At 40.2% G+C, this 70,507-nt stretch overlaps 5 protein-coding genes across 11 annotated transcripts; 3 read left to right on the top strand and 2 right to left on the bottom strand.

The window, feature by feature from the left end:
- The first annotated feature begins 7,269 nt into the window (after positions 1-7,269).
- LOC108428609 (antimicrobial peptide NK-lysin-like) lies at positions 7,270-9,405 on the top strand. The gene is made up of 5 exons (XM_017699712.1): positions 7,270-7,371; positions 8,044-8,108; positions 8,703-8,819; positions 8,908-9,065; positions 9,229-9,405. Exons 1-5 carry the CDS (start codon positions 7,329-7,331, stop codon positions 9,284-9,286), a joined length of 441 nt encoding a protein of 146 aa, XP_017555201.1. The 5' UTR covers positions 7,270-7,328; the 3' UTR covers positions 9,287-9,405.
- Positions 9,406-14,743: 5,338 nt separating this feature from the next.
- tonsl (tonsoku-like, DNA repair protein) lies at positions 14,744-40,663 on the bottom strand. 2 transcript variants are annotated; one of them, XM_017699792.1, is made up of 28 exons: positions 40,409-40,663; positions 40,013-40,108; positions 39,785-39,927; positions 35,815-35,998; positions 35,256-35,385; positions 34,972-35,143; positions 34,735-34,849; positions 34,012-34,157; positions 33,679-33,831; positions 33,394-33,519; positions 32,437-32,626; positions 32,258-32,313; positions 31,762-31,851; positions 31,600-31,672; positions 31,258-31,421; positions 30,899-31,022; positions 28,154-28,374; positions 27,532-28,003; positions 26,491-26,681; positions 26,264-26,364; positions 25,610-25,766; positions 25,376-25,454; positions 24,883-25,190; positions 22,374-22,545; positions 21,569-21,744; positions 19,036-19,109; positions 18,588-18,721; positions 14,744-15,256 (listed from the first exon to the last, which is right to left on the bottom strand). In XM_017699792.1, exons 1-28 carry the CDS (start codon positions 40,431-40,433, stop codon positions 15,069-15,071), a joined length of 4,260 nt encoding a protein of 1,419 aa, XP_017555281.1. In that variant the 5' UTR covers positions 40,434-40,663; the 3' UTR covers positions 14,744-15,068. The 2 variants fall into 2 exon arrangements, with proteins under 2 accessions (XP_017555281.1, XP_037397638.1); XM_037541741.1 differs by lacking the exon at positions 40,013-40,108.
- A 670-nt stretch (positions 40,664-41,333) lies between these two features.
- Positions 41,334-53,075, bottom strand: edrf1 (erythroid differentiation regulatory factor 1). 4 transcript variants are annotated; one of them, XM_017699784.2, is made up of 25 exons: positions 52,945-53,075; positions 52,041-52,249; positions 51,666-51,732; positions 51,444-51,569; positions 51,146-51,270; positions 50,876-51,029; positions 50,663-50,758; positions 50,374-50,495; positions 49,812-49,923; positions 49,558-49,705; positions 49,281-49,392; positions 49,069-49,174; positions 48,716-48,976; positions 47,872-47,943; positions 47,618-47,756; positions 47,120-47,311; positions 46,776-46,976; positions 45,890-46,111; positions 45,533-45,759; positions 44,294-44,452; positions 44,046-44,195; positions 43,790-43,943; positions 43,440-43,558; positions 43,137-43,315; positions 41,334-42,047 (listed from the first exon to the last, which is right to left on the bottom strand). In XM_017699784.2, exons 1-25 carry the CDS (start codon positions 53,038-53,040, stop codon positions 41,882-41,884), a joined length of 3,714 nt encoding a protein of 1,237 aa, XP_017555273.1. In that variant the 5' UTR covers positions 53,041-53,075; the 3' UTR covers positions 41,334-41,881. The 4 variants fall into 4 exon arrangements, with proteins under 4 accessions (XP_017555273.1, XP_017555274.1, XP_017555275.1 ...); XM_017699785.2 differs by having other exon boundaries at positions 41,334-42,044; XM_017699786.2 differs by having other exon boundaries at positions 51,185-51,270.
- tex36 (testis expressed 36) lies at positions 53,014-58,459 on the top strand. Of its 3 annotated transcripts, none has more exons than XM_017699789.2 (5): positions 53,014-53,145; positions 53,939-53,998; positions 54,167-54,298; positions 57,844-57,924; positions 58,088-58,459. In XM_017699789.2, the coding sequence occupies exons 2-5, from the start codon at positions 53,948-53,950 to the stop codon at positions 58,406-58,408; spliced, it is 585 nt and encodes a 194-aa protein (XP_017555278.1). In that variant the 5' UTR covers positions 53,014-53,145; positions 53,939-53,947; the 3' UTR covers positions 58,409-58,459. The 3 variants fall into 3 exon arrangements, with proteins under 3 accessions (XP_017555278.1, XP_017555279.1, XP_017555280.1); XM_017699790.2 differs by having other exon boundaries at positions 53,054-53,189; XM_017699791.2 differs by lacking the exon at positions 53,014-53,145 and adding an exon at positions 53,619-53,686.
- Positions 58,460-59,165: 706 nt separating this feature from the next.
- Positions 59,166-65,498, top strand: vcpkmt (valosin containing protein lysine (K) methyltransferase). The gene is made up of 5 exons (XM_017699711.2): positions 59,166-60,036; positions 60,977-61,090; positions 61,397-61,469; positions 64,548-64,667; positions 65,206-65,498. The coding sequence occupies exons 1-5, from the start codon at positions 59,783-59,785 to the stop codon at positions 65,311-65,313; spliced, it is 669 nt and encodes a 222-aa protein (XP_017555200.1). The 5' UTR covers positions 59,166-59,782; the 3' UTR covers positions 65,314-65,498.
- The last annotated feature ends 5,009 nt before the right edge of the window (positions 65,499-70,507 follow it).

Here is a 70,507-nt window from a genome sequence, read left to right as displayed (position 1 = left end):
AGAGCTTGGTACGCTCTTTTACTATTTTTGCAGCCACTAAGACGGACAGTAAAGCATTATAACTAGTAAAGTGTTGCTTATTTGAGCTGATTTATACTTAAGTACATTGTATGCCATGTCTAATCAAACTGTACTCTAGAGTGTCAGATAAAAAGCTACTGCACAGGTACATTTTTCTTTCGTCAAGGTACAAACAATGTAAATGTAATCTCAAAGGCACAACAATGATTTTAAGGCCCAACTGTGTCATTTTCCATAGTTTATCCCAAAGAAAGGTAGATATTTGTTTTAAAGCAGAACAGGGAAATAAAAAGATTGGGTATGTTGAGTCAATACATTTTAAAATATGATTTTAATAGATAATAGTACAGTTATGTTTCTCTAACTGAAGGTACTGAAGACGTACCCTTGAAGGAGCACCCCGTGACAATGGGGAACTACTGATAGTTTTGTACCTTTTCAGAGTGTAGGAACCAATACTGAATTCAAATCCACCAGTTCTGGTCACCTTATCCAAACAGAGGAGTTATTTAGGCCCTTTTTTTGTTATATCCTTGTTATATCTGCTCTTTTATTACACAGGCTGCTGATCAGGCTGAGGACATGCCTATGCCTGGAGCAGTATTCCCAGGTAAATGCTGGGCATGCAAGTGGGCCATGGGGAAGCTGAAACAAAGCCTTAGCAGTGATGCAAGTGTGGTGAGTGTTAAGTATCAGACCCCATAGCTAAAATCACAAAGTACGTATACTTACTATATGTTGAAAAATTCTTATACAGTTTAAACTTTATTGCAGGGAATGATTAAGGAGAAACTGAGAGGTGTCTGTAATAGTATTGGCTTCCTGAAGTCTATATGTAGGGGCATCGTTAACAGATACCTGGATGTATTGACTGAGGAGCTTTCAACTACAGATGATCCAGCAACCATCTGCGCTAATATTGGCATTTGCAGGCGAGTGACAAAAAAACCTCTGACAAAAGTACATTACACATCAAATTACTCACTGTTTGTAAGTTTTACAAGAGATTGAGTGACTGTCTATTAAGTATTTACTGAGTAACTGTCCAAGTAAAAATACAACTCCCTTTGTACTTTTCCCCTCATATTATTACAGCTCCAAAACACTGTTGGAATTCATCCAGGATTTTCCAGAAGTCCAGCAGAAGTTCTGAAAGAACAGATAACTCCGCTTTGATGCCTGCATGAAAATACATTAGTGAAATAAATAAAATAATAATGCATAATGCTTATCATTATGTAAAGCTTAAGCTGGCAGGTTTACTCTAATAAATCACTGGAATATTCTCAGTAAAATTTTGTGGTCTTCATTTTTTACCACACAAAGTATTTGATGTGGCTCAAGTGAGCATCAAAGACACAGGTCTGTTTGGTCACAACGTCAAAAAAATGCACGTTTAACTGTCAAGGAAGACTGAACACCAGTTACACAGCGATTTTATCTAATACTCAAAAATGGTATTTTAAGAATTCAGAAAAAAGTTATTTGGGCCAAAACTCTTATTGTACTACGATGATTGTAGTGTGTGCTGAAGAGGCACGTAGCACATTTAATGAGCACATCTACAGACGATACCAATGAAACCACAACCAACAGAGACAGATGACTGTCATCTTTACAACACAACATAAATGTATATCTATGTCTCATCATGATATATTTGTCAAAGACACTAGTACTGTAAAAAATGTTCTAATTAAAAATTTAACAGCAACAACTCTAAATGACTTTGTTTACATCTCAAAGATTACATTATGCAGAAATTTAGAAAGATTGATTCATTTTTGTATAACTACGATTTAGTATCTCATAATTACGCATTACTTCATTGTAATTACGACTATCTTACAATAATGAGATTTAATCTCATTATGATGTAATAACTCATAATTATGTCTTCGTATGTCGTAATGACTGTCATAATTATGACTTAGCATCTCATGATTATGACTTATTGTCTTATAATTATGACTTAGTACCTCATAATTGTGACTTACTTTCTCATAGTTATGAGAAAACGTTCTAACTTACTAAATGGCTAAACCTTTTTTTTCTAGTGGTGGAAACAGTAATGAATAGGTCTGTTAGATAGACCCTAACTTTGCTGCACAGCAAATCTAAATGATCCTCGAATCAGAATCAGAGAAGCAGAGGTCATGGGGCCAGTAATTCAGAAAAGAATACATGTGAAATTTCATATGAAGACTAATGGTCTGAGAAAGACAAATGCTCAAACAGCCAGTGACTGAGAAAATGAACACATTTGCAGACAAAACAAAACCATAGCCTAAAGATGAACGATTATCTAATCTATATAACACACCACAAGACACTTGTGTGCAAAGGGTGAGACCGCCCTCCAGTCAAAACAGCTGTCAAGTAGGTATGTGTATTTTTCAGGACAAATGTCTGAGATGATTAGATGCCATTTGTATCATGAAAAAGAAAGTAAACAGGCAAAGAAAAAACATAAAAAGTAGAGTTCAATAAATGATTAAATAGATACAGAGAAAGAGCCCAACAACTGTGCATAATGATATTTAGTTTTGAGGCTTCTGTATAACATTCTCTTAAATGTTTTCTTTCCTGTTGTTGAAAATGAACAGGCTCAACACCTAAAACAGACCAGTTTTAACTCCCAATTTCTTTTAGCAGCCTGAAATATGACACTTGGGCCATTTGGTCGAGAAACAGGAGGCACATTTTTTGACACGTGATACTATCTAAAAATACATCTTTCTTAAGATGGGTTAGACCACATGTGTGAACTGTTTCTATATCTTTGTGATCTGGTTTTGTGCTTAATCTTCTCAAATTGAAGAATCCATTTTATTTGTCTAGGTGATTTCTATCCACTGTTTCAACAGTGATGAGGGAATGACTTATAGGCAGATTAGTTTTTGGAGTATACCAGAACCATCATGATAAAACTACAAACAGCTTAAACAAACATAATTAGATTCAGTGCAATCTCCATAGACAGGCTCAGACAGGCCATCTAAACAGTCAACATCCCACGGTCCACACATCTGGCAACCTGAGCAACCACAAGACATGTAATATTTATTCATGTACCAATTTTATTTTAGTAAGAAACCCGTGAAGTGCTTTGCACAGGAATATAAGTAAAACACTGGAAAGATAAAAAAACTTTACACTCAGAACAGTTTCAACAATTTCAGTCAGGAGCCGCAATACTTCTAGGCATATGCTAGACTGAACAAATTTCTTGAATGTGGAAAACACATCTATGAAGTTTGCATTCCTATTATTCTCTGTCATTACAGGAACCTAAATGCAGTGTCAGTCTTGGCAATAGAGAATATCAATTTCATTAAGCAATTTCTGATGTACATGTGCACCAGTAGATAGAACTTAATTAAAGTGAGTAACACAACAGGTATGTGGATTGACCTGCAGTGGTAAAAATGCTCTTGCCAATCTTTGTAATGAAGTATTTTGTGGGGAAGCAATAGTAGTGAGTGATATACTAGTTGGAATTCTTCATAAGGCATTAATTTCACTGATACACCACTCTGTTAGAAATAAATGTAGTATGCAGGTACATGATTCAGTCATCAATGTACAAACAATGTAAGTGTACCCTCAAAGGTACAACCGTGGTTTTAAGGTCCAATGGTGTACCTTACATGAGTTTTTCCTAGTGGAAAAGTAGATATTTGTACCTTTTCATAACCAAAAGTCAAAACAATAAAATAAAAAGCCTGGAGGTCAGACAGGGTGTGTGGAGTAAGTACTGTTTAGAAAATATTTCAATGGATTCTGGTACAGTTATGTTCCCTGACTAAAGGTACTGGGGTGTACCCCTGAGGGTACCGCCACAGTGACAGTGTCATGCTTTTTTTTTGAGAGTGCATATACAAATTAGATAATGCAACATATACACAGTGCAAAACATGATACACTGATGCTTGTAGATGTGAGCTTGAGTGTGTGATGCATGTATGTGTAATGCCGGGGAGCGAGGAAGCGGATGCATACACTGAGATAAGCAACTTTTATCGAAGGCAACACGGAGAGATCGAAAGTCAGACATGACAAATAGAAATACAGAATCCAAACAATGCCAAAACGTAAAACCTCAAACAGTACATACAAACATCCCAAACAGTCATACATCAAACAATACATACATCAACATACATATCAAACAAACAAACATCAAACAAAGACTAACACAGACCAGGGGAAACACGGGGCTTATATACACAAGGGCTAACAAGGGATAACAGGACACAGGTTGAAACACAGGTGGCAACAATCAGGGGTGGAGTCAGAAAACAAGGGGGCAGGACTTGGACAGGAAAACACAAATGCACCTGGAAGCTCAAAACACAAAGCACATTGACAGGACTGGGAGGGGCCAATTGTGACAGTATGTGACAAATGACTTGATAAATTTAGCCTGGCATGTGAAACAACATTTAACATCTTTTTTTTTTTTTTTTTTTTTTTTGAGAGGCCACTGCACACCATATTTATCTATATATTGTTCAGTTCTATTTTTCACTTATTACAAATTACACACACACACACACACACACACACACACACACACAAAATCTAACAAGACAGAGAAACACAGGAACACACACAAATCAACTTCCAAAACAACCTGAAAACCCCCTTAACTGGCTGCTGGCTGTTACCTTGAAGGTTAAGATGAGTCAAAGGTCGCTGGGCCTCTCTAAGAGCACCGAGGAGGGTGTGAAGTTCCTCTGAAGTCACAGGAGAATTGGCTGACAGATCCAAAGACACCAGGGAGGGACAGAGAGGTATACACCTAAAAAAAAAACACAGACCATTGGTTGATCACTGTCATACAATGTTGTTTCTATACACAAACATAAATAAATAAATGAATTAATTAATTATTCAGCTTCACTGAACTGTACCCAACAACTGTTGTGCCTGATTTTATATAATGACATAAAACACAATAATATTATTAAAATAACATTAATAAAGTCTCTCTTTCTCCTTCTTTAATTTGTGATGTAATCTGTAATACTGATGGCTATAAAGTCAAAAATAATGCACCATATCTAAACATGCATGAAGGAAGCCTGAGCGTAACAGACCAAGCCTACAACTTCACCTGGCGAGTGAGCGGATGTTCTGATCGGTCAGTCCATTTGCAGCCAGGCTCAAATGTGTGAGTGAGCAGTCAGCCTGGAACACAGAGCATGTATACACATTACTAACCACACGTACTTTCAGTGAGGTGCCTATTTATTAGCTAAAACTTCCTTGTATCTGCCCTCCTTGGCTATTTTATCACATCGATGCACTACATTCTCTGAAGGTACATCTATATATACAGTAGCCAGTAAGTGTACTCAGTGCTAAAAACCCAGCATCCTTGCTGTGCCTGATACATGCATACTAACATGACAGGCACTTACACACCACTACTGTGTCAATTACTGCTGTGCTGAGAATGTTGCACCAGTCAAATAGTGTCTGATCAGTAGTGAGCAGATGAGCTGCAGTCAGTAAATGGAAACATACAAAGAAACCTACAAGGTAGCTGCAACTGATGAAATGGCTCATGAGTGTAGAAACAAGACACAGTACTGCGCAATCATCAGAGACCACCTTTTCGTTTATTCAAGTACTTCAGAAACATAAGCTCTTCAGACAAAAATTAGTCACAAGTATTTCTTTCCTAAAACTTTATTTATGTCCCCTTACCTTAACAGTAGCATCATTCCTGCCTGGTAAGACGTATACCAATTTCTTTCACAATCTGGGTGCCCATTTCAGCCTGAGTTTCTGTGTGTCTATGTACACATTTCTCCTGCTGTTTCAGACTGAGAACTGTGACTGAGGCCTGGTGTTTTTGCTCGTCAGTCAAACGTGCCAGTGTTCTGTCAAGTCTGTTGCATCAAAGTCACAAACAGACATCCTGGAATGAGGGAGTATCAATGCTGTGTTCTGCTTGGACAGGCACAATGTTAGTGGAGGAGTGGGCTAAAATGTTTTCTCCTGGGAGTTTATATTTTACCCAAAATTACACGAAACCCTCCAACACTAAATATAATATCAAATCTATTGCCATTTCATTCATCTATTGCCACCACTACTTAACTATCTCAACATACCATTTCGCCATTCTAAATAGATTAAGGTGATATTTCAGAGGAAAACAGTCACCATCAGATAAGCAATACTTTAATATTTCTAAGATTCAAGAAACTCAAGTTCTTGTTTTAGATCTGAAATCTGCGTACCATCTGAGATCTGAGTCTGCGATGGTATTGGCTTCCTGAAGGATTTGTATAAGAAAATGATTAATAAACCCCTCGACGTTTTAATTGAGGAGCTCTCTACTTCTGATGATCCAGCAACCGTCTATAACAATGAAAACAGAAAAACCCGTTTTGGTCCTACATAGGACCATCTACAGCACATTGTCCATCAATCTGAAGAACGCTTTTATGACGCAAAGAAACCTTTAATCATGCAGATCATGGTCATTGTTCTATATAAAACCATTTTCTTTACTGAAGAACTCTTGAAGAACCATCATTTTAAAGTGTGTACAAAAAGAAAAGGAGGAGGGGAGTCATGTGGCATGTGGGGGTCATGTCTGCCACTCAATAGTGAAATTTCTGGCTTTGTTTAATCCAGCAGTGGTTTCTTCAAGTAGTACAGCATTCAGTAATGATGCGGCCTGTTTAGTCAGCACTTTGGCAGACAAATCCAAATGGCCATAGTCTACAAGCGCTGACAGAACTAAAGGGGTTTTATTCACATTGTATGTTTTCTGGATCCAGTTTAAACTTAATCCTTGACTGAAAATGCATCTCAGTGTAAATCATTATTGCTGTTACAGTTTAGTCCTAGACTATGTTTAATCCATGTCACCAAAACCAGGCCATAGGTTGTATGTAGCCTACATTCTGTGCCATTTTTTAATATAGTCATGCAGCAAACATATTCACTTCCAAATAATGCAACAACAGGTAAATAACTGGGTGATGCTTACAGTTGGACAAAATAATCTAAAAATCTCAAACTGTGTATACATTAGATATTTAACTCTAAATGTTAATGGTTGGTAATGTGACAAGTTGAATTGTGGGTGTGTTGAAAAAATACTGACCACTGTTCTCGCAAGTTCTATGATCTATGATTGTTAACATGTAAATTTCTCACTATGTGTGGTTTGTGAAATAAAAAAGTGTGATGTTAAGACAGAACTATAAAAGACCCTCAGTCAACCTTGAAGGAACAGTGAGATTTTGAGAATTCATACAGTTTTTCCATTTCTGAGGACCACCATGCTTCGAAACATCCTCATCGCCTTTTTACTCATAGACTCGGGTAAGATCAACAATTATGACCTTATACCTACACACTTAAAAGGAGGTTCCTCAAGCGTTCTTTAGTAAAGAAAATGATTCTATGTAGAACCATGAACACTCAAAGGACCCTTTGCGTGATTAAAGGGTTCTTTGCAGCATTCTTCAGATTGATGGAGAATGTGCTGTAGATGGTTCAATATTTAACAGGTTCTGTGTGACACTAAAAAGGGTCCTTCTACTGTTGCAACCTTGATATCATAACAACCCTTTGTAAAAAGGTTCAATATGGAGCTAAATGCAACACATTCTCCAAAAGTCTGAAGAATATTGAGTGTTTATGATTCTACACAGAGCCATTTTCTTTATTAAAGAAAACCCTTGAAGAGCCATCTTTAACCCAAGGATATCCAGTCGCAATGGATCAGTGTGGCTGCAGATTTTTCATTCCAACAAAGGAGGAGCAATTGTTTGCAGATTTAAAGTACTTAATTAACTAAGTGGCATTAAGTGTGCACCTGCTGGTGAAAGAATGAGTATCTGCAACCACACTGGCCCTCTGCAGGTGACTGGACACCACTATACTAACCTTTTTAAGTTACTTTACAAAATAGTCGAAGTGTGCCACTCAAATGACTACACTCACTGTAAAATAATAAGGAGGACATGTAGCCTGTTTGTGTTGCTTTTCCAGGCTGTGCGATGCACCTGGAATACCTGAAAGTGGAATCTGATGAGGAGCCTCTCCATGAGAGCTTGGTACGCTCTTTTACTATTTTTGCAGCCACTAAGACGGACAGTAAAGGATTATAACTAGTGAAGTGTTGCTTATTTGAGCTGATTTATACTTAAGTACATTGTATGCCATGTCTAATCAAACTGTACTCTAGAGTGTCAGATAAAAAGCTACTGCACAGGTACATTTTTCTTTCATCAAGGTACAAACAATGTAAATGTAATCTCAAAGGTACAGCTGTGGTTTTAAGGTCCAACTGTGTCTTTATCCCATAGAAAGGTATATATTTGTACCTTTTCATAACCTAGTGCTTTAAAACAGAACAGTAAATCAAAAAGATTGGAGAGAAGACAGGGTGTGTGGAGTCAATGCATCTTAAAAATATATAATTTAAGTAGAATATGGTACACTTAATGTTCCCTAACTGAAGGTACTGAAGACGTACCCTTGAGTGTACCACCCCAGTGACAACGGGGTACTACTGACAGTTTCGTACCTTTTCTTCTCAAAGTGTGGGAACCAATACTGAATTCAAATCCACCAGTTCTGGTCACCTTAGAGTTATTTAGGCCCTTTTCTTGGTATATCCTTGTTATATTTGCTCTTTTATTACACAGGCTGCTGATCAGGCTGAGGACTTGCCTATGCCTGGAGCAGCATTCCCAGGTGTATGCTGGGCATGCAAGTGGGCCATGGGGAAGCTGAAACAAAGCCTTAGAAGTGATGCAACTGTGGTGAGTGTTAAGTATCAGACCCCATAGCTAAAATCACAAAGTACTTCATATGTTGAAAAATTCTTATACAGTTTAAACTTTATTGCAGGGAATGATTAAGGAGAAACTGAGAGACGTCTGTAATGGTATTGGCTTCCTGAAGTATATATGTAAGGGCATCGTTAACAGATACCTGGATGTATTGACTGAGGAGCTTTCAACTACAGATAGTCCAAGAACCATCTGCGCTAATATTGGCGTTTGCAGGCAAGTGACAAAAAAACTTCTGACAAAAGTACATTACATATCAAATTACTCACTGTTTGTAAGTTTTACAAGAGATTGAGTGACTGTCTATTAAGTATTTACTGAGTAACTGTCCAAGTAAAAATACAACACCCTTTGTACTTTTCCCCTCATATTATTACAGCTCCAAAACCCTGTTGGAATTCATCCAGGATTTTCCAGAAGTCCAGCAGAAGTTCTGAAAGAACAGATAACTCCGCTTTGATGCCTGCATGAAAATACATTAGTGAAATAAATAAAATAATAATGCATAATGCTTACTGCGATGGACTGGCGACCTGTCCAGGGTGTATCCTGCCTTCCGCCCGAAGACTGCTGGGATAGGCTCCAGCATCCCCCCGCGACCCTGACGGAGAAGCGGCTTACAAAATGGATGGATGGATGGATAATGCTTATGATTATGTAAAGCTTAAGCTGGCAGTTTTGCTCTAATAAATCACTGGAATATTCTCAGGAAAATTTTGTGGTCTTCATTTTTTACCACACAAAGTATTTGATGTGGCTCAAGTGAGCATCAAAGACACAGGTCTGTTTGGTCACAACGTCAAAAAAACTGACGTCAAGGAAGACTGAACACCAGTTACACAGCGATTTTATCTAATATTCAAAAATGGTATTTTAAGAATTCAGAAAAAAGTTATTTGGGCCAAAACTCTTATTGTACTACGATGATTGTAGTGTGTGCTGAAGAGGCACGTAGCACATTTAATGAGCACATCTACAGATGATACCAATAAAACCACAACCAACAGAGACAGATGACTGTCATCTTTACAACACGTATATATCTCATCATGTACTTCATTATTCTTAATGGGAAATTCCACCAGTTTTTCAAAATGTTTCCCTGACTTGATCACTAAGATCTACAAAAAAGTAATTCATAGTGATTTGATTTGAAATGCTCCCTTCTAAAGAAACTTACTATCTCAGAATTGTCTGCGGTGATGGTGATAGGAACCAAATGTTGGAAGAGGTAATTGTTCATATAATAAATTATATTTATTTATTTATACATATAATAAATATAATTACATGATTTAGTTACATTATCTGAGGCCTAAAACATTTTTTTCATAATAAGAGTTTGGCTTAAAACAATTTTAAAAGGCATTTATGGTGACGACGTACATGCAGGGTGGAGTAAGTGATAACAGACCCCAAAGAAGGTGTATATATACACTAATCAGGCATAACATTATGACCACCTCATTGTTTCTAGTCTCATTGTCCATTTTATCAGCTCTAATTACTATATAGGCCCACTTTGTAGATCTACAACTACAGACTGTAGTCCATCTGTTTCTCTGCATACTTTGTTAGCCCCCTTTTACCCTGTTGTTCAGTGATCAGTACCCTCATAGACCCTCACAGAGCAGGTATTATGTGGGTGGTGGATCATTTTCAGCTCTGCAGTAACACTGATGTGGTGGTGGTGTGTTAGGTTGTGTTGCACTGGTCTAAGTGGACCAGACACAGCAGTGCTGCTGGAGTTTTTGAACACCTCAGTGTCACTGCTGGACTGAGAATAGTCCACCAAGCAAAAACATCCAGCCAACAGCATCCTGTGGGCAGCATCCTGGGACCACTGATGAAGGACTCGAGGGTGATCAACTGTTACAATGGACTGACAATTTAGGAGTGTCTAATAGAGTGGACAGTGAGTGGACACAGTGGTTAAAAACTCCAGCAGAACTTCTGTGTCTGATCCACTCAGACCAGCGCAACACACACTAACACACCACCGCATCAGTGTTACTGCAATGCTGAGAATTTTCAAGTGCTTTATAGATTATTTTGAGAGTACATGAGTTATCGTGGGTTTTAATGAGCATAACAGATACAGCTCATGCAGCTAATGTAAGTTAAACAGCTACTAGTGATGAGGAAAGCAATCAGATAAGCTTTCTTGTGGATGACATGTAATGCATAGGTCTGTTAGGTAGACCCTAACCTATTGGCATGGGGTCATCACAAGACAGGGGTAGTGCTAAGCAAGTATTTGGAGGTCAGGGTGATCCTCGAACCAGAATCAGAGAAGCAGAGGTCATGGGGCTAGTAATTCAGAAATGAATACATGTGAAATTAGATATGAAGACTCCGTGCCTGCTACAGAGGTATTATATTGAACACTAAAAAGGGTCCATTGGGAAGTCTGAAATATGGCACTTGGGCCACAACTGTCATTGTATAATGGTCTGAGAAAGACAACTGCTCAAACAGCTAGTGACTTGGAAAATAAACACATTTGCAGACAGAACAAAACCGTAGCCTAAAAATGGATGATTATCTAATCTATATGACACATCACAAGACAGTTGTGTGCAGTACTGCGAGACCACCTGTTAACAGCTGTTAAGTAGAAGTTTATTTCTCAGGAAAAATTTTGCAATTATTAGATATAATTTGCATAATGAAAAAGAAAGCAAATAAGCAAAAGAAAATACATGGAAAAAACTGAAGTTCAATAAATCATTAAATAGATACAGGGAAAGAGCCCAACAACTGTGCAAGATCTGGTAGCCCACCAAAACACCATCAGATAAACGGTACTTACAGCTTTCATCTTTGAGAGATCTGAGAAAACCAAGCTCCACTCTTGCATCAGTCTTGAAACATTCAAAGAATCAAAGAAGAAAATTTGCAGATCAAATGAAGCTGCTGGTGTTCTAAGAACAATGGACTGACCTCCCCAGAGTCCAGGGCTCAACATCACTGAATTTGTTTGGGCTTACTTGGATTGTGAGAAGCAGAAAATGCAACTAACTTCTAAACAATCCCTGCATATAGGTTTGCAGATACAATTACTTTGGAATGTACATACTCATACTTAACAGTGGGCATGATAAAGTAAGGAAGGGAGGGGAAAATACTTTAATTAGTTTAAGAAAAAAAAAGGGGGGGGGGGGGGGGGTAGGGGTTGTATAATTAATTCCGTGCCTCAAGATAAGACATTAGCAATTGCCAAATTTGCCAGAACTTATACATTTTCTGATTTGAGTTGTAGGTCAGTTGCTCTAATGGAAGAACTGTTGTAACTTGGGAAAGCCATAGATCAACAGATGGAACATGAGGAGTTAACCACAAAAGTAAAATACATTTCTTGGCCAAAGATACTAATATAAAAAACAGATGCTTTGTTTTATAATCAAGTACAGATTCCATATTGAGGTTTAAAAGAAACATAGCAGGAGAGAAGACCAACCGATACTTCAGTATTTTTTCCAGTTCACGGTGAATCCCCTTCCAATAAAATTGTATCTTATCACATGACCAAAAACAGTGCATATATGTACCTCTTTCCTGTTTACATTTGAAGCAAAGATTTGAGCAATCTGAGGAAATCTTATGGAGGCGAACTGGTGTAAAATAAGTCTTACTGATAAATTCTTTTCTTGAAGGGATGTTGAGCATACTCTAGGTTGTAAGCCTTCCCAAACAAATTTCCAATCATCGTCACTTATGTTCATGTCCAGATGCCCCCACATCCCCGTCAGACAGGGTAGAAGGCATGTACATACACCAGACAATAAGTTTTATATTTTTGAGATGAGTCCTTTCAGGTCATAGTGCCTATTCAGAAGCTCCTCTATCTCAGTCAGCTCTATTCTCAGTTTGCCTGCATCTTGCAGGGATTTAAGAAAATGTCGAATTTGTAGGTATTTAAAAAATTCAGATTTAGAAATACCAAACTGCTCCGGGATCTTGTAAGAAACGTTTCAGAATGCTGCCTGAAAATAAATTCAATATTTGGATGATTTCGGAGCGACTCCATCTAGAGAATCCTACATTCAAGAGCTGATGAGGAAGGTCAGGATTATAGGCAATTGGCGATAACAATGAAAGATGCGGGGGGATTTTAAGATTTTTTGCGGAGACCGCAAAACTCTCTGAGAGGCACCGTAGCCTATGGAAATCATGTATAAATGGCAGGAATTTAATTGGTAAAGGCAAACAAAGAGCAGATTCAACAATTAGCCATAAAGATTCCCTCCTTTCATTACACCAAGTGAACATATTCTTTACCTGAGCAGCCCAATAATATATCTGAAAGTTAGGTATACCAGCTCCACCTCTGTCTCTTGGTTTCATTAAATTTGCAAATTTGACTCTGGGTTTCTTATGGTTCCAGATAAACCTGGAGAATAATTTATTGAGATCTGCAAAAAAGGAAGCGTCTAGATAGCTTGGTTTGGATTGGAACAGGTAGAGAAATCGTGCTAGAATATTCATCTTCAAGACATTTATCCTGCCAAAAAATGAAATGGGAAGACAGCACCAGTTGTTCTGTCATAACTGAGGTCTTTGTTCATCCTAATCCACTGAGCTAGGGGTCCTATGACGAAAGTGAAAAGCTGAGGTGAGAGAGGACATCCTTGTCTCGTTCCCCTTTCAATTTTAAAAGATTCAGATAAAATACTGTTGGTGGTTACAGCTACTCTTGGGTCTGCTTGCTAACAAACTTAATAAAGTTATCCCCTAAATTAAATTTTTTGAGGACAGCGAATAAAAAGGCCAATTCCACTTGGTCAAATGCCTTTTTCGGCATCTAGTGAAACTAAGTGAAGGGTTTTTGTGTCTTTGTACCAAATCGATTACATTTAGCAATCTGTGAATATTGTCGGACCCGTATCTCTTTCTGATAAACCCACATTGGTCAGCATGAATAATTTGAGGTAAAATATTTTCAAGTCTTCTTGCTAAAATTTCAGCAAATATCTTGCAGTCCATATTGGGAAGACGTATGTTTGTAGGATGAGCAGACTTGGGGATCTTTATCTTTTTTTAAGATTAAACAGATTGAAGCTGCTTGAGAATGAATAACTAGAAATGCTGAGACTAAACAGGCTCAACACCTACAACAGACCAGTTTTAACTTCTACTTTCTTTAAAAACACTGAAATACAATACTTTGGTCATACAGCCAACTACTGACTATAATGATGCTACAATCAGTAGCTGGAGTGACTGTGTAGCACACATGTGCAGACTATACTAGTGAAAACCACAGCCAACCAGAAAAGGATGACTGATTTTTGACACTATCTAAAACCTCATCTTTCTTAAGAAGGGTTCGACCACAGACATGAACTGTTTATCTTTGAGATTTGGTTTTGTGCTTCTTCTCAAACTGAAGAACCCCTTTTACTATTCAAGGTGATTTCTCTCCACTGATTCAACAGTGATGAAGGACTGATAGATGATTTTTGGGTATACCAGAGCCATCATGATGAAACTACAAACAGCTTAAACAAACATAATTAGATTCAGTGGACGAGCATCTACAGTGGAACCTCCGTGGTCCTATTGGGGAAAAAAGTGCGATAAACTAAAAATGGACGCCTTTACCTAAACATGATATACAAATCAATGAAACGTTCTTATGAGTAATGCTTTGGTATGTTATGTAGACCGACTGTACAATGGATGCTTTCAATCCAGTGGCACTGCAGCTGTTCACTTCTCATTCTCAAACATTTACAATGTTTAGGACAGTATTAGTTAAGATTTTATTAGATCTATCTGGGCTCATCACTAGATGAACCAGAAAAAAGAGAAAGATCCTTTCTCATCACTTCAGTTTCACAGGACAGAGGAGACATATATTTTCAGGAATTCAATATACCAAAAAAAGCCACTCAAATCTTTCACTCTGTTTAATGCAGAAATATGACAAAACTGTGATGAATCAGGAAGACGGGCCAAGGCAGGATCTATGAAAACTTTACTGGTTTCATAGATTAGCATGTATTCAGACACACATTTTTAAATATTTGTTACAAATATATATTTGTATACTAAAGCTGTACAATTCCAAGCAAATTCACAATTGAGGCACCATTTACAAACTCGAAAAGTGTCTAAAAGTAGAAAATCAAACAATGGCACCCATGCATGATGGCCTTGATATCTGCACAGTTCAGTTTTCCAGCCACTGCACAGACACCAGAGGACAGTATGGGGTCACTGCATCGCAGGGGCAGTGCTGAGCAGGCATTTGGAGTTTCGGGTCATGAAGTGTCCTGGCCAGTTTTTCTGCAGGATCTCCTGGTCCAGCTTGTTCAGTCGCTGAGAACACAGCTGCAGATTCTGGACTCCCTCAGACAGGCCATCCAAACAACCAATATCCCATGGCCCACACACCTGGCAACCTGAGTGACCACAAGACAGTTTCATGTAATAATAATCTTTATGTACTTTATTTACTTTTTTTTATTACTTTTTATTTATTAAAATAATAGCATAATTTCAAACAGTGAGGCACAATACCTCTGGGCATATGCTAGACTAAACAAATATTCTGAGTCTGGATTTAAACACGTATTAAGTTTGCATTCCTATTTTTCTCGGGTACTACTGGCACTTAAATGCAGTATCAGTCTTGGCAATAAAGAGTATCGACTCCATTAAGCAATTTCTGACATACATGCAGGGATGGGGGAGTAGCTAAGTAGCATACTACTTTTTTTTAAGTTAGCTACAAATTTTAGTAGCTAATGGCTGTAGCCGCTACAGTTTTATGAAATGTAGCTAATAGCTGTAGCGCCTACAAATTTTTGTGTGGTGTCGTGACTCAGAACGCTTCGCCCTCCTACCCAGAGAATGGGGATGAAGTGTGTGTTGTTACCCATCATTTAATTCTACAACCCCAATTCTAATGAAGTTGGGACGCTGCATAACACATAAATAAAAACAGAATACGATGATTTGCAAATCCTTTTTAACCTATATTCAATTGAATACACTACAAAGACAAGATAATTAATGTTCAAACGGATAAACTTTATTGGTTTTTGCAAATATTCACTCATTTTGAATTTGATGCCTGCAACACGTTCCAAAGAAGTTGGGACAGGGGCATGTTTACCACTGTGTTACATCACCTTTCCTTTTAACACTCAATAAAATTCAAAATGAGTGAATATTTGCAAAAAACAATAAAGTTTATCCGTTTGAATGTTAAATATCTTGTCTTTGTAGTGTATTCAATTGAATACAGGTTGAAAGGATTTGCAAATCATCAGATTCTGTTTTTATTTATGTTTTACACAACGTCCCAACTTCATTGGAATTGGGGTTGTAAGTTAAGATTTAGTGCTAATTTATTCTGCTCTCTAATGCAAAAAGGGTAATTAAAATCAAAGGATTCTTGCAAAATGCAAAAAAAGATAATACAGTCAAAAAGATCGAAAAGCATTCTTGAAGAAGGTTAAAGAAAATGAAAAATCAAACTTCAGCAGATGGTTCTGCCCTCTTCATTTTGAGGTTCCCAGATAACCAAAAATCCAAATATTCGACACATTACATCAGTTTTTATAATGTTTTTCAAATATGGTTAGTGCTCCTCCCCAGGGCACTCTCTTCACTCCTCCTCTCCAACCACCCTAAGGTTTCCATTGGCTATCATTATATTCACCATGTTAAATTTACTTTTTGACACCTCTATGCTTTGTCTGACAAGGACCATTTTTACGACTCTCCATACTGGGCCTTTTTAATTATTTAAGAGATACAACCCGCTCCTGCTCACTGCTTATCTATCTCCTCACTAAAAGCTAGCTTGCTTTTAGTGAACAGGCAGTATTTCTTTACTTGGAGATGTTCGCTTATCTCTCAAGACTTTCTAGCGCTGCAAGAATGCCTGGTACAGACACCTCTCGCCTAGAAGCATTAGGCCTAACTTTCCTAACTAAGGCTGCCTGGGCCCCATCTGGCTCAGTTAAAGTGACTATTCTCTACTTTAATAATTTCTAATTTAATAATTGCTGCAAACCTTTTATTAATGATAACTCAGGGATATATTTTATCAATAAATCCCTTCAGTAGCTATAGCAAAAACAGTCATTTTGTCCTTTCAACAAAAATTAAACCACTTTGAGAGCCACAACATTTTATGTCCATTTTACCATCTTGGCTGTATGTCTCAGTATGTTCTGATGTACTAGTATAGGCTAAAATATAATATAAATGAAAACACAAATTTACTTTGCTCTGCTTTAACCTTTAGCTCAGCTGTAGCCACTTTTGTTGCATCTCAGGAAACTTCTCCTCGAGTTTCTTGTAAAATGTCTCTCAATGTTTGACTTTTTACGAGGCTGAATCTCTTCTCATTCTCCAGTTTCTTGTTTGAACTTTTCCATTCCACCTTAAATAGCTCTACCCGAGTCGCCAGATTGTACAGCTGTGCCATTTAAGGTGGAACGGAAAAATACCAACAAGAAGGAGGTGAATGAGAAGCTGACATCAGCTTGGTGAGTTGCTGCAGATTAAATGTATGGAGAAACCAACTGAATGATTATAAATGCAAATAAGTCTGTTCGTCTCCAAATTATCGATCTTCGTCTTAAATCTTTCTCTTTGCCTTTTCTTTATCTGTATTACTGTGTGAATAGCAGTCGGCGCATCAGTCTTCACCATTAAAGGGTGAATTAGCAGTTCTGCGTTAACTCCAGCGTTTAACAGCATTTGTTGTGAAAACTGTGTTGGAACTGTGTGTTATAATGATTTTACAGCAGAGGAGGATTGTTATTTTACCTAGAAACCTAGAGAGATTATTCAGGCCTGATTCTCACCTGAAACAGAGCCTTTTTTGAGAATTTTGAGGCTGAAGTGTTACTGAAGTTGTTTGGTTGTATATTTATTTTTGTTGATTTTTTTTTACAAAAAAACTGGAATGACTGACTTTGCCTTCAGTCCAAATTCTGTTAGATATCACATCTTTGTTGTGCAAGTATGATTGTTGGTTACACTAATTTATTTGATCCTTTTGTATATTTGCAGCTTTTCAATTTTATGTTTCTTTCTGGTGCGTGATTAAACGCAGCCTTGTTCACACTATCGGGCTTGTTTGGTGTGCCAAGTGGAGATTCATAAACATTGACAATCGTACTTTGAAAGTAGCTAGATGTAGTGCATTACTTTTCAAAAAGTAGGTAAAATAGCCACTACTTTTTCTGGAAAAGTAGCTAAATTGTAGCTAGCTACAAATTGTGGGAAAGTAGCTACACAGTCGCTACCTCCTAATTTTTTAATAGCTATTCCAACCCTGCATACGTGTGTGCCATTAGATGGAACTAGTTAAAGCAAGCAACATGACAAACGTGTGGATTGACCTTTACAAAACCTGTAATGCAAGTATTTTGTGGGAAAGCAATAGCAGTGAGTGATATAGTTGGAATCCTTCCTAAGGCATTAGCTTCACCGATACACTGGGTCAGATAATGCAACATATACACAGTGCAAAACATGCTACACTGATGCTTGCAGATGTGAGCTGGAGTGTGTGATGCATGTACGTGTCAAATGACTTGATAAATTTTGGCTGGGGTGTAAAAACATTTAACATAGCCACTGCACACCATTTTTTACTTATTAAAAATGACACTTACACACACATGCACGCACGCACGCACACACGCAATTTAACAAGACAGAGAGACACAAGAACTTAGCAACCTGAAAACCCCCTTAACTGGCTGTTACCTTGAAGGTTAAGATGAGTCAAAGGTCGCTGGGCCTCTCTAAGAGCACCGAGGAGACTGTGAAGTCCCTCTGAAGTCACAGCAGGATTGGCTGACAGATCCAAAGACACCAGGGAGGGACAGAGAGGTATACACCTAAAAAAAACCCAAAAAAACCCAACAACACAGACTATTGTTTGATAACTGTCATACAAATCTTGTTTCCATACACAGACAAATTAATTATTCAACTTCACTGAACTGTACCCAACAGTTGCTGTGCCTGATTTTATATAATGACATAAAACACAATAATATTATTAAAATAACATTAATAAAGTCTCTCTTTCTCCTTCTTTAATTTGTGATGTAATCTGTAATACTGATGGCTATAAAGTCAAAAATAATGCACCATATCTAAACATGCATGAAGGAAGCCTGAGCGTAACAGACCAAGCCTACAACTTCACCTGGCGAGTGAGCGGATGTTCTGATCGGTCAGTCCATTTGCAGCAAGGCTCAAATGTGTGAGTGAGCAGTCAGCCTGGAACACAGAGCATGTATACACATTACTAACCACACGTACTTTCAGTGAGGTGCCTATTTATTAGCTAAAACTTCCTTGTATCTGCCCTCCTTGGCTATTTTATCACATCGATGCACTACATTCTCTGAAGGTACATCTATATATACAGTAGCCAGTAAGTGTACTCAGTGCTAAAAACCCAGCATCCTTGCTGTGCCTGATACATGCATACTAACATGACAGGCACTTACACACCACTACTGTGTCAATTACTGCTGTGCTGAGAATGTTGCACCAGTCAAATAGTGTCTGATCAGTAGTGAGCAGATGAGCTGCAGTCAGTAAATGGAAACATACAAAGAAACCTACAAGGTAGCTGCAACTGATGAAATGGCTCATGAGTGTAGAAACAAGACACAGTACTGCGCAATCATCAGAGACCACCTTTTCGTTTATTCAAGTACTTCAGAAACATAAGCTCTTCAGACAAAAATTAGTCACAAGTATTTCTTTCCTAAAACTTTATTTCCCCTTGCCTTAACAGTAGCATCATTCTTGCCTGGTAAGAGGTATAACAATTTCTTTCACAATCTGGGTGCCCATTTCAGCCTGAGTTTCTGTGTATGCAGTTCTCCTATGGTTTCAAACAGAGAACTCTGACTGAGGTCTGGTCACACACAGACACTAAAAAGCTGACATCCTGGAATGTGGGAGTATCAATGCTGGACATTAGAGACAGAGGTAGTTCAGGAGTGGGCTAAAATGAATGGAGACTGGTGTCAAAACTAAACAAGTGTGTCCGACACCAAGAACAATATCAAATCTTACTACCACTGAATTTTTCCACTGCTACTCTAACTATTCTTACACACCCTATTGCCATGCAAATGCACTATTATGTGCTTCTGAAACAGATAAAGGAGATACTTCTGAGGAGAACAGACAAAAGATGGCTCATCTGAAGAAGGGGAACGTCAAAGGAAATTTCTTTTCTTTTCTTTTTTTATGTGGCGATAATGGAGTCGTGACAAGCGCACAAGACCAAGCAGACCACCAAAACTGTCAGCATCAGATAAACAGTACTTTAGGCTTTAATATCTGAAAGACACAAACTCAAGCACTTACTTTAGAGCTGAGAAAAATAAAATGTCAGGTGTTTGTCCACTGTGAGAAGGCCCCCTGTAATGCTATGGGCCTGAATGTGTAGCTGTAAAGTTAGACTAAGAAGTAGTCAACCAAGGACAAAATTTGCACTAAAACTGGCTTTTGAGAAGCAAGGTTTAATTAGCTGATTAGTCTAAACTTGTAATTGGGATAATTTGTAATTCAAGAACCAAAACAACAAAAACATCACACAACACCAACTTCTAAGACTTTTAGGATTTCCATTAAAAACGATTACAAGTCTCCTGAAAATACGCTGTAATAAAGGCTGTAATTTAGTGTGGACACACTAAATACTGAAAAAAAACAAACAGCTTTTATATTAAATTATGGTAATGTGCAATGGTAAAAATACATGTCCTGAAGAAAAAAAAAAAACAAAAAAAAAAAAATTTATTGGCTGTCGTGAAATAATGAAGCATGGTCTGGTCTGACTTTTCCACATTCCACACTATTTAGTTGCCTTTTGTGAACCTGCCACAACATCTTCAGCATAACCAGAGTTCTCAGTAAAGAGCACATGACAGAATGTGGGAAGGATCAAATTCACACAATATAACCACAACCTAACACTTACGTACAACTGGCAAGACGCACTGCAGCTCGTGCAAGTTCTGTTTCACACATCGCCTGAAGTTCTTTCCTCTGATGCATTCCAACCTGCAGTCAATTTCTGTTTCCTACCCACTGGTGCAACTGTCTCTTTCCAGAAAATAGCCCCTGAATACCTCATGGTCTGCATGGATCATTAAAAGGGCTAGGGAATAATACAACACCAGTACAAATATTGCCTACTTAAAACTCTAATCATTTCATTTGCCTCCTTTAATGCTGTTATGCTGTATAGGCCAACATTCTATAACTGCATATGCCAGTTCTCACTCTCAGTCACAAGCATTTTAAAGTGAAATATGTGAACGGTCAACGCTTTAGGCCTTCAGATGTTACAATGTCCAGGTACAGCGCTAAAATACAAATATTACTTGGACAAATACAGGGTTCTCATTCAACACCAACAAAACATTGTCATTAATATACGATCTTGGTAAACTGTATTCAAATAGGCTGCAGATTTTTCATTTCTAAAGCATATTCTTCTTTTGCACATTATGATCAAAAACCTGAAGATATACAGCTAAGTGTAGCTGTATACAACCCCCCATCCACCCAAATGTGAAATCTGAACCAGACCAGAGCCAAACAAGTTTGTGAAATTATGTCTGACCCATATGCCTGGATCCCATCAGGTTTGGACAAACATTTCAAGCTCTAGTAAGACTGAGATATTTTGGCTTTGGAGTAGGATTATGCACCTGTGTTAGGAGTTTGGCAAGGAGATCCAGCGCAGGCTGCTCTGTGGGCCCTTTACACACTGCTTTAAGCTCCAGGTGTGTGAGACACTGTAATGGCAATGTCTTCAACACCAACTCAAACCCTGTGGAGCCCAGAGTGTTGTAGGAGAGGCACACTGACCTCAGGTGTCCTGTATCTGCATTAGGAATACAATGGTTAAAATGATAAAATGAGAATGAACAGCTGCATGGGAAAGGCTTGAGGGCCTTTGATCTAGATCACAAATACAGAAATAGAAATTTTGGCCCATCTTGGTCAGGTGGGAAGCTAGAATAGAACAAAAAAAAAAAAATGGTACTAGCTGGATATCCTGAAGACCAACTTCCCCTTTTTAATACCGGTTATAACAAGCCTTCGTCCACTTGGACAGCTTAAATCTCCTAAAGCTGCTGAGGGCTTCACATACACTTCACAGTTGTGAAATATGGTTCTTAGAGGACAGTGTTAATCTACAAGAGGTTTACTTAAACATCCAAATTGGTTTTATTTGAGGAAAAAAAAAAGCATACACATAAATACACTATACCATGATTTCCTGATGACCATACTGACCAATACTAATGACTGCTGATACACCATCACTTTGCTTTGCAACCTGGCTTGTTAGCATGCTAAAGGCTACATGACTAAAACAGGACAACAAAAAAGGTGGTTACACTATAACCTTATAGCCATACAAAGCACTCACTCACACGTTTGCTACCTAATGCTTCAACTTCTTAAAAATGTTTTGCACTGCAAACTTTGCATGGCTAAAATATTTACCTGTGAGAGCACTGGCTAACAGGATGCGGTGTTGCTGCAGGAAGCGGGCTGTGAGGCCACAGGCCTGGAGAGATATAGTGGTCAATAGGGGACAGCCTGACAGCAGACAGGCCAGAGCTTGAGACCAGCCATCTCCAAGAGGATTCATACTTAAATTTAACTCCTCCAGGCACTGAGAAAGAGACAGACAGAAAGAGAGAAAGAGGGATCAGAATTAGACAGTACTTCTTAGCCGCCAGTTACATGATAAATTGTGTGAGCACTCAAGCTTAAGAGAACCCCACCTTTCACACTTCTGTTATGTAATGCAAAACAGATGCAAGTACTCAGCCAGGGAACAGATAATTCTTGGTTCGGTAATTGTACTGTCCGGTGGAAAACGCATGACCACAGTGTGTTGTACCAACATGCCTCAATTTGAGGGCAATATTGCTGCTCGTCATCTCTCTGAATAACTACCAGTCTGCCTACCGATCTACCTTTAAAATTGCACCTGAGCTAAGTAAACATTTTGTAATTGCCAAAATCCTTCGGAACTCATAATTAACTACATCATCCTCACACGGTCACCTTGAAGACACAATTCTGTGTCTATTACTATATCATTTCTGTCCATGTCTCATGTAACACTAACATGAGGAAACAGGGTTATTATATGCCTGACATTCACACTTGTGCAATGAATGACAATAAGGATGACTATGACTTGATTCAAACTGGCTGATGTGATGCATATCATAATGGGAGAAGACAGGCTCCTCCATAAGCCCTTACCCTCAATAAATTCACCCGTTTCTATAGCTACAGTACTTGGTCCTGTCTGGTAGTGCTTTTAGCAGGTGCGCACTACAGAGTAACAAAAAGTCATATTAAGCTCAAAAATCCTCAAAATGTTCATTTCAAAACAGTGGTGTCCTGCAAGATACCGGGAGGATACTATTAAACACTGCACTGAGCCACTGCATGCACCACACATCTAATAGAACCATACAAACATGAAAGTTAATGCTACAAGATAAAATTAAATGCTAAAATTAAACCTGCAGTCAGACATGCATAAACACAACCACGACCACAACAGAGAGCAGTCATGGAAGCCAAGCTTACTAAAATGGCTTTCCTCAATAAACATTTACTGATAAGTAGGTTTGACTGCCAGACTGTCATGGTCACTGTCATCAAATCCTGGTATTTTGTTGTCTTTATAAATACTAAATCTGCGTTTAGATAGAATGAGTTCTGTTTGATGGCTAATGCTGGCATAAGCGAACAGCGTAGGGGAACTAACACACTGCAAAAGTCTCTCTCTCTCTCTCTCTCTCTCTCTCTCTCACACTCTCTCACCTCTCACACACACATACAATCTCAAAGTCACACATCTACTGAGCCACACACAATTTCCTTTACATCAAATTCTTTCACACAATGTGGTATACAGACCACTAACACACACAGACCATTTCTGAGCATATGAACAGTCCTAACCGTCATGAATACAGCTTTACCGTACATAATGCTTTGAGTAGTACCGGAGCTCAATTCCTATCCTCTAGAACGTTTTCTAAGTAAAAAAATATAAAACAATGTATGATGCACTGTAAAACAGTCAGTATCCCAGAGCTGGGATGTGAATGCTTGCTGGCGGGAGTAAGCTTCTGATCAGATCAGGCCTACAAACTTCGCTTGTTCTGACTAAGGCTATTCTTTCAACACTGATAACTGGTTCTTGTACTCAAAAGGGAATCTATGACCTTGAATTTAGAGTGAAGCAAGGGGCTGGGCGCATGCAAAGCAGTCTTGAGATTTTCAATATGGGAATTGTGAGCTGATATACATTTTTCATGTACATACCTGCAAATGCAGATACACAATTAAAAAATGTAGAAATTGTAACTAAATTTAAAGAGCATTAAAAGGGAAACAATATTTCTTTCTTTAAGGGTGGGCTTATGCCAAAAACATCAAAATACTTTAGGGCATTTTCACGTTACACAATATGTAACAACATGTTTAAAATTTCTGCAGTTTGATTACTTTCAGTTAGAAGTGGACAATATGATAAAGATAATATCATGACGCTTTTCATAAAACATGTTATGTTTACTTTTTCAAACATCTGATCAGTTGGATCTGGAATACAATTATTGTTATTCAATATTTGGCATACTGTCTTTCACTAAAAGTTGAGTGAGATACAACTAAGACAACTAAGACTAAGTCAGCTTGTATTTCTTCATTATGTATTATCTGCTATGTCTGCCTATTAATAAACAATTGATTAATATTACTAAACAAATATTTGAGCATGGTCAATTGTGACTGCATCACCTTTTCTCTGATGTAGCCCCTTACCCATAATCTGTAAGTTCTCTAAAGATTCACTTTGCCAAATTAGAGCCACCTCCAGCCAGAACTTCTAGTGTTTAAATATTTCTAAGCTCATTTTACTTTCTTGATAACAATGGGAAAGTTATTGTCAGTGTGGTAATAAAAGGGGTACTTCAAATACCGGAAATGCAGGTTCGCTTCTTCCCTCCAAAGTATTAACTGTCTTCTTAATGCCCTCTCCTGTAATCTGATTGGCTGAGATGTCAAGAAGTCGTAGGCGGGGCATGGTGGTGGCTGCAGAGACCAGCTCAGGCAGGAGGTCATCACAAAGACGGTTGGCAGAGAGACGAAGCTCAGTCAGGCTGTCTTGTAGTTTGAGAGCACGCAGTAGAGGCAGCAGACATGCAGGAGCCAGACTAAGACCACACACAGTCACACAAGGAGAGCCATCCTGAACCTCACACAGCCGCAACACACGCTTGTTCTCCTCTGCAACATACACACAAGTACAGTCTCATAAATTATTATATTCAGAGACATGTGAACAAAGGGTAAATGCCAAGCAGACATTTGCATAAGCTTCCACCATGTCAGTGCAAACACAAAAACAGAAGTCAATTGTATGTGTATTTCTGATATTCTGTATGTGAAAAGACAGAGCTGAAAACACTCACCCACAGCTAGACTTGTACAGGCTTTCTTATAGCGCTCAGCAAGGGGAGGGAGGTCCCATGAGCAGACCTCTGCTAGAACCTACAGGCAGACCGTTCACACACACACACACACACACACACACACACACACACACACACACAACTGGCTGCCATCAAACCATATTTTCACATACAACTTTTCTTCATGCATTTACCCATCAAAATGGCAAAAAAAAAAAAAATCTGTATTATAACCTCTTCATTCGTGTGCAACACAGCCAGCAGCAGGTCTGTAGGTGAGAGAAGAGCACCCTCTTTCTGCAGGGAGAGATGTGGCAGCAGCCCACAGGTTTGATAATAACGCTGAGCGGCCTGCTCACACAGCCAGGACACGGTGCAAGAGTCTGCCTCACTGGAAATTTTACATCTTTAATAAATTATACATCTTTATATGCAGCAATGCAAAAGTCAGACCACCCATTTTCAGTCAAAACTGACATTAAGTGCAGGTTATTAATTTTCAAGGAGAAGAAAGGTGTTCAACTTAAAAAGAAGTCTGAAATATGGCACTTGAGCCACAATTCTTATTGTACCAAGCTGTAGGAAAGAGAAATAGACAGCATGTAGCTAAAAAGAGAACGAAAGTGCATCTGAAGCAAAGCCAGTTAAACCACAGCTGACTAGAAACTGATGACTGTCTAATCTTAATGAGGCATCACAAGATACACGGCACTATATAGTACTGCAAAAGTCAGAGACCATCCCTCAGTTAATTACTTTCCAGTTAAAACAGCCACTAAGCACAAGATATTCATTTTCAGAAGATATTTTTAAACCTTCCTAGAAAACACACACACACACACACACACACACACACACACACACACACACACACACACACACACACACCTGTGTGGGACAGGAATCAGGAAGACATTGTTTTGAACTCTGACCCTCATCCTGATTGGTGCAGGCATGATATGTGCTGTGATCTGAGGAGCAGCTTGTGTCTGTAACACAAACCAAAACCAAACTCAGCCAGCCACACATTACTGAATAAGTACAGATTATACAAGACAAGAGTGGCATCACTGCTCAACTTCTCAACATCATGCCACTGTGAGTAAATATCTTACCACTGTCTGTGAGCTGTAAGTTTGCAGACGTACAGGCTGTGGAGGATCATCGTCAGGGGTGATGCTGGGACTCGGTGATCTACTAATTTCTCTCCTGCCCAGCATCACCATGCCAGGCAGCTGATTCATCTTCACCTGCCGTGTCTTCTTGCTCTTCTTCAGAGAGAGACTCCTGTTGGAAGTGGACTGAACTGCAGGGAGAGGTAAGACTGGAAAAATTACTGCCTAGAAAAAAAATTATTCTGTTACAGTAAAATCTCCATTCAAAGTTGCAATGCATAGAAATTCAGCTAATTTTTCACTTCAGCTACAACCAAAAGAAAACACAGGGCCTCCATGACCAGCCACACACACACACACACACACACACACTGAACAATCTGTTTCTACTATGATGATGACGACGATGACGACGACAACAACAACAAACAACACTGTAATCTGCCTAACTAAAATCATTTTACAACAAACCAGGGCTACAACCAATTATTTCTAAGATCGATTAGTCTACCGACAAGAATTCAATTAATCGATTGATCTAACCATCTTTCTTTTGCCCAGTAACAACTGTGATATCATTCAAAGATTTACCAAATATTTTTTTCCTTTCATGATGCACATATAATTACAATGAGAATAGAATGTCATGTTTAACTGTATTTAGTGCAGTGAATAAAACAATCATTGTACTAAGAGTTTTGATGCCAGTTTTAAAATGTTACACTAGTGTATTTTGTATGCATTAAAATATTGATGCATATCATATCTCATATAATAATTTTGTCATATTGGCCACCCCGACCTAAATTAGCATAATTATACTTATTATCAACACACGGCCCTTCTCTACATTAACATATTGTTAAATATGTTGTAATTGTAAAATATAAAACAGAGAAAAAAATAAAGAATAAATAATCAATCTCAACAACAACTCATTGATTATGCTGACTAATCATTGCAACCCTAAAATAAACAGAATGAATTTGACCTCTAATAGATTTAAATACTTTCTTTTACTGATATCTTTATGTAACATACCTCTAGCTGAAGGCTCTGACGATCCAGACACATAATTCTGGCTTCTAGAATGCATCATGCTGTCCCGCCTGTTGTCCTGTTCTGAGGTTATTTTCCTTTTCTTTTTGGGTTGAGCGCTCCCCAAATCATCTTCGAGCCAATCGTCTGCTATGTATTCATCCTCTGGGACCAGAGCAGAAACGTGACTGGCCGATACTGCCGGTGTACTGCTGAAAGCTGGTTCTGACAGGCTTTGGGAGAGAAGGCGAAACTTGGCACTGCCTAGGTTGTGCATTGCCCTCTGGTACTCCTCTCTGCCACAGACAGGCTTAGGAGGCAACACTGGATCTCTATCCCCATGTAGATAAGAAGAGACATCCTGACTAGGAGAAATTTCATGTGGGGACAGAGGGTCTTCTGGGAAGCGGAGTCTAGGCCGCACAGGTCGCAGTGGGCTGATGGAGCAGTCAGAATAGTCTGAATCTTTGCTCTCCTGGTAAAAAAATAAAAAAAAAAAGGGGGGGGGGGGGGGGTGAAAGCTTTAGTCATATCATCATGGCCTACAAACAAACCTGCAAGACAAACACACCGGGGGCAAAGCTTATATAAATTACAGTATTAGTGAGTGACTGCGCGGTCCCACCCCAAAGAGAACATCCTGCTCAGTCCCTCTGGGTTGGTAACAGGGCCCAATTGATCGTCTGGCTCTGGGGGGTGTAACAGCTTCTGGTGGGGTTCGTCTACGAGGCAAGGCATGCTGGGAAGTGGGGTGGAGCTCATCCTGCTGCGACAGTGGTTCTGAGCACTCAGCATCGAAAAGCTGACTGTCTTGCAGGACAGGCCTCGGAGACACAGGAGCTGCAACTGAGAGAGCGAGAGCGAGAGCGAGAGCGAGAGCGAGCGCGCGAGAGAGAGAGAGAGAGAGCGCGAGAGAGCGCGAGAGCGCGAGAGAGAGAGAGAGAGAGAGAGAGAGAGAGAGAGAGAGAGAGAGAGAGAGAGAGAGAGAGAGAGAGAGAGAGAGAGAGAGAGAGAGAGAGAGAGAGAGAGAGAGAGAGAGAGAGAGAGAGAGAGAGAGAGAGAGAGAGAGAGAGAGAGCGCGCGCGCGAGAGAGAGAGAGAGAGAGAGAGAGAGCGCGAGTTCCTACTAGTTCCTCACTAGTAAATATTCCACAGTCAACTGTCAGTGGTATTACAGCAAAGTGGAAGCGACTGGGAATGGCAGCAACTCGGCCACGAAGTGGTAGGCCACGTAAAATGACTGAGGCGCATAGCGCCTGGGTTTTGGCAGTTGCCAGGAGAACGGTAATTGTCTGAATGCATTGCGTACACCAAGCGTAAAGTTTGGTGGAGGGGTGTGATGTTTTTAAAGAGTTGGGCTTAGCCCCTTGAAAGGAAGTCAATGCTTCAGTAGACCAAAAGATTTTGGACAATTTCACGCTTCCAACAGGGTGGGAACAATTCAGGGATGGCCCCTTCTTGTTCCAACATGAATGTGCACAAGTGCACAAAGTAAGGTCCATAAAGACATGGATGAGTGAGTTTGGTGTGGAAGAACTTGACTGGCCTGCACAGAGTTTCATATGCATTTGAAGGCAGAAGAGCGAATACTTTTGGCAATATAGTGTGTCTGTGTACACACACACACACGCACTGTATCTCACAAAAGTGAGTACATCCCACACATTTCTGCAAATTCATGGAACAACACAATAGAAATGAAACTTCTATATAACAAAGTAGTCTGTGTACAGCTTCTATAGCAGTACAGATTTACTGTTATCTGAAAATAACTCAACACACAGCCATTAATGTCTAATTAGCTGGCAACACAAGTGAGTACACCTCACAGTCAACTTGTCCAAATTGTACTCAAAGTGTCAATATTTTGTGTGACCACCATTATTATCTAGCGCTGCCTTATCCCTCTTGGGCATGGAATTCACCAGAGCTGCACAGGTTGCTAATGGAATCCTCTTCCACTCCTCCTTGATAACACCACGGAGCTGGTGGATGTTAGACACCTTGCGCTCCTCCTCCTTCCGCTTGAGGATGCCCCACAGGTGCTCAATTGGGCTTAGGTCTAGAGACATACTTGGTCAGTCCATCATCTTTATCTTCAGCAAGGCAGTTGTCATCTTGGGGGTGTGTTTGGGGTCATTGTCATGTTGTAAAACTGCTATGCGGCGCAGTTTCCGAAGGGAGGGGATCATGCTCTGCTTCAGAATGTCACAGTACACGTTGGAATTCATGTTTGCCTCAATGAACTGCAGCTCCCCAGTGCCAGGAGCACTCATGCAGCTCCAGACCATGATGCCACCACCACCACCATGCTTGACTGTAGGAAAGAGACAGCTGTCTTGGTACTCCTCACCAGGGCAGCTCCACACATGCTGGACACCATCTGAGCCAAAAAAAAGTTTATCTTGGTCTCATCAGACCACAGGACATGGTTCCAGTAATCCATGTTCTTGGACAGCTTGTCTTCAGCAAACTGTTTGCGGGCTTTTTTGTGCGTCAGCTTCAGAAGAAGCTTCCTTCTCGGATGACGGCCATGCAGACCGAGCTGATGCATTGTGTGGCGTATGGTCTAAGCACTGACAGGCTGACCTCCCACTTCTTCAATCTCTGCAGTAATGCGGGCAGCACTCACGAGTCTATTTTTTGAAGCCAACCTCTGGATATGACGCTGAACACTTGGACTGAACTTCTTTGATCGACCCTGGCGAGCCCTGTTTGGAGTGGAACCTGTTTTGGAAAACCGCTCTATGACCCAGGGAGGGACAACGACACTATTGGGCACAATTTGGACATGTTCACTGTGTGGTGTACTCACTTGTGTAGCCAGCTATTTAGACCTTAATGCTGCTATACAAGCTGCAGAGTGACTAAGTTATTTACAAGTTTAATTTCTATAGTGCTGACCCCTGAAAGATAGAATAAAATATTTCCAGAAATGTGATGGGTGTACTCACCTCGTGAGGTCCAGCAGCTCTGCAGTGGAGTTCTCTGTTATCGCTTTTACGAAAAACAAATTGTGTAGCATGAACTAACTGTATCTGTAACTGTGACTGTATCGTTTGCATCCCCCCATCAAAACATTTGCTGGCAAAAGTTCTGCAACACTAAGGGCCTTGTTTAACCCCTTTCTAATCCACAGGGTCACAACCCTAGTGCTGAGGGCCCAATACTCTGCTCATTTTTATGCTTTTCTTACTCTCACACCTCTGACTGAGCACACAAAGAGCTTGTTGATCAGTTAAGGAGTTAATGTGCTAGACAAGGGGAAAAGCAAATGTGCATAGTGTAGGATTCCCAGGACTGGGATTGGTAGCCACTTCTCTAATCACTAAACAAGCCACTCTTTTGTCCACATTCTCGTTCATCCTCACCTCCTCCAATCTGTGCCCGCTTCAAGAATTTCTCTGTTTCTATACACTCCCGCACCGTCTCCTGATCCAGCTCTCTACCATATGTCTTCCGCCACTGACGCAAGCTGTCCAACGGTGTCTCCCCCTGGGGAAAGACACACCATAAGCACATTCAATGATCCTGAGTAAACCCAAAGGGTCTCTGTTTGATAAGAAAATCAATGCATTATAACACTGAATAACACTATATTATTCATACCACTGTACCTCATGTATAAGCATTCAGATAGAAAAGCAAAAACAAAGAGACACAAAATTATTGTTTTTTTTGTAGGGTAACAGCAAAGTGACAGTGTTATAGGTGCATATCTGTATCAAACCTTGTTGTTGCGAGTCTTGACTAAAGCACCCCTCTGGACCAGCAGTCGTGCCACCTTGAAGTTCCCACAGATGAGGGCATCATGCAGGGGTGTGACCCCATCACACTGTGCACCCCCAGGGTCATTAATGTTAGCTCCTCTGTCCAGCAGCAATGCAACAATCTCTAACAGACACAGGGACAAGCAGATCAACTATGCAGATCCAAGAGAGAAGCTCAGCAATGTTCTGTTTTTAAGTCTTTTTTAAAAAAAAAAAAAATACTGCATTGCACTGTTAACGCTTGGTGCAGCTGAGCTAACGAAACAGCAAACTAAGCAGTGTTCATCAGGTTCACTTGGTACCTAAATGGCCATGATTGGAGGCCTCATGGAGTGGAGTCCAGCCGCAGTTATCTCTGGGGTTTAGGGGATGACCCTGTGGCAGAAACAGTAAGAGAAAGTGAATAGCCGTTTCAGCTATGATCACTCAGAGGCTGTTTTGATTGACTCCTATGATCAGCTCACCTGCTCTACCAGGTACTGGACCTGCTTCAGGTTACCTTCAATACAGGCTCGATGAAGCACAGTCTCACCCTTTTCATTCCGCCTGTTCCACTAAGAAAGAAGAAGAGAGGGAATGAGAGGGAAAGAAAAGAAGTGAAATAGTTGAGAAAGAGAGACAGAAAATCCAAGGAGTATGAAAAATAATTAATAGATAAAGAGTTTGAAGCATTGATACATATTGACAGCCAGCAAACACTAACATATTTAGAGTGAAACACAATTAGGAGGGTGTCTAAGCCTTAGTGTCTATTATTTGTTCTTGTCTGTTGGTGCAGGGTAACAATCAAAAATCAGAAGACATTTTAGAGCCAAGCAAAAGTAATTACACTGTGATGCAAGATAACAGGAAGACAATAATTATATGCTTTTAAAAGATATGAAGAATTGTGCCTAAAACAACCAGTGATTTTGAATGCAAGTTTACTTTAATTTACTATAGAAGAGGGTTCTCTCTTACCCTTCCAGTTTTCCTTCGGCCAGTCACAAGCTTATCGTAGCCCTCCACGTCATCATCTGCCAAGAGGAAAAAACAAAACAAACAAAAAAAAACATTAGTCCTCCTACCCATGTTTCCATGGATAACATTACATTTAAGACCAAGTTCCTAAACACAGACTTCCCGTTTTGTTTACTTACCAGAGTCTGAGAGCTGGATGTCACTGTCCAGAGGTTCACTGTTCTGCAACACCTCTTCCTCTTCATCATCGCTCTCCTCCAGCCCGTGACCCTCTGCTTCACACAACTTCTGGAGACGAGCCTCCGTGGTGTCAGTATCTGCCGAGTTGACCCGCTTCTGCACCTGTAGCCACGCTCTTAGAACCCGCCTCTGCAACCATGGACACACAGCACAAAACCAAGAGAAAAGGAATTACTCCTGCAGTTAGATATATGGTAAAAATAACAAAACAACCAGTCTGGATAGTGGCTTTCTGTTTTTTTTGTTAATATACATTACACCTCATTCTCAGATTCACATGGTTCTAAAGGTTAGAATCGCTACTGGTCAAACTTGCAGCTTATAAGTAAATAAAAACTGGTCAGTGTAAGACAGAGCAAGATTAGAGTAAGAGATTAAAAGTAGGATCACTGCAAGCCAGTGAATTCGTTTGGGTTTTTTTTTTTTGGTCTAGACTGGTCAGCAAATCGACTTAGCAATAAAATCATTCTGAAGAAACAAAAAAGAAGACTGGGAGGCCACACAGTTCTTGACTGCTTTGACTGGGGTGCTATGAAAAGTAATAGGTGGGCAAGTTTGTCAGAATATGAAAGACCAGAGCTTGGTGATTCACCATTTTAGCAATTCCTGTGTGGACATTTCAGACCTTTAAATCAACAGAATATATGGAATTACGGTAGTACAGTCTGGAGCTGTACATTTCTGTCAAAGAGCCAATAGGAAAATTAGGATAAATGTCTTTTTGTAATTGATTAAGAGAAATATTGCAAGAAACGTGATCTCCTGACATTGCTTGCACTTAGTGGGAAGGGCACAGCAAAAATGTGAGGTGAAAATGCACTCAATATCCCCCCAACTCCTAGCCCTGCTGGGAAGTGTGGGTTCTAAGCTACCTAGAACATGGAAGAGTGACTCACTTGTAGTTTGTTGTGAGCTGCTCTTTCAGCACAGCTCAAAGCAGCAGTGTAACTACTGTCCAGTTCCTCCATGCTTTTGCCCCAGTCCTCCTGACAGCTTGCAATGTTCAGCCATGTCTCACACTCCTGATACACAAACACAGATATGCAAAAGTTTGCAAAAAAAAAAAAAACCAAACAAAAAAACCTACCAAATAAAGCTTTGTGCTTTCTAGCTTTGTGAACCAAATACTCTGCACTAAACTTGCTTAAGAGGCAAAGACTAGTGTATGACTGTTATAATACCTCTTTGGCATTGCCTTGCCGCAGCTCCAGTTCATGTCTGTAGTGTTCTATAGCTTTATGGTACTGCCGCAGGTCTGAGAATGTTGCTGCCAGGGAAACGTGGATGACTGCCAGCTCTCGTGCAGGCTTCCCTAAAGCCTTCGCACATGACAGCTAAATGCAAACAAAATGCAAAGACAAAATATTCAGGCAATCCTGCTTTGCCATGCAAGCAGTACACAAGTGAACATAAATTATTTGAGCCTCCATTACTAGGTTTGCAAAGATGCTCTATGACATAACTTTTGTGTAACTGCCTTAAAAGTTCCTGAAAAAGATCCAGCGAGCTCTTACCTGGGTGTGGTAAGCATCCAGAGCTTTGGTGTAGCAGCCTGCTTTGCAGTAGAGGTCCCCTAGTCCCTCTGCAAGCCCTAAGGCCTCTTGGGTGAGCTTATTACTGATATTTGACATAGCATCCTCCAGCTCACAGCCACGGATTGCTACGAAGACAGCATCGACATGTATTGGCAAGGTCAACGAACTGATTAAATCAAACACATAGAACCAGTTTCCCAGACCAGAAGTAAACATATTCCTGGAGTGCAAAGCTAATGGCAAATCTCCACTAAAACTTTAGTTTAGGCTTAGACTTAAATCCGGGTCTAGGAAATTGCCCCTGAGACTATTAAATTTTATTATTCAAGCAGCAGAGCCATTAAAATCATCATCACCATCATCATCAACAACAACATCTAAGCCACTTGTCTTCCTTGGGTGTTGGAGCCTAGTCCAGCGCTCACTGGTAGGCAGGAACACCCTAGACAGGCCGCCAGTCCATCACAGGGCAGACACACAGACACACACATTCACTCACACACTCACACCTCTGGGCAATTCAATAACCCCAACTAGCCTGACTGCATGTCTTTGGACTGTAAAAGTGAACCGGAGCACCCGGAGGAAACCAACACAGACAAGGGAAATACACGCAAACACTTTCAAATACTTCAATTTATACAGAACAGTCTGGAAAAAAAAAAACTAAATAAAAATTAAATGTGTGATTCTTCTTCTCACCGTATCTTAATTCTCTTTTCACTGCCTCTCTCTCTACAGGCTGTTGGGACCCTAGACGGAAGGCCTTCTTCAGAGAGCGCCGGGCAGCCAGGAAGTCTCCCAGATTCAACAAAACCTACACAGATATCAAATATATGACATTTGCTGAAAGAGCAAAACCACCTCAGCTTTTGTGTAAGCCTGAAAAAATTTCTTCAAGCCTGAAGAACATTGCCTTACTACAGTGTTGACTGGTACCTTGCCAATGTTGTAGAAACATTCACTCTCGCTAAATTTGTCGCTCATCTTGCGTGCACACTCTTTGCTCTTCTCAAAGCACCGAATGGCAAGAGAATGCTGCCCATTCCGAAAGTGGATACTGCCCAGGTTGAAGTTGGCACGGTAGAGATCCTCTGTGAAATTGTTCTTCCTAAGACAAAAGAGGACCAGAGTTAGGTACATAGTATTGCATGAACAAAACCAAGGTAGAGTACTGAGCAGACAGTGCAGACTGGCATGGGCTCCGAGCAAGGGCATCTCACTCTGAGATGTAGATACTCTGGCGGATGAAGTCACTGCAGCGTTGTGGATCTTTTAGGCCGTCGCACACGAAGCCAAGGTTCAGCAGGAGACGTGCTCTCATTTCACTCCGCTCCCGTGCTGAAACTGTGCCTGCAGCACACAAATACATACAAGATACATCAGCCCCAAACACTCCAACACTAAGTACTGGAAATTACAACCACACAGTATAGCTAGTGGAAACACATTCATCTGTTCATACGTCAACAGAAACAATGGCCTGACTAGTGAAGCCTTTCAGCAGCATTTGGCAGTGAGATATTCTTCAGAAGTCAAGCAAGGGTCAGCCACACCATAATAGGTCATAGGAGAATACAGGAATTATAGTCTTATTCTAAAGCACAGGCAGTCTGCCAACATTTTGGAAATCTGCAAAGAAAGAAAGTGTGACCTAGCTTCCTTCCAAAACTAATAAACAAATTCACAACTCTCCCTGAGCACTAGACTCTCCTCTACTGTCTTGTTGTCTCCTGGTCACTTCTAGCATCACTAGAATTTAGTACAAAATAGGAACAAGACCTTCCAGACGTTCGTCCACGATAGCCAAACTCTTCTTGAAAGCATCCTTGGCCTGCTTCAGACTGTCTTGTGATTGGTCACGGTCATGAAGGAAGAGGTAAGTCCGGCCAATGGTGGCCAGAGCTCTTTGTTCCTCAGCGGCATCACTGACGGACCGAGCCAAGTCCAAATGCTGTCTTTGATGCTGGAACAGAGACAGGCACCATTGATTTGAAGTCATGAAAAACATCAGTCATCACCTATCACAGGGTTTCACAATCTTCTACTTCAAGGTCCATCTCATTATCAGTATAAAGCATTAAATCCCACAAGAAAAAAAACAAAAAAAAAAAAACACACAGCTTAAAAATTTATTTTTGGGAAATTTTCAACAGCAATTTGTGTGCCACAATATGCAATGTGTAAAATTCAATATAAAAGGTGAAACTTAGGTAAACATGAGCTTGCTTTATATCTGAAATCAAGCAGAGTAGTGGCAAATTAAGTAGTGCCTGGCAATATGACAATATACACTCACCGGACACTTTATTAGGTACCTTACTAGTAAAAGGTTGGACACCCTTTGCCTTCAGAACTGCCTTAATTCTTCGTGGCACACTTTCAACAAGGTGTTGGAAACATTCCTCATAGATTTTGGTCCATATTGTCATGATAGCATCATGCAGTTGCTGCAGATTTGTTGGCTGCACATCTATGACGTGAACCTCCCGTTCCACCACATCCCAAAGGTGCTTTATTGGATTGAGATCTGGTGACTGTGGAGGCCATTGGAGTACGGTGAACTCACTGTCATGTTCAAGAAACCAGTTTGAGATGATATGAGCTTTGTGACATGGTGCATTATTCTGCTGGAAGTAGCCTCAGAAGATGGGTAGACTGTGGTCATAAAGGGATGGACATGGTCAGCAACAACACTCAGGTAGGCTGCGGCATTTAAACTATGCTCAATTGGTACTAAGGGGCCCAAAGAGTGGCAAGAAAATATCGCCCACACCATTACACCACCAGCAGCAGCCTGAACCGTTGATACAATGCAGGATGGATCCATGCTTTCATGTTGTTTACGCCAAATTCTGACCCTACCACCTGAATGTCGCAGCTAAAATTGAGGCTCATCAGACCAGGCAACATTTTTTCCAATATTCTACTGTCTAATTTCGGTGAGCTGTGCGAACTGTAGTCTCAGCTTCCTGTTCTTAGCTGACAGGAGTGGCACCCGGTGTGGTCTTCTGCTGCTGTAACCCATCTTCTTCAAGGTGCGAGGTGTTGTGCGTTCAGAGATGGTATTCTGCATTCCTTGGTTGTAACAAGTGGTTATTTGAGCTACTGTTGCTTTTCTATCATCTGGAACAAGTCTGTCCATTCTGCTCTGTCCTCTCAAATCAACAAGGCATTTTCATCCACACAACTGCCGCTCACTGGATATTTTCTCTTTTTCGGACCGTTCTCTGTAAAGCCTAGAGATGGTTGTGCGTGAGAATCCACGTAGATCAGCAGTTTCTGAAATACTCAGACCAGCCCGTCTGGCACCAACAACCATGCCACGTTTAAAGTCACTTAAACCACCTTTCTTCCCCGTTCTGATGCTCGGTCTGCACTTCAGCAAGTTGTCTTGACCACCTCTACATGCCTAAATGCATTGAGTTGCAGCCATGTGATCGGCTGATTAGCTAGTTGTGTTAACAAGCAATTGAACATCTAATAAAGCGGCCGGGTGAGTGTATGTCACTGTTGTGATAAACTGTCAAACACAATACACTTTTGTAAACACACTGTGCACACTGATAGCACTTGTAGAACACTGACCAACTGTCTGTTTAATTATACAGAGAGCAAAATTAGTTCCCTTTGACTGGATTTAGTGCAACACAGTATGAAAAATACTGAGTGAAATAATTATATTTAGTTTTTAATAGTATTTTTTAATCTAGCAGTGTAGGTTGCTTTCCTCTATTCCAACTGATCTAAATAAATAAACACTTTGACATATCACACATCATGACAATTTTTGCACTATTGCAATACTGTATTTTTGCCATGTTGTTCACCTCTAAAATCAAGCACATTTTCATGATTGGATGACAAAATTCAGGGAAATGTATTTTGTTTCTAGAACCAAGTGGCAAAAAAATTGCTTTGTGCATAATTGTTGCATGGCTTTAGGGCTGCACGATTTGGGCAAAATATCTAATTGCGATTTTTCCACAGAATATTGCGATTTAAATTGTGATTATTTTTAATCCATTAAATCCTAAACCTGTATTAGTGTTTCAAATATCTATCAAATATAATTATAAACTTCTCCATAAAAAAAATATTCCCAGGGTTGTCAGATTAAATGCAGTTGTTTTATTTTTAAAACTCAACACCTTTAAAGAACAACAAAAGATACAGAAATTCGCATAAAGGTTTAACTGCAACATCGGTAACTGACTAGTCAGCAGTGGACAGTCATGCATCAGTAGAAAAGCTGAAATAAGCAAAATATCACAGCTATATGTTAAACTCTGAGTTTAAGATGCATTTTTACAAAATAAACTTAGCAGTAAATCACATTAAGTGCAAAAGTAGCATCATCAAATGTTTGCATGTATAGACAGAATCCAGTGATCACAGGTTTCTTGCCAAAAAGATGAGCATGTCCACCTTTTGTGGCTTAAGGCATGAATGCTGACAGTTCACAATGTTGCCTCCTGCACTGAAGAGCCTTTCTGAGGGTGAACTTGTGGTGCACAAAGATATTTGCGGGCCTGCCTGCTCAATCTTGGAAAGTTTTGGTCCACTGGTTTATGTCGGCTGCCTTTATCATGTTAGATGTGTTATCTGTGGTTCTGCACACTTGCCCCATGTCATTTAAACCCCAGTTGGCCAGCGCGTCTTTTAATCCATTCGCCATGTTCTCTCCCGTATGGTCAAGAGGAAAGTACGAAGTATGTAGAGAACATATTTCACATCTTTAATTCAAAATGTTAATTTATGAAGTGAACAGTGAGGCTTTGGTAAGGTTCAGCGGTTCGGCTCGACCACATATCTGTCGTTGTCGCGTGATACTCCACACTTCTCAGCTCCGTTTCAACTTTGTTCCTGTGTAGTTTACAGTTCTGGAATGGCGACTTGGCTGAAGTATGTGCGGGATGGAAGCTGGTATCTTTTGTCAAGAGTCAAGAGAAGGTTTTGAAAGCCATGTTTGGACACTGTAAATCGGTACCATGTCTTTAGCCATGTACTCGGTTATCTCGCGGTGCCTTCGCGAGCTTTTTTCATATGGCGCAATGCGGTCGAACGCCTGTGTAACAGACGTTTGCCTGGCCGTGGTACCAGATGATTGTGGGATTCATCACTGGACCTTTTTAACATGCGCTCATCGTACAGCTGTCCATGATGTTTCTTCAGGTGTTGATAGAGGTTAGTGGTGTTATCTCGTGAGGTTAGCACCGATGCTCGACACGTCTTGCACAGTACCTGTTTTTGGCCAATGTCAGTTTTCCTGAAACCAAACTGCTCCCACACACACGATGTGCCATTTTTCTTCGGTACCTACTCGTCCACTGGACTTTGGGACTCGCACGGTTGCTCAGATGAAAGGTTAATTTTTTTTCCTGATGTCGAGCGCAATGCGGCTTGTTTTTAGCTTTTGATTTCTGTCTTAGGGATGTGCACGACTAGCGGCTTCTGATTGGTCAACAGCGTTTTTTTGTTGGGTTGATTTTTCCCTGGTCCTACTTGCAGGCTATCGGCTCATTCAAATCGCAGCTCTTGCGATTGGAAAATCGCGTCCATTCAAATCGCGATTTCGATTAAAAACGATTAATCGTTCAGCCAATAAATTACCAATACATTTTTCCATCACCAGCCTCCTACGGAACACCAGTTCCTCCTCAGTATTGGCCCAAGGAGCAGCAGAGGGTGCTGGTTGAGTAACCCTCACCTAAAACTCATCACAGCTAGAACCTGACAGGTCTTTTCTCACCTTCAGAGCAGCTTTGATGTTTCCAAGTTCTGCGTAACATTCGCCAATCCTCCTATTGGCTACTGCACAGCCAATCACATCATGTAACGTCTCTGACAAGACCAGCTCCTGCCGATGCTCCTCAATGGCAGCCTGGTAATCACCTAAAACAGAAAAAAGTAAGAGAGAAAAACAAACAACGCAATCTTGCGAGCCATTATCAGCTATCCTATATTTTGGGCTCTTTACCATTTTTGGCTAAGAGCTCTCCGAGTTGATTGCAGATACTTGCTTCCTCCTTGAAATTACTGCTGTTCTGGGCTCTGCTTTTGGCTTTCTGTAGTTCTGTTAAAAACAACGGATTGAACATTTTTGAATAAACGTCTCCACTGTTTCTTCTGCTCTGCTGAGGTTGTTTTCTGCCTGATCTGACAACAAAACAACTCCCGATGTATCGTTACACCGCTACAAAATCCAAAACTGCATAATCGCTTAAAAAGCTATCATGATTACCATACAGACAATCAATACACAACATCAGTTAACGGCTGCACCATTTAAGGTGGATCGGCGAAATTCGAAGAAAAAAACTGACTTCAGCTTCGTCTTAATGTAAACGAGTTATTACATCGGAACTTTACTTACGTCTGATCTCTTTTGCAGCACTCATTGTCCCCGGTGCGCAGCGACCGCCAGCCAGCTAGCTAGCTGGACAGGTAACACTGGAAAATCGGTGAAAAATGAAGTGAAAACATTACCACTAGTATCTTAAAGAAACCTCTAAATTCTCCATCGGCTTCCAATTAGTAGTTCATTTCTGTTTTGACTGCGATCCATTGTTTGTAAATTAAACCATTATTCACTATACCGAGGTCCACGGTCGGCTAACTATACGCGTATTCTGTTCCCAATACCGCGCCAAGAGCTGCTGCACGCTGATTGGCTACTGACGCGGAACGGCACAGCGAAAAGCTCCTCCTCCTGAGGGCCAACTCGAGAGACCATACTGGTAAGGTCATTTGACCTCGCACGACTTTTTCAAAAGAAATCGTTTAGAAAATTATATCTTGCGGTTCTGTTTTCCTCTCATTTCTAATTCTTTGCATCATTTAATAACTGCCAAAGAATCTCTTACGAAGCTCAAGTCAGATTCTTATTCGAGCCAGAATGTAACTGCTGCACCATTTAAGGAGGAACGGGTAAAGCCAGCTTCGCTCCCCTGAGTCTTTTGTGCCTCTGTGATTGTGATTAACACAAGCATTTGTCATAACCACTGTGGCCATTGTTCTAAAACTTTGGGCCTTAAGTACTGAAAAACCTAAAATGCATGATTTTGCTGGTGCCAAATGAGCAACGCTCAGTCCTGTTCTACGCAGGGAGAACCACTGAATAACACTGCCGCGCCTCGGACTGTACCAGCTGTCTCACGGTGAGGACATTCACAACAAAATATGTTTGCATTCGAGCGCTATTGCGCGTGATGTCTTACGTTTATATTAACTTGCAGCACTCTTTCAAGTGATCAAAGTAAGTGTGAAATTGTGTTACATAAACGGAAACAAAACCAAGATAAGCTTATAAAATAGCTTCCAAAATTTTAATAAAGAATCTTAACAGCCAAGTCAAGCATTCACAATCATACAAAACACTGTAACCTGGACAAAGCTCTTTAAATGGAGCGTGCCCTGAATATTGCCTTTTTATTGCACATGGTCATTTTTCAGTTTATTTCTGAAAATCGTAACCCTTCAGCAGCTTCAACAAATGGGAGCTATGTATGCAGCAGTAAAACAGTGATGAAGTGTCTTTTCTCTCATTCAAAAAAGTTTCACTGGTTCGCATTAGTCATCTTCAGAAAAAAAATCACCACACACACACACAAAAATACCCTCAGCTGCAAAACAAACTTTCATCAGTATTTGTTCCATTATAAAACAAAAGTGGCCATGCCAGGATGAAGATCTAGTGAGTGAGAGAACAAGGTACTGCTTGTGAGGATTTGTATTCACATTGCCAGGTTACAATGAAAAAAAAAAGAGTCCTGTTCAAAAAAAGCTTGTCTCCTCTTCATCAACATTTCATCAAACAGTCTGGATGAGTCACATTTGAGTAGCACCCTCAGACTGATGGTCCTGTTTCATCTGTTTCTGCTGGTGGGCTGAGTTGTTCAAGAAGTTCCAAATAGAGGCCAATTCTCTGGATCAGGGGGGCATTTTTTTCTGCTCGCAACAGCCTCGAGTATACCTGCTTATAGAGCTTCACCTGTTCTTCTTCTTTACTGCTACTTTGAACAAACACACACAATACACAGAGTAGCAATATGTATAAAGACATATTAGGGCCTTGTTTTATTTTCCTGAATAAGCCATTTACCTCTCTCTCTCTCTCTCTCTATACACATAAACATCCCAATTTACTCCATCTACCTGCACTAAAGGGGAACAACTGCATAATTCAATTGTTAAGATGTAAACAAAGTCATTCTGTGTGGTGTGAAATGTTCTGTTACAGAGCAACATTAAAAGCAGTGCTGATAGGATCTTAGCCTCATGAAACACTTGTTCATGATAAGGTCTCGGTCTAAAAATCCATTTTAATATCAATTCAGTTCAGAGTTCAGTTATTTTCACCATAGACATCACAACCCTTGGTGAGTAAGTTTTCACACAATTAACTCTTTTACATCAATCCACTCTGAATAACTGTGGAATTTCTCCTTCAAACAGATGAGTAAAGTACAAAAATGGGTATGAGTAATAAAGTGATTTGTTTAATTTAAAGTTGAGAGCCACAGACAAACATATTTCAGCAAAATTTGAGCATTAAGACATGAACAAATTCAAACAGAATGGCTTGGTGTGAGATATATAATTATCAAGAAACTTTGAGTAAAAGACAATGGTGGTGATAGGAACCAGATGTCCAGAGTGGTTAATGCCTCTAAAAGCTACCTCGTAGAAAGCCATTACATAAACTGTTAGGAATGTGCTGCCTGATGCCTGAGACATTATTTTACGATAGCTTTGAGATAAGGTTTTTGCTTAAAACATTTTTTTGGTTCTCATCACCACCACTGCAAATAAATCCGAGTCAGTATGTTTTTCTACAAGGCACAATTTCACATCAAAACACACTGAAGGACTATATTTACATCTCCATGACTGAATTATGCTGAAATGGGTAAACTTCCCCTTTAAAGCAGCTTAAGATTGTTCAAATAAAACCTCAATCTAGACAATAAACCCAGCTGAACAGAACAGTTTCTCTAGGCTAGCCATCTTTATTTCAAACATTAGCTGATTCCTAATGGAGTATGGTTTGGTATGCTAAAATACCTAAAAAGTAATATAATAAGTAAACAGTTCTTTCTCACCTGGATTTGCGTTTGCTGGTGGTACTGAGTTTGACCAGCTGCAATAGCAGGAAGGAGAAACTGGGCTCAAAGACACCAATCAGCTTCATCACTTCCTCTGTGTTCAGCCCTGAGGAAGTAGGGCTATCAAAGGCCTCACTGGATTTATCAGGATTAACTGTGTCTTCTGGCGCTGCTGCCTACAGATATAATTTTTATAATATATTATATATTATATATAATTTTATAATATATATAATAACAAAAAACACATACATACATTTTTTTTATTTCTTAAAGTGGCCTCTTTGTAAATGTGTTTACCTCTTTCTGCTGTTGATCCTGAAGCTCTTTGTGGATTAGTCTGAAAGCACTGCAAGTCTCCCTCATGATCTCTAGAGCACCTGTCAGAGTTTTCAGTTTCACCGCACTACTACTCTGTCCTGTAACATACCAACAACAGTATAACAACGTTTTAGTGTATTATAAGCTAACTTCATTGCAGAAAAAAGAAAAAAAACCAAAACATCTCAAGTATATGAAGGCAATTTCCTTTAAACAGCACTTCAAATGCAGATAGAAGGACACATGGACATGCATAAGTAGGTCACAGACAAAGGACACAATCAAGTTAAGGCTATATGATGTCAGTATGGGAGAGCAGTGAGACAGACCCGCCATGGTGAACTCTGCAAAGGCCACTCTCTCTAGCAGTGTGCGGAGCAGCTCACAGGGTGCATCACTCAGATTGAGGAACAGACGCACTGCTTTTGAGTAATGGAGCTCTGCTAGAGACCTGTGCTGCTTCCGCAAACTCTCATCACCAACCTGTCACAGGCACAGAGTGGGAAAAAAAACGTATGAGACTAAGTATGGACACAAGACTGCGACTGACTGTTGATACGTGGGTGAATGAGTTGATGCATCTACCTGGTTGCGGTAACAGCTGTGATACATAGAGGCCAGTCTATGGTGGATGGTTGCTGCTCTGTACTGGTAGAGTGGCTGACGAGCTGACTCTGTCTGGAGGTCACAATATCTCAGAGACTTCATCATAGCCTCTGTCACTTCCCTCTCAATCTGAACCAATTAGAACAGAACTATAAATAAGTCTTTATGGTGCTGTAATAGCATATTTAGTATGCAATAAGGTGAAACAGTGTGTGTGTGTGTGTTACCTGTTCTTGGGCTTTGCGGGACAGTGGAGCGTAGTCTTGCAGTAGTGTAGCCAGAGTGAAGTATGTGGTGGAAAGCTCCCAGTTAACAGAGTCCCACACTGCTGTATGGCTTTCTCTGCTGCCAAGACACTTCATGGCCCTCTGATAGTAATCTACAGCCTACAAACATAGATGGAGACAGTTACAGTATACTTTACTCATAAACTCATCACAATGGACAGCTCGCACCCCGGATCTGTACTGTTTGACCTGTTACCCTCAGGAAGGCGGTACAGATGCATCAGATCAAGGACAAACAGACTTAAGTACAGTTTTTTCCCCAAAAGCAATAACACTTCTCAACTCACAGATGCACCGATAGTCTATCCCCAGATTTCCATTACCCACCTACATACCAGTCTATTCCCAGACTCCATTACCAGCTACTGTGCAATACTCTGCATACGGAAATGTGCAATCATACTGTACATGTGCAATTATACTGGAATATGTGCAATATTTAGCAATGTGCAATATTTAGTGACACACAATACAGCTGTAAATATCTCCATATTTATATCTTGTAAATACATAGTTTTTTATTTTGTTTCTATATTTATTTCATATACATATACACACATATATATATACAAACGCATAGAACTGTGCACAACCCCTCCCCATTCTATTGTGTCATTTGTTTACATTGTGTGTTTGCACTGAGATGGAGTTGCTTTTAATCTCATTGTACTGTGTATAGTGACAATAAAGGCATTCTATTCTATTCTAAACAGACCACAACATGACAAGTATTTTCTTTTTTATTGAAAGCCAACCTCTTTTCACTCCAGATAAAAAGCACACACTCTCAACACCAAATGTCCTGGTCTCTCTACAAGCCTGGTCCCACCCCCAATCAAATATTTCTAAAACATTTTCTTGCACAGTTAAATCTAAACTTGCTCAGATCATAATTATCCAATAAAAAATAAATCAAGTTGATCTCAAACTGTTGCTGAGGCAATACATTTCAGGAATGTGGTCATCCAGACAACATTTCAGAGGCATTTAAACTACACCCATTCAGTAATTGTCGAGATTAGATTTGGCCACATCATTTGATCAGAAGAGAAAATAGGGTGTTCTTCCTCCAAGTTACTCTACTAGGGTGCACAGTATTTTCCAATAACATCAGAAGAGAATTCACGTTTGTGTGCATGTGAAGTGTTATTTTCCTTCTTTGGGTTGCAGTGTGCATACCTTGTTGTAGTAAAGAGCCTCTTCAGGTGAAAACTCTCCTCGGCTCTCCTCTGTGGTCATGGCACAGTGGGCCTGGGCACATATGCGCATCAGTCTGCCGATGTTGCACAGCAGCAGGGCTTTATTTACAGAGTCAGAGATGGCTTCAAAGTTCTGCATACCCTTCTCAAAATACGAGAAACTTTTCTTCCACAGCTCCTGCTCTGCAGCACACACAGTCCTGCGCACTACATGACAGAAGGGAGAAGGAAGAGAAAGTATAATTGCAATATATTTATTCTCAGCAGGTCTGTGGATACAACCTTTTCAAGTAAGATCCTGCATGACTCCTGAGAAAACACCGATATAAACACTCACCCCCTTCTTTCTCTGTCTGCAGAGCTGCAGCTTGGTTCATATAGAACACACCCATCTCATTGCGGATGTTGCCGAGCCGCTTCAGAACCTGAGCCAGTTGCTCTTGGCCCAGGTCCTTCAACGCTTCAGAAGTTAAAAGGTCATGGGCAGCTTCATAACACTTACTGCTGACAAACAGCTGGTACTCAGGGTCAGTGGCCAGGTCAGTGGCCATATTAAAGGCTGAGAAAACACAGGGATCACTGGTAAGGTAAACACCAAGTCAGTCAACATACATCATTAGAATTCATGCAAATAATTACAAATCCACTAAAATGTAACAAGAATGTATTTTTAAAAGAAATTAATTTTTATTTCTTTAAAAATTTTATTTATTTTAATAATTAGTTTGTTGATATTTTGTGAACTAGTCTGAAGAGAAGTCTCCCTGGTGTCCCCAGTTATGGATTTGTTAAATTCTACCACCAGCACAACAATTTGTTCATTTAACAAAAAAAAAAAAAAAAAAAAGTACTGCTTTGACAAAACAAGTATTGGATGATCACTACAAATAATACTGGATTGTCACGAGGATAAGCAGAAATGGTTAAACACATTTGTATGTATAAAGCCAGACTTTATAGCATTATTTTTATTTATCATCATGTGTTTTTCTGAAGAAATAAATGCTTAATGACCACATAAATAGCTTTTTAAAAACATTTTTTCTAATTTAATTTGCTTAAAACTTTTGCAGGGTACTGTATACATATAAAGCTGTGAGAGTACATGTATAGGATGTTTCTAGCATGTGTCCTCCATATACAATTAAAAGGTTTCTCTGATTAATAGAAAATGTCTGTATGATTAATGATAAATAGGAAATGTGTGAAAATTGAGCTGAAACCTTGACAGGAGCTCTCACGGTGCAGGCAATGAAGAATCTCCTGGTCCTCTTTGGTCTGGTAGTTGTACTCTTCCAGATAGGCAGCTCTGTTTGAGGCATTCTGGGCTAGCATCAGTTGCACATCCCCACACAGATACAGACACTGACTGTGAAACAGCAAAACACGTGGGTACAGCCCACTGCTTATAGCACAATATGCATCTAGACATGGTGGGGGGTTAGAGAGGGAGAGAGAGTCAAAGAGAGAGAGTCAAAGAGAGAGAAAGTTAAAATAAAAGTTACAATAAGTTTCATGATTCCATTAGTTTTTGAGACAGAATTGTTTGAGTGGCTGATCCTCTCACCATGGCACTGTAAGGCCAATTTGATGTAGCGCAGTGCACGGCCATACTTCAGCAGGTTGGTGGCGGCTTCAGCCAGCACGTAGTAGGCTTTAGAGGCCTTCAAGAAGAGCTGCAGCTTCATTTGGTGTTGCCAGGAGCCAGGCAGCATGCCAGAACGCATGGGTAACTTGAGCCCCTCACCACATGGAGCAGCTATGCAACAGCCCAGGAGAAAAAAATAATTTAGCATTTTATAGAAATTATGGAAAAAAAGGAAATAGTAACACATACAAGAAATGGATACAGCAAAGCAAAAGAACAACAAGAAAGTGAAGTGCAAAGCAATATTTTTGAACCTGCTGCTTATTTTGTCCATATTTTGGTGTACAAGGTATTTGGTACAGCTGAGCTGGAAACTTGGGTAGAGCTAAAATATGGACTGTCTGGGAGTCACAGAGGATTGTATTGCTTTCTAAAATTCCATTCTTGTGAGGCAACAAGTCTACAAGCTTGACAGACCTCTATCCAGCAGCAGAGCAATCTCTTTCTCCACAGCCCTGGCCCCACTCTCTTCATATTTCAGAGGAATGGGAGTGTTGGGGTCAGCTGCCGGCAGGTCACTCTCCTTCTTTATGCTGCTGTCTACTGCTTTCAGCCCCTATAGCACATATAGCAAAAGTCTGTTCCCTGCTGAAAATCTGTGCTCTGTGCACTCAGAAATAAAAAAGAAAGACAATGCCCATGTGTGTGTTATCCATGTTACCATCCATTACCTTTAAGACATAGCTAAGGACCAGTCTACATTTCTCTTCTTTGTCTTGGGACACAGGAAATGAGCAGTTGGGCTAGTGGGAGACACATACTCAGATTAGCATGAAGAGAATAATATGGCCACATGTAAGTCTGTCTGGGAATGTTAATCCAGTGGTGTCCAGTTTTATCTGCAAAGGGCTGGTGTGGCTGCAGGTTTTCATTCAAATCAAGCAGAATCACACCTTTTTACCCTGGGTTAATCAATTGGTGTGATCAAGTGTGTTTCTGTTTTGCCTGAATAAAAACATGCAGCAACACCAGCCATTTGTGGGTAAGACTGGACACTCAATCCGTCACCCAGTTAATAGGGATTTCCAGCAGTTTTTCCAAAATGTCTGCATAATGAAATTTAATATGTAAGTCACTCAGACTGGTTTGATGCAAGATGCTCTGTTCTAAAGAAACGTTGCAAGTCAGAAAATGTGCAGGTTAAATCGTCATTTTGGATAGTACATAAAATAGCTACATTTGTGATGTAGATATTGCGCCCCCTGGCTCCTATCACAACGACCATAAGGAAAGTAGTCGGTAGGTTTCTGTGTAATAAGCAGATTAGCTGAATCAGGGCGTAGGGCAAACACTAAAATGCGCAGGGCAAAGGGCTGGGAACCACTGGCTTAAACTTGTGTTACAGGTCTCCAGTCTTGGGGCCCCACTGCCCTGAAGAGTTTCAGGTTTTCACTCTTCTAGCACACCTGTAGGGCAGGAGACCCTCTGAACTGGAGCTGAAAATTTCTGGTCTGAACTATAACTTCTCTAAGAAATGAAAAGGGATTGTCTTGGAAAGAATAAGAGTAAACCTACTCTAATTTTGTGAGTGGACTTGTACTTTTCAGGAACAGACAGCTCCCCTACAGACTTAATGACAGCCACAGCTTTGCAGTCTTGCAGGGGTTCAGATGATGTGTAGGAACAGCTCTCATCTTCCTCATCATCCTCTTCATCTTCACTGTAGCTGTCTTCTGAGCCTCCATTCCGCAGAGACTCTCCGTTGCCTTCCTCGTCCTCGCTTGAGTCATCCAGGTGGAATAACTCTGACAGCATGTAATGAGCAGAGGCAATGATCTAAACAAGTAATAAGAAGGAGAAAATGATAAGTCACTGCCAAATCGAAAAAACTGTTCAAATGGAAGTATAGTGAGGAGGAAAGAGTGTACCTGAGGGTGTTTCTCTTCATCCAGCAGTTTAATACAGTTGAGCAGCAGAGTCCTGATGGTCCCATAGTGTTTCCTATTCTTTTTCAGCATCATATTGCTGGCCACCCTTCAGAATACAGCAAATCTGTTAACATCACTTACATTAAAAACCTCTGCTTGCAGTGCACTACTGAGTGCACTATATGAAATGAAGTTCTAGCTGTGGTACCTACTTATAAAGCAGCACAGCTACAGGCAGAGTAAAGGGATTCTGACATTTCTCTTCAGGTGCCTCCTCACACAAAGTAGTCAAGTCATACAGCTTTACAATGTCACTTCCACTGGCTAGAAGGGATCATAAATAAAATGACTAGTACTTTAATGACAATGACAAACACTGTAAGGCTTTCTGATGTTTAATAAATCTACAGAACATGTTTTGTAAATCCATAGTTTTCAAATAGAAAAAGCTATGACATGGAATCCAAAGATATCACTATTAATACTAACCCTTAAAAAGCCAATAGGTGTGTCCCTCTTTGGTACAGTTGGACTTTAGAAAAGAAAGTATATTTTGGGCAATGTCCTTCACAACTCGAGTGGAAAATGTAGAATTCTCCAAATCTGGGATGTCCTCAGTCTTTATCATCTCATACTTCTGTTACCAACAAAAGAGACATGATGATGCAGTTTTAATATATGTTTGCACTTGTATTAACCTGTACAAGAAAAAAAAAAAAATACTGAATCAAGTAACATTTTACCTGTACTATGCCATTTACATGGAAACACATGACAAGCTCTGGCACATTGCACATCAAATTGTCCAACCAGTAATCAATACCAGTGAGGATGTTGATTGGTTTGTTATTATCCCTTTGGAGAAAGAAAGGGAAGAAACCTTTAGAAACCTGGCATAAACTTGTACTTTATTTTCTTTCCTGAAATCCAGTTATGACATGTGTATGTGTTTATCTATTAAACAGTTACAATTAATTTTTACACAATCATTTTCCAATAGTTTTTTTATCCTTTAGAATTAAACAGTTTTCCTTAAACAGTCCTTACACAAACTAAAACATCTGAAAATATTATTATTATTATTATTATTATTATTAATAATAATAATAATAATAATAATAATAATATTATTATTACTATTATTATTATTATTATTAATATAGCACATTTCATATATTAAATATGCAGACTAAAGTGCTTCACAATACAAAGTTAAAACAACAGAAAACTAAATCTAATAGAAAGAAATACTATCTATTATCTATTTGGCAAGAAAAGTGGTGTACATCTGATATGAACTCTGACCTGAGCCGCAGGCTGACCGCTGGGTAGCGTCCTCCGCCAAATATGGGCATGTTGGACCCCACTAGCATGTGGATGTCTTCAAACGTCCAGAGGATGTTCCGTACAAAGTCATTCTTTAAGCCCTGTACCAATAAAATCGAGGCAGAAAGGCATTCAATAAAAGTAACATCAAGTGCAGTGTAATCAAGCTTTTAAATAGTAACACAGCCATTATTCAGATACATTTGCTCCTTAAATCAAGCATTTCAGATGCTGTCATTATGCTGGGCTACTTAAGAAACACCGTTACCTGGCTGTTCTCTCCTTCATTAAACAGTGTGGGCAGGTTCTGCTCTTTAAGAACAGAGGTGACATGTCCAAGAGCATACGTGTTTCCCACTCGCTCCTGAAAGACAGAAAAGAGTGAAAGAATAAAAATATGCAGCTAACATACATTATATTTCTCTCAAACTCATTTAGAGGGAACCACACTAATATACACAAAGGAAAACATTGCTCATACCTCCTTGGGAATAGTGGACTGGTCTGCTTCAGTGGTGGAGCTATTGAAGGTAGCAGGCCAGGATGGTCCATATTCTGCACTTTCACAACCCTCCGCCTCAGCACAGGCGTCTGTGTCTGAAGGCACAGGCTCGGCAACATCATTTCCATTTATACTGAAACACAGGACAGACTTCTGTTATTCTCTTGATTATTAGTAGCATTAATTAGGAAAAATATTATTGCTTCATTTAATCTTTTATCACAGATGTTTAAGGTGCTTTTAGCTCACCTATAGTAAAGGAACTTGGAGAGAATGGCCTTTTCATACCAGTGCTCTTTACTTTTCTTTTTTCTCTGCCACTTCTGGTCAATGAGCCGCTGGTAAAATTCTTTTAACCATGTCCAGTCTCCAGTCTACACAGTGGAAAGAATTACCAGAATTACCAGATTAATTTAATCTGGCGTAGTTGAACAAGTTCATGTAAGTGTAGTATCACAGCTCTGGATGGGGAAGTCAGTGGTTACCATAAGAGAGGTAAACTGAAAAGCAGCTGAAGCAGGCTCTCAGCTGAAGGGAATATGCTGACCTGTGATGACCGCATAAAGAGTTCTTGAATGTCGAGTTCATCTAGCAGCAAAGTCCTGCCCACCCGATGCACTGCCATGCTGACATGAGACTTACTGTACGGGATCTTCAACAGCTTCTTAATGTTCTGTGAGAGAGAACGTTACGTAGTGCAAGTGATTAGTTGCTCAGCATACATTATAAAACAAAAAATCTTTTAGGTGAGCATAACAATAAAACACACCTCTGAATCAGATACCACATCAACGTCATTCCCGATGGAGTCGATGAAGTCATAGGCCATGCCAAAGCTTAAAAACAAACAAACATGAGAAAGAGCACATGATTTACTGTGTGAAAACGCATGGCCAGCTCCCAAAACATATTCCTTCTTTTCCATATATATATATATATATATATATATATATATATATATATATATATATATATAAAAAATTTAAAATGCTTACAAAGCTTGCTATGGCATCTATGTTAAACATTTGGTAATGCAGTAACAATGAACAAATACAGAGGACATTTTTGTCCTGACAGATATGACACTTAAGAACAGGTGGAGAGAGAATCTGCTTTCAAAAAGAGACACTGCAACATGTCATACCTGGAAAAGGGCTTGCTTTTGCTGCTGGAGCCAAGCATAGTGGTCCCAGCAGAGCCAAGCTGGGCACTCTCTCGCAGCCAGTTGGCTGGAGGCAACTTGAGATCGGTCTTCTCCTGAAGCAGTGCATAGGTAGCCGGAGGCGGTGCTGCAGAGTACTTCACTACAGCACGACTCTTGACCTCATTGTTGCTAAGGCATATGACTGTCCCCTGAACAACAAACCGATAGCAAAGCTGATTAACTAAAACTACAGCAAAGTATTGACTGTAACTACCAATTTAAACAAACTGACACCTAACAGGAGGCTGCTTTAGGTAATTCACTGGTCTGTCAAAATCTGATTGTAACGCCAGTTTAGTTGAGCTTTGTAGATGTGCATATTAGCCTTCATCCATACTCAAGCTCATCAAACTCCAGCATATTCGCTTCACCTAAGCACTGAATAAATTAAAGAACCGCCTTCTCGATCTAACATAACATGATGAACCTCAAAACTCGAGAAGTGACCAGCGTAAAGCAGTATAGCATAAAATGTTGTAGTTGAGTGCATGTAACTGAATAAATGCAAGTGGTTACTATCCACTTTAAAAGTAAACCAATGTAAAGCTTAATAACACAAGGATCGCATTTAATATATGTTAAAGTGAAAACATTACCCACGCACACTGCACTTGAACGTCCAGTCTGACAGCTACAACCCAACGAAGCTTACATCAGCTTCTTATTATTATTCACCAATTAAATGAGCAAGAATGTAACTGCTGCACGATTTAAGATGGAACGAAAAAATCTAGTAGCAAGCGAATAAAAAGCCAACTTCAACCTCGTTACAGCCCAGCCTGCCACAGGTAACGTGACCACTTCTACAGCTAATCACAACTTAAGTTTCAGGAACGTTGGTTACCTGTTTTGTGTCTTCACTGGCAGCGCTGTCAGGATCCAGTTCTTCATGCGTGTGGTCTGTAGACACAGACGAGACCTTTCCGTGGTCAGAGCTCATTTTCAGCAGTGCTGCAACAGCTTCAGACAGGCAACTCTCCGAGCCATCCAGAAACTTCGGTGAAGCAGCTAAGCCGTTCCGGCAAGCGAAGCTACAGAAATATTCGTAAGATAAGATCCACTTAACGTCCACGGTGTCTGGCTAAACAGGTACAGACGCGTCATTCGCTCGCGGTTTCTGCTGCTGCTGTGTGGCTGAGGCAGCGTTAGGTCGCTAACTTGACGTTGCCCATCTCTGTAGCTACCTAGCAGGCTAAGCTACAGGCTGCATTTTTCTTTCAAACTGTCAGTTTCGTGAATTGCGGAAAACTAAACGTAAATAACAGAATTATTTCAGCCCCGTACACACTTCCAGAAGTAGTATCGCTTCTCTTTAGTCTATCGCTGTGATGGAGCCCCTTACCAAACTCATACTCAACCACCACAGGCGCTGAACTACGCTACCCGGAAACACATATGACGTCGGGAAAAGTTCTAGAAAAAAATAATAAAAATGTCTATAGCATAATGCCGAACACAGAAAAATAGCTTGCGTTTATTTTATTTCGTGTATTTTCTGTTTTTATCGTCCGCTTTTTCGTAATTTATGCAGAACTGTTCAACATTTTTGTATAGTATTTAATTTGGTTAATCTTTTTAACCTTTAGGTATTTACATTCTAATGAAATGCTCCTATCAAACAGTATAATCTAACTAGCTAATGTGATATCAAAGCACAAAGGTGCACTTTCCATGTAAATATTTAACTATTCTCAAATAGTTAAAGGCTTGTATTCTGTTGTCATGGATACAAAGTGGCCTGCAGAGGGCAGACGTTTCATCAAAGAGATATTTTAAGGATTTGTCTACTCTGCACTTCACATTAATCATATTCATTAATCTTGTGAATCTTGTTTTAGCCAAGCAACATGACTAAAGGAGGCAAAAGATATGCTAATATGGAGAAAGATGGCATCTGGGTGAGGAATATTTGCTTTTCTTTGTGCTGTACATTATAAATTATTCTGACAAATGTGAACTTTTGACGTAGACATTTAGATGTGGTGATGAAAAAACATCCTGTGAAAGATAAAATGTCTTCATTTATTTACTGCAATTGTTTTGATTATGGCTATCTTTCTTTTAAGTTTGCCCATGTTGATGTGGAACAGTCGGAGAAAACACGAGAAGCATGTACGAGCACAGGATCCATGCTGGCCCAAGGGGTGCACCAACCCATTCCACTACGAGAGAGATATCCCAAAATGAATCTTGAAAAGGTTAACAACTTTGTGTCAGTTCCTTTCGTAAGCAGCAGCAGTTTCCAGACAGCTGCTGTGCCACAGTGAATACATAGAAAGGTCTGAGACCACCTGAGAAAATGATATGTAAAGCTGTTTGTCTGGGCAGTAAGTGTTTATTTGTTAAAAATGAGAAAACATTCAGAGAAACATTCATTCAGGACCGTAGTGTATTAACTTGGCCTTCTCCTTGAGGAAGTACAGTGTTTACAGTTAACACTGTGTTCATCCAATCTTAGTCTAGTAATCATTATATTAAGTTTTTTTAAAACAAGAAAGACTCGCTACTGTATTTATGTTTGCTCATGTTAACATTAATGTTAATGTAAAACAGCTTTAAACAAGTTTCACTGCTACCTAATGCTTTTGCACAGTATGTATGGGCTATAATTGTTAGAAGTTCTGTTAAGTGAGATGTGAATGGAAGGGATTTTTCTAAACCAGCCATTAGGGGTGTACTTTGTGTACTTCTGGTGCCGGTCCCAAGCCCGGATAAATGGTGAGGGTTGCGTCAGGAAGGGCATCCGGCGTAAAACTTGTGCCAAAACTATCATGCAGATCACAAATATGACTGCCATACTGGATTGGTCGAGGCCCGGGTTAACAACGAACACCTCCGGTGCTATTGACCAGCAGGGTGCCGGTGGAAATTGGACTACTGTGGGTCGAAGACCATCAAAGAGGAGAGGAGGAAGGCGGGTTAGAAGGCAGCGAGAGAGAAGGAAAGGCAGGAGTGTGGAGGTTAGAGTAGGGACTCTGAACATAGAGACAATGACTGGTAAAGGCAGAGAGCTTGCAGACATGATCAGGAAGATATTCTGTGTGTCCAGGAGACCAGATGGAAAGGAAGCAAGGCCAGGAACATTGGGGGTGGATTCAAACTGTTCTATCATGGTGTAGAGAGGAAGAGAAATGGAGTAGGGATAATCCTAAAGGAACAGCTTGTGAAAAGTGTTCTGGATGTAAAGAGAGTGTCAGACAGGATCATGAGCCTGAAGTTGGAGGTTGATGGTGTAATTTTGAATGTGGTCAGTTCATATGCACCACGGGTTGGTTGTCAGTTAGAGGAGAAAGAGGAATTTTGGAGTAAGATGGATGAAGTGGTAGATGGTATCCCTAGAGAGGAGAGATTAGTGATTGGTGCAGACTTCAGTGGACATGTTGGTGAAGGGAACAGAGGGGATGGGTATGTATGGTGTGAAAGACAGAAATGCGGAAGGTCAGATGGTTGTAGATTTTGCAAAGAGAATGGAAATGGCTGTGGTGAACACATATTTTCAGAAGAGGGAAGAACACAGGGTGAAATACAAGAGTGGAGGGAGGTGCACACAGGTGGATTATATCCTTAGCAGGAGATGCCACCTAAAGGAGATTGGAGATTGTAAAGTGGGGCCAGGGGAAAGTGTAGCAAGGCAGCATAGGGTGGTTGTCTGTAGAATGAGATTAGAAACAAAGAAGAGGAAGAGAGTGAAGACAGAGCCAAAGATTAGATGGTGGAAGCTGAAGGAGGAGGATGGTTGCAGGCAGTTCAGGGAAAAATTGAAACAGGCCCTTGGGGGCAGTGAGGAGCTACCTGAGGACTGGGAAACTACAGCTAAGGTGGTGAGAGAAACTGGCAAAAATGTGTTGGGTGTTTCATCTGGTCAGAGGAAAGAAGACAAGGAAAGTTGGTGGTGGAATGAGGAAGTCCAGGAGAGTATTCAGAAGAAGAAGGCAGCTAAGAAAAAGTGGGATAACCAGAGAGATGAAGGAAGTAGGCAGGGGTACTGTGAGGCTAGTTGCATAGCGAAAAGAATGGTGGCAAAGGCAAAGACTCAGGCCTATGATGAGCTGTATGAGAGGCTGGACAGTAAAGAAGGAGTAAAGGACTTGTATTGTTTGGCTAAACAGAGAGAGCTGGAAAGGATGTACAGCAGGTTAGGCTGATAAAGGATAGAGAGGGAAATGTACTAGTGAGTGAAAAGAGAGTGTTGAGTAGACGGAAGGAGTACTTTGAAGAACTAATGAATGAGGAAAACGAGAGAGAGAGGAGGACAACGGGGGGAGAGATAGTGGATAGTGGAAGTGCAGAGAATTAGTAAGGTGGAAGTGAGGGCAGCTTTAAAAAGGATGAAGAATGGAAAGGCAGTTGGTCCAGATGACATACCTGTGGAGGTATGGAGATGTTTAGGAGTTGAAGGTATGGGAAAGAGTTGTTAAAGCAAGGCTAAGGTGAGAGGTTCAGGTCAGTGAGCAGCAGTTTGGTTTCATGCCCAGAAAGAGTACCACAGATGCAATTTTTGTGTTGAGTGTTGGTAGAGAAGTACAGAGAAGGTCAGAAGGAGCTACATTGTGTCTTTGTGGATCTAGAGAAAGCATATGATAGGGTGCCAAGAGAGGAACTGTGGTACTGTATGAGGAAGTCAGGTGTAGCTGAAAAGTATGTTAGGGTGGTGCAGGACATGTATGAGGATAGTGAGACAGTGGTGAGGTGTGCAGTTGGAGTGACAAATGGTTTCAAGGTGAAGGTAGGGTTACATCAGGGATCAGCTTTGAACCCCTTCTTGTTTGCAATGGTGATGGAAAGGTTAACAGATGAGGTCAGGCAGGAGGCTCCATGGACCATGATGTTTGCAGATGACATTGTAATCTGTGGTGAGAGTAGAGAGCAGGTGTAAGAGAATCTGGAGAGGTGGAGGTTTGCACTGGAGAGGAGAGGAATGAAGGTCAGTAGAGACAAGATGGAATACATGTGTGTGAATGAGAGGGAGGCAGGTGGAAAGGTGAAGATGCAAGGAAGAGGTCGTAAAGGTGGATGACTTCAAATATCTTGGGTCAACCATCCAGAGCAATGGACAGTGTAGAAAAGAGGTGAAGAAGAGGGTGCAGGCAGGATGGAGTGGGTGGAGACGGGTGTCAGGGCTGATGTGTGACAGAAGGACAGCAGCAAGAGTGAAAGGGAGGTTTACAAGACAGTAGTGCGTCCTGCTATGATGTATGGTTTGGAGACTGTGGCTCTGTCTAAAAGACAGGAGGCTGAGCTGGAGGTGGCGGAGCCGAAGATGCTGAGATTTTCGTTGGGAGTGACAAGGATGGACAAGATTAGAAATGAGCAGATCAGAGGGACAGTGAAGGTGGAGCAGTTTGGAGATAAAGTCAGAGAGGCCAGGTTGAGATGGTTTGGACATGTGTTGAGGAGAAATAGTGGATATATTGGTCAAAGAATGTTGGAGATGGAGCTACCGGGTAGAAAGAGAAGAGGTAGACCTCAGAGAAGGTTTATGGATGTAGTGAAGGTGGACATGGAGATGGTTGGTGTAAAAGTAGAGGAGGCAGTGGATAGGGCAAGATGGAGGCAGATGATCCGCTGTGGCGACCCCTAAAGGGAGCAGCCGAAAGAAGAAGAAGAAGAATGGAAGGGATTTTTTCTGGTGTTAATGAACATAGGGATTATGTGATGTTTATGATAATTAGGTTGTTCACTTCTTAAATGCAAAGCTTTAATGAAATGTACTTTTCTCCTTTTTTATTTATTTCCTTTTTAGAAAGCAATGGGAAGAAACTATCCATTTTCAGAACATGATAACCGAGCTACACTGCAGAATACGATTGAAACATATGATCATGTAAGGCTCTTGACATAGAGACCGTTGTAGAGGAATATATGTGTATTAAAAACAATGGATTAATTAAAAGTAATGCCTGATTGGCAAACTTGATTGGCTTTCAATTGATTGAAATATCCGTTTGTCCTTATGTATGAGTATTTTTAATTGTATGTGTGTATAGGGTTTGGGCCGTAAGAAGTGTCCGGATGACCGCAGCCAGCACAACTCTCATTTCTGCCTCTGTCATGATGGCAACATGAGCGCAGTAGGGCTGGAGAGGGAGGATCATTCTGCCTATCAGACAGACTTTGTGCCCAGTCAGGGCATGGAGAGTAGAGAGAACACAAACACAAGGCGCTTTCCCAGGAGCCATCTGGAGAGGTCCCGTCAGGCTACTACAATCCAGGCTGGGGAATGCTATGTATGGTTTGGAAGGCATGATCTGGACCACCATATGCCTCTTAATGTATTAGCATCTTCTAACCATTCCTCGTGCTCTTAACTGATATGATCATGTCCCAGGAGAATACATTAAAGCAAGAATGAGCATAAATGACACTGTTTTCCTTGCAACAGCTTTGTGCTTCCCAAATTTGTTTAAAAAATGTGTATATATCTCAGAAATAGGAAAGGACAGTACTGGTGCAGGAATGTGATGACCCTGGCACAGCGTACATGCTATCACCACATGGCATTCTACTCCTGGAGTACCCCATCCTACAGTTTTTGTCTTTTCCTAGCTATAAAGCACACACTCAGCAAGTACTTGTTATTGAGCTGATTAGTTGGGTCAGGTGCACTACAGCAACAACAAACACCAAAACGTGCAGGGCAGTAGAGCTTCAGTACCACATTTGGAAACCACTGCCCCAAGTGGAACCAGAGAGTTATTACAGCTGGCATATCACAACAGGCGCCCAGTGCAGTACAGACCTCACTGTTTCAGAAGCGGAGAATTGGCAGAGAATCTGATACTTGTCTCTGCAACATGTGGCCAAGAACCACATAGCCACTGTACATGGTCATACCCTCTAAATTAATTTCGGTGTTACAGTTAAAAATATATAATAAGAAAATAAAGTACAGATAAAACCACAACAAATACAACAGAAACTAATTAAACTTACAAAATCATATCTGGGTTATATCAGCAATGCAGCAGAGAACGTCTGTATATAATTAAATAACCTGAACTCATTTACTTGACTCGACCGAAATGGAACCCAGTGCCATTTCATGTTGGTTCTGAAAGTGGAAGAAAGCGTTGAGCCTCATGCGATGTCAGACCTCGGTAGTCTGTCTTTGACAGGCTGCGCTATTTCATATACTAATAACAGACTTCTCAAGATTTTGATATCCACCGTCCTCTCGGTTGTTGAGGCTCAGCTTGCGGCAACCACGCCACCGCAGAAGTCTAAGTTACTACTCTTTTTCTAGTATTGGAGAAGCCGCTATCTAGTGAACCTGGAAGAAACCTGAGGATCTGGCTATGGTAGAACCGTTGGCCAGGATACTTAACCGTGTGCCCTTGTAAAGTTAGCTTTTTATCTTTATTTGCCTACATTATCGTTACATTGATAAATTGGTCCCTACCTTAAATGTGCTAAGCTAACTGAAGACGCAAGGCTAGCCAAGGATTCTACCTAAGATTTTTGTGCATATTACTAAAAGTAAACTATCCAAAGTTACAATGAAAAGTGATTCTAGGCTTTTGGTTGTTCCTCTGTAACTAAACACTTTGCAATCCCAATGAAATGTGTGTGTATTACGAGACGGCAGTAGGGCGCTTCTGAGCAGTGTGGCGGTAAAATGTACCACTCTGGCAACCCGCTTCTTGCTTTTTCATTGGATATGTTTTAGCTAACTAAGAAACAACATGGCGGCCATGCCTGAGGAGCAGCACGCGAATAGCTATTTTGTTAGAGAAATCGAGAAAAGAGACGGTTCAGTCCTAAAAATGTACCAGTGCAGTAAAGGCGACGTAGGCTGTGTAGTTTGGGACGCGGCTATTGTCCTCTCAAAATACCTGGAAACGGAGCAGTTCTGTAGTTCGCAGACATGGTCCTCTAAAAAGGCTGTGGAGCTGGGGGCAGGCACTGGAGTGGTGGGCATTATGGCAGCTTCTCTCGGGTGAGTTACAGCTGAAGACGAGTGAAAAAGCAACGTAAACCCGCTTTACCCTCTCAACTTTTTAGCCAAGTTGCGGTGTTATCTCATAATATCCACTCTGAAGAGTTTAATGCCTTTGAAAGCTCACGCACAGAAGGTTATTACACGAAGTGGTAAAATATTTGCCGCCAGATGTCTGACACTTGTTTTATGGTAGTTTTGTGATGAAGTTTAGGCTTAAAACGTATTTTAATCCACTTCTACTAATTCATCCATGTTAGAGGAGTATATGCAGGGTGTTGTAAGGTAAAACAGTCCCCAAAGAAACGTATCCCCCCCCCCCGTCCATTTTTTACCATCATCAACATTACATGTAAAACCCCAGAAGACATGTAGGATCACTAGTCTTAAATTTCTGTACAGTTAACCACTTCACATTAAAGTGCTCTAAATGACCCTGTTTCCATCTTAACCACAGAATTATTCTGATATTTTGAAGTAACAGTAGGATTCCCATGTAATGTTGGTCAGTGGTTTTCCTCACGTTTCTCATGGATTTTCATCTTTACAACCCAAGTGTTTTTTTTTATCATACTTTTATGAAAGCTACAGCCTTCTACTCATAATTCTGCTATTGCCCAAATGAAGATAGACATAAACATAGAATCGTAAGTGTGCGAAGGCTGTGTTTTACATGTGGACTCTTCTAGAACAGATGTTCACAGTTTTGTGGTTTTCTTGCACCTAAGCCATGTTTACAAGCGAAATGTTGAATCCAACCAGAGCAGAATCAGGTATATTTAAGCAGGAAAAGCAAGACGGATGTGCAGTGCAGGCTGATTACAAAACAGGATGGAAAGAGTAGGGAAACTGCTCAGATGTTTTATCCTGCTTTTCATGTTTTCCATCCCCTGATCGTCCCTTCCTCATCTGGCTAACTCCAGTGTTTTGGCCCATACAGAGCAAATGTCACAGTAACAGATTTGGAGGACCTGCTGCCTCTTCTTGAACTGAACATCCGGGAAAATCAAAACCTCATCAGCACAGGCTCAATTACAGCCAAGGTACTAAAATGGTTTGTACTCTTCTTTTAGCCTTTTGATTTATATGATATAAGAATTTCTTTGCATGGCATAGTTGAAGAAGAGCGTCTCTGATACGCTATCGTTAAGCTGTTACGTTTATTCACACCTATTTGGAAAAATGGTCACCCCATACACTTGTTTGTTTACCTGCTGTACTGACATTTAAGCGTTACAAAAAGCTGTTAGCTAATGCAGCAGTACATTTTTTCAAAGACACATGCACATGTTCACAGGAATAAATATCATGCATGTATCCATAATCAACCACACTATGGATTTCTCTGAATTTTTTGAAGGGGTGAAGATGTGACTGACTTTCTCCCACATCCAGATTATATTCTAATGGCGGACTGCATCTATTATGAGCAGGTAGTGCAGTATCTTTTATATACTACTAAATATGGACATTAAATGTTTGTGTGTGAGCATATATACACACACACACACACACACACACACAGTGTATCACAAAAGTGAGTACACCCCTCACATTTCTGCAGATATTTAAGTATATCTTTTCATGGGACAACACTGACAAAATGACACTTTGACACAATGAAAAGTAGTCTGTGTGCAGGTTATATAACAGTGTAAATTTATTCTTCCCTCAAAATAACTCAATATACAGCCATTAACGTCTAAACCACTGGCAACAAAAGTGAGTACACCCCTAAGAGACAGTTCCTGAAGTGTCAATATTTTGTGTGGCCACCATTATTTTCCAGAACTACCTTAACTCTCCTGGGCATGGAGTTTACCAGAGCTTCACAGGTTGCCGCTGGAATGCTTTTCCACTCCTCCATGACGACATCATGGAGCTGATGGATATTCGAGACTTTGCGCTCCTCCAATTTCCGCTTGAGGATGCCCCAAAGATGTCCTATTGGGTTTAGGTCTGGAGACATGCTTGGCCAGTCCATCACCTGTACCCTCAGCCTCTTCAATGAAGCAATGGTCATCTTAGAGGTGTGTTTGGGGTCATTATCATGCTCAAACACTGCCCTGCGACCCAGTTTCCGGAGGGAGGGGATCATGCTCTGCTTCAGTATTTCACAGTACATATTGGAGTTCATGTGTTCCTCAATGAAATGTAACTCCCAACACCTGCTGCACTCATGCAGCCCCAAAACATGACATTCCCACCACCATGCTTGACTGTAGGCATGACACACTTATTTTTGTACACCTTGCCTGATTGCCACCACACATGCTTGAGACCATCTGAACCAAACAAATTAATCTTGGTCTGAGCACTGACAGACTGACCCCCCACCTCTTCAATCTCTGCAGCAATGCTGACAGCACTCCTGCGCCTATCTTTCAAAGACCTGCATTTGGATGTGACGCTGAGCATGTGCACTCAGCTTCTTTGGACGACCAACATGAGGTCTGTTCTGAGTGGACCCTGCTCTTTTAAAATGCTGGATGATCTTGGCCACTGTGCTGCAGCTCAGTATCAGGGTGTTGGCAGTCTTCTTGTAGCCTTGGTCTTCTTCATGTAGTGCAACAATTCGTCTTTTAAGATCCTCAGAGAGTTCTTTGCCATGAGGTGCATTGTCGGAACTTTCAGTGACCAGTATCAGAGAGTGTGAGAGCTGTACTAGAAATTTGAACACACCTGGTCCCTATGCACACCTGAGACCTAGTAACACTAACGAGTCACATGACATTGTGGAGGGAAAATGACAAGCAGTGCTCAATTTGGACATTTAGGGGTGTAGTCTCTTAGGGGTGTACTCACTTTTGTTGCCGGTGGTTTAGACATTAATGGCTGTATATTGAGTTATTTTAAGGGAAGAATACATTTACACTGTTATAAGTTGCACACAGACTACTTTTCATTGTGTCAAAGTGTCATTTTGTCAGTGTTGTCCCATGAAAAGATATACTTAAATATCTGCAGAAATGTGAGGGGTGTACTCACTTTTGTGATACACTGTGTGTGTGTGTGTGTGTGTGTGTGTGTGTGTGTGTATACACAGTATCTCACAATACACTCATCACATTTCTGCAGATATTTTATTATATCTTTTCATGGGACAACACTGACAAAATGACAAGAAATGAAACTTTGATATAACTTGTAGTAGTGTGCAGCTTGCATAGCAGTGTAGATTTACTGTCAACTGAAAATAACACACAGCCATTAATGTCTACATAGCTGGCTACACAAGTGAGTACACCTCACAGTGAACATGTCCAAATTGTGCCCAATTAGGTCGCTGTCCCTTCCCTGATGTCTAGTGACTTGTTAGAGGTACAAGGTTCCAGGTGTGAATGGGGAGCAGGGCTGTTAAATTTGGTGTTTTGTGTGCAAGTCTCTCATATTGGCCACTGGATATTCAACATGGCACTTCATGGCAAAGAACTCTCTTAATAGAATTGTTGATCTCCACACAGATGGCCTAGGCTATAAAAATATTGCTACCACCCCGAAACTGAGCCAGTATCGACTAAAGAAGTTGAGTCTATATGTTCAGCGTCATATCCAGAGGTTGGCGAGGTTGGCTTCAATAAATGGACGCATGAGTGCTGCCAGCATTGCTGCAGAGGTTGAAGAAGTGGGAGGTCAGCCTGTCAGAGCTCCATGGTCCAGAGACCATACGCCACACAATGCATCAACTCAGTCTGCATGGCCGTCGTCCGAGAAGGAAGCCTCTCCTGAAGCTTATGCACAAGAAAGCCCGCAAACAGTTTGCTGAAGACAAGCAGTCCAAGAACATGGATTAATGGAACCATGTCCTGTGGTCTGACGAGACCAAGAAAAACTTGGCTCAGAGGGGTCCAGCATGTGTTGCGTAGCCCTGGTGAGGTGTACCAAGACAACTGTCTCTTGCCTACAGTCAAGCATGATGGTGGTAGCATCATGGTCTGGAGTTGCATGAGTGCTGCCAGCACTGCTGAGTTGCGGTTCATTGAGAGTAACATGAATTCCAACTTCTACTCTGACGTTCTGAAGCAGAGCATGATCCCCTCCCCTCCCAATTGAGCGCCTATGGGGCATCCTCAAGTGGAAGGAGGAGGAGCGCAAGGTGTCTAACATGCATTACCTCTGTGATGAGGATTGAAAAAGGAGTAGCAACCTATGCAGCTCTGGTGTATTCCATGCCCAGGAGGGATAAAGCAGTGCTAGATATTAATGGTGGTCACACAAAATATTGACACTTTGAGCACAATTTGGACATGTTGACTGTGAGGTGTGCTAACTTGTGTTGCCAGCTATTTAAACATTAATGGCTGTGTGTTGAGTTAGTTTCAGAGGACACTAAATCTACTGCTATAGAAGCTGTACACTGACTACTTTGTTATATTGGAATTTCATTTCTATTGTGTTATCCCATGAAATGATATAATAAAATATTCGCAGAAATGTGAGGGGTGCACTCACTTTTATGAGATGCTGTATATGGATAAGTTATAACCATTGATTAACTCTTAACCCGGCAGTCTGTGCAGCCACTGGTAGAGACTCTGAAGGCCCTCTCTGGACCTGAGACCTGTATCATCTGCTGCTATGAGCAGCGCACTGTTGGAGTGAATCCTGAGGTGGAGAGGAGATTTTTTGAGGTGAGTGCAAATTGCTGATGGGGTGAATGTCTGAAAAAAGAAGGTAGAGTATTTAGGAATATTCATGGATAATAAAGACATTCAATGTAGAAAACTTTAGGGAGCTTTTAACTATGAGTGGATGATATGATGAAAATAAAGCAATGATACATGTATAATTTGTTTTCTGATGTTGGTTAGAATGGACAAAGAGTACCAGTAATACTGCATGAAAGCAGAGTAGACTGCAATGATTTATTTTTTCCATTCAGCACGTAGAAGAATAAACTACTAAAAAAATAGAAATAAAATCACAGTTGGTAAAAATAAATTCACGAATTAAAAAATTGGTGTGATAGGTTGACATCTAAACAGCTGCTTCTTACAATGCAATTTATGCCGTTACTGTTTTTTTCCTTGCATACAGTGGTTGTTTGCATGCAGTGTTTTTAAATTGTACTCAGAAAAGCATATTGTAACGTAATAGATAATATTTTGCTGTTATACATTTAACATGACATTCAATTGCTGCATGTTCTTTACTACCCATGTTCTATAGCTACTGCTGCAAGATTTTGAGTCTGAGAAGGTTCCAGCTGAAAGACAAGATCCCGAGTTCAACAGCCCAGACATCCACATCCTCCGTCTCCGGCACAGACCTAGTTGAATGGTTGCATGCGTGTGAGTGTGTGAGCGACACATCAAGTGTATGCAGAAACTGCATGCCTGTGTGTATTATGTCAGTGTTCAAGAGGGTGAGTGGTTCGAGAATCGTGATCTCATGACCTAAATGGCTCTGTGTGTAAGTCTAAACTATAGATGGTATTTTGAAATAAAGATTTCAGTTTAAAATCAGTGTCTTTTTTGACAAATGACATGCATTTCAAAAAGCTTAGTTTATACTGTGCTATATTTGCAAATCCTAAAAAAATTAAAAACATTTGACGGACAGATGTGAGAATATGCAAACGACAAAGGACAAAGGGCCTCTTAATAGTAGGAGAATGCGAAACTTTCTTCACAAGTATTTTCCAAAATGACTTGAAGGAAAGGAATGGATACTGTGATGAGGGAAAAACTCTGTAGTGTCTAAATGCAGTCAGTGTCTAAAGTAAGCCTCTAAAACCAAGAGCATTGCATAAGGCAATAGTGCCTGGAGAAATAGCTCAGCCTAATATCAGTGCTCTATTTTTAACATCATATCAAACCAACTTGTCAGCACAGACTAGTACCTCCACACAGTAAAAATATGACACTGTTTTAGTAAAAGGTGTATGTTTGTTAAATAAATAATGAGATGGTAGATTAGGATTAGATTACATCACAGAAATCATCACAGTGTATACATTCCATACACAGTCCATAGTGTAAAGATTTTTGACATTTCATAAAATCCTTATTATTTCATTATTGCTAATCTCACTGACATAATGACTAAGGCAGTATAATGGCCATGAACATTCCTGTGTCATTTCATGAGATCTGTGGCAAAAAGACATGCTAATCTGAGGTTTTTTTATATCAATAAATGACTGTGGTGTTGTTCTCCATCTTGCTTGCACTCAAAACAGAATATCCCACCTCAGTAACACTGAATTTGTGACTGGGTGGAATATTTCTGGCTGCTCACAGTTTTTAAGGTTAGAGCTTCTAACATGTTTTCTCTGCATGATTGGGTCAGACGAGATTATGTTTTAAAGACCCTGTTGAAGGTGGAGAAAACAACAAATTATCAGTGCTGAATAAAAGCTAAATTTACCACTTTTTTGTAAAATTCGGCTTGTCTCAACTTCAGTGATGCCCCTTATTCTTCATGTCACTGACTGAATGTGACACTAAGTTATTTTTATGGTTCAACACACTTGTGAGGTTGGAAAGCAAAACTTAAGACAATGGGTAAATTATTCCATTTTACTTACAAAAATGTTTTAATTTTATATGCAAAAGTTATAAATGTAAAATGTATTAAATTTATATGTTAAAAGTAAATTATTCATGTTAATACAACTTTTATGGTAATACAACTTTTATTTAGTAATATCTGAGATAGAACTACATTTACTGTCTGTTTGGATGTGTAAAATGCCTGAACTTCAGTACATAAAAAAGATACTTAATGTTAACAGACGTTCAATTCAAGCTTTTAAAAGCATTTATTTTTACATTTTTGTAAAAACACAATACTTTCTGTATTGTAGACTGTTTTCATTGACTTACCATGAGGAGGAAAATTCTCACAGAAATAAAATTCCAGATAAACAAACACACACGCACAGATCATTTCTCAAGCCAAGTGCAGTGCTTATCTCCAACAGCAGAAGGCAGTGGTTAACCAAAACTAACACGTGGAGCAAACTCAGAAGGAGTCTCAATGTAACAAATGGTCTGCATCAGCTCTGCACTGAGGATGAGGGAGGAGCTGATTTTTTTTCAAGATTCTAATGCTGAATTATGTTACATGTTATACTCATAAATGATTCTCCTTTTTTCTAGACTAAACACTTTCGTCCTCAAGTGTCTCTTTAGTTCTAAAGTGTCTGTCTGTGCCCACAGTTTGGAACCACAAGCAGTCAAGACCTCAAAAGGTTACAGTACTGTGTTCTGAGGCTTGTGTCTCCTTTCCTGTAGCCTAGTCAACCAGATGGTGGAGAGTGTGCTGTGTTGAAGGCCGGCAGCCGTTGGAAGGGGAATTCTGCTCTGAACGCTGGGGAGATTAGTGCAGAGATTAGGGCTCTTTCACAGGCCCAAAGCATGAAGCATGGCCCACACTCCCAGAGGCAAACACAGGCCCCTCAATGCCTTTCATTAGAGTGGCTGTTTACACAGCAGCACAGCTACATCTGCCACATGCACCAATATGCAACAAAGCTCCCGGGGGATTTCACTTCCTTCCCATGTATGTTCACAGGTGAGGTCAAACTGTGTGAAACTCATCTATTTATGACTCACTTTTATGTTGAAATCAACAATCCCATCTTGTTTTCCATTTACACGTATCCACTAGATTTATGCTGGAGAAACCATGCATGATACATACTGGCATCTGTCAATGAGCCATCTGCTAAACTTTTTCCACATCATAGCTGTTAGAAGTGCTAAATGTCATACTCTCACAGAAAGCTAACAGCGTCTTGATGTCTTCCATACTTGACTACAATCTGGAAAGTTCCAACCTCAAATGCCCTGTAAAGTTTTCACAGCTTCTTCTAATGAACTTCAACATAAACAAACACACTAAAACCCTCTGAAGCACTTTGAGCTGCATTATGTGTGAAAGTTTGTATATTTATCACTCTACCAAATTGGTTCAAAACGCTTTTCAGACATTTATCTGACTTGAACTTTAGACTAAAATCCTTTTGGTTTGAGTGACTTTATACCTTAACTGTGTTTATTTTAAATCATTGAGCATTCCATTTTATCACTACCAAAACAATCAAATCTTTGCCAAATTTTTTCGATAGTGACGATTCTGAGGCAATTTTGAGCAAAAGTGAAAAATGCTAGCCAGCACTTGACTAGCAAACACAGCTTCGGTCAGCTGCACACACATAAAACTATAATATTTTATTAAAACACAAAAAAGTTTACTTAAGTGCTGGACGTATGTGTTTTTTGTCTTTTTTTTTGTTTTCTACACCATTTCAGCACACCAGTCATCCTTTACGTTGTGTGAAAATTTCATGATGAACGGACCAATAAAAACGCTCTTTACATTAACTTACATTCAAAGGTAAGAGTGTTTTTGACTGTAAAGTCACTATTTTGGAAATACTATTTTTTCTTTGGACAGCGACGATATATTTAATATTGTTAGTATTTTGGCAACAACAAGAAGTTATTCAAGGAAAAATTTTATTTTTAAATAAAATTAAAATTAAATATTTTGTATTCATTCATTTTATTGCCTTTTTAATTTTATTACATGAAGTTGTGAAATTGCACAGTAGTAGCATATTACAGTCCTTTTATAAGTGTATCTGCCACCATACTGTTTTCATATTACTGAAAACACTGAATTCTATATGTAGCAGTGTTTCAAAGGCAGAATGAGTGTACATTATGTGATGAGTCAGCACCTTCTTGCCAGACATCAGCCGCTCTCTGTGGCCTGGAGAGCAGGGTGAGGTCATTCAGGCTACTGGGGTTAAACCCCATTAACAGCCCAAGCAGAGCCATCTGTGCTGAGTGACTGCTGCTCACACTATCTGGTATGCTGTCAGTGTCACATCATGCACTGAGATAAACTGTACTGTTTAATGTGTGTGTGTGTGTGTGTGTGTGTGTGTGTATATATATATATATATATATATATATATGCAATGCAGGAGACTCATTAATCTGATTAATCTACTCTAACATTTTCTACTCCCACCCACTCACACTTAATATGATTCAGTAGAACTGCTGCCCTAGCAATATATAAGATTAATTGCTATTTAGATCATTGCTATAAATAGTAATAACATCACCTGAAAACTACTCCCCCCACACATTCTCCCCATCATCTGTATAGCAGGAAATGTGGGCAACCTTGTTTCTCTTGGAAAAAAAAACACATTATGGAATATTTTTGGAGGGTGTCTTTTAAACCATTCCTCAGTAGTTGAGGAATAGAAACGTAATAAGTAACTTGGGCCACACAGGTGCATAAATCCTACATGAAGGCACCTCAAAGGCTACAATGTTGGCCTGCTGTTTCCTCACTCTGCAAATAAAAGCACAGCTGAAGATTTTCCCATGCTCAGAATGTTCCTGTGCTCACCAGAGAGAGGAAACAAAGCCTGAAAAACGCTATGTGGGAGAAACCATAATGCATTTCACAAACTGCAGAAAAGTGACTCAAGTGCTTGCCAGGTGAATTGCTGCGGAAACAGACAAGCCTGGTGTGCTTCTTTCACGAAATACATCGGAAAGGCATCATACATTCACAGATCTGAGCAGCCCATTGTAATCCTTAAAAAGCCTTTATTCTGCAGGTGAACAGTAGTGCTTTATAGGAAAGTGAGCATTTGCGGAAAGTAATGTATCGCCTGCTGGTCTTTGAATTCACACTATCCACTGGGCTTGAGACTGACTCTTGGCTTGGCAGGAATAAATCATACTGCTAGATGGTATCTCGATTTGCAACCATTTAATTGCAGTGTCATTCACAGATGTCCTGTCCAGACGTGACTCATTGTGCCTATATCACATAACTTTTCCTCATGAAGACTTGGTTGTCCATTACCTTAATCTTCTAAGCAAACCACTGCTTATGTATAAATGGTATCAGTCCATTACTTCCAGCTCAACACTAAACAGCTGGATATTTGTTACCATATACACTATGTAGAATATATTTTCTCTACTGTATTCTTCCTCGGCTGTGATGAGGATATATTAGCCTAATTAGTTTGACACAGGGCTGGTACTGAGAACCTCTAGGGATATACGACATCAGTGTGTGTGAGAGATATTTTTTTTCATTTTCTCCTTCCGCTTTAACAGCTAAATCCTCTTGCTTGTCAGTCGACCACTGTGACACTAAAGAAAATATATGCATGCGGCTCTCTGTTAATGAGGATCAGTGTGTATAACCAACAGGTGGCAGTATATGGGGAAAAGTCAAGCGCAGTAGTAGACAGCAGTAGACACAGTAGATTTACTTCATCACGTGAGCATATGTACATTTAAGTATATAATGAGATGTTTCCTGAGTGCCATTTAAGACAGGAACTTACAAAGGCCAGGGTGCTCAGGAGGCCTTCAGTACTGCTCTGAGCTGTTTCCCAAAAGCATCTTAGTAGATCATTTAACTGGTAAAGATAGTGTTCAGTGAGCTGCTCGCTTTACCATTTAAAAATAATCTTCTCTAATTT

The sequence above is a fragment of the Pygocentrus nattereri genome, chromosome 10 (assembly GCF_015220715.1).
Source record: "Pygocentrus nattereri isolate fPygNat1 chromosome 10, fPygNat1.pri, whole genome shotgun sequence".
Lineage (NCBI taxonomy): Eukaryota > Metazoa > Chordata > Actinopteri > Characiformes > Serrasalmidae > Pygocentrus > Pygocentrus nattereri.
This window is presented reverse-complemented; position numbering and strand designations above follow the sequence as displayed.

Excerpts from the sequence above, each read along its gene's own strand:
- tonsl (XM_017699792.1), bottom strand. The coding sequence starts at position 40,433 with ATGAGTGCTGCAAAAGAGATCAGAC. Across the intron at positions 33,832-34,011 it reads TGGATGCTTACCACACCCAG|CTGTCATGTGCGAAGGCTTT; the intron begins GTAAGAGCTCGC and ends GTTTGCATTTAG. Across the intron at positions 31,852-32,257 it reads GCCGAAGGAAAACTGGAAGG|TGGAACAGGCGGAATGAAAA; the intron begins GTAAGAGAGAAC and ends CTTCTTTCTTAG.
- edrf1 (XM_017699784.2), bottom strand. The coding sequence starts at position 53,040 with ATGAGCTCTGACCACGGAAAGGTCTCGTCTGTGTCTACAGACCACACG. Across the intron at positions 49,175-49,280 it reads GTAGCTGTGCTGCTTTATAA|GGTGGCCAGCAATATGATGC; the intron begins GTAGGTACCACA and ends TGTATTCTGAAG. Across the intron at positions 47,312-47,617 it reads TGCTCTGCTGCTGGATAGAG|CTGCTCCATGTGGTGAGGGG; the intron begins GTCTGTCAAGCT and ends GCTGTTGCATAG.
- vcpkmt (XM_017699711.2), top strand. The coding sequence starts at position 59,783 with ATGGCGGCCATGCCTGAGGAGCAGCACGCGAATAGCTATTTTGTTAGA. Across the intron at positions 61,470-64,547 it reads ACTGCATCTATTATGAGCAG|TCTGTGCAGCCACTGGTAGA; the intron begins GTAGTGCAGTAT and ends TTAACCCGGCAG. Across the intron at positions 64,668-65,205 it reads TGGAGAGGAGATTTTTTGAG|CTACTGCTGCAAGATTTTGA; the intron begins GTGAGTGCAAAT and ends CATGTTCTATAG.
- tex36 (XM_017699789.2), top strand. The coding sequence starts at position 53,948 with ATGACTAAAGGAGGCAAAAGATATGCTAATATGGAGAAAGATGGCATC. Across the intron at positions 53,999-54,166 it reads TGGAGAAAGATGGCATCTGG|TTTGCCCATGTTGATGTGGA; the intron begins GTGAGGAATATT and ends CTTTCTTTTAAG. Across the intron at positions 54,299-57,843 it reads CCAAAATGAATCTTGAAAAG|AAAGCAATGGGAAGAAACTA; the intron begins GTTAACAACTTT and ends TTTCCTTTTTAG.
- LOC108428609 (XM_017699712.1), top strand. The coding sequence starts at position 7,329 with ATGCTTCGAAACATCCTCATCGCCTTTTTACTCATAGACTCGG. Across the intron at positions 7,372-8,043 it reads CTTTTTACTCATAGACTCGG|GCTGTGCGATGCACCTGGAA; the intron begins GTAAGATCAACA and ends TTGCTTTTCCAG. Across the intron at positions 8,820-8,907 it reads TTAGAAGTGATGCAACTGTG|GGAATGATTAAGGAGAAACT; the intron begins GTGAGTGTTAAG and ends ACTTTATTGCAG.